This window comes from Triticum urartu, chromosome 2A (assembly GCF_056163025.1).
Source record: "Triticum urartu cultivar PI428250 chromosome 2A, HENAU_Tu73, whole genome shotgun sequence".
Classification (NCBI taxonomy): domain Eukaryota; kingdom Viridiplantae; phylum Streptophyta; class Magnoliopsida; order Poales; family Poaceae; genus Triticum; species Triticum urartu.
This window is the reverse complement of record NC_141874.1, coordinates 582524243-582596179: the sequence shown is the minus strand read 5'-3', so window position 1 is coordinate 582596179 and position 71937 is coordinate 582524243. Positions and strand designations below refer to the sequence as shown.

At 47.8% G+C, this 71937-nt stretch overlaps 2 protein-coding genes and 1 pseudogene across 2 annotated transcripts; all 3 read right to left on the bottom strand.

Annotated features, from left to right (window-relative positions):
* Positions 1-23035: 23035 nt before the first annotated feature.
* Positions 23036-23614, bottom strand: LOC147986036 (uncharacterized; annotated as a pseudogene).
* Positions 23615-24730: 1116 nt separating this feature from the next.
* On the bottom strand, positions 24731-28789 carry LOC125538876 (uncharacterized). Its single transcript, XM_048702186.2, has 5 exons — positions 27641-28789; positions 26001-26058; positions 25795-25878; positions 25576-25717; positions 24731-25289 (listed from the first exon to the last, which is right to left on the bottom strand). The coding sequence occupies exons 1-5, from the start codon at positions 28119-28121 to the stop codon at positions 24885-24887; spliced, it is 1170 nt and encodes a 389-aa protein (XP_048558143.1). The 5' UTR covers positions 28122-28789; the 3' UTR covers positions 24731-24884.
* Positions 28790-49540: 20751 nt separating this feature from the next.
* LOC125538875 (magnesium transporter MRS2-C) lies at positions 49541-53759 on the bottom strand. Its single transcript, XM_048702185.2, has 5 exons — positions 53119-53759; positions 52222-52350; positions 51784-52122; positions 51632-51679; positions 49541-49913 (listed from the first exon to the last, which is right to left on the bottom strand). Exons 1-5 carry the CDS (start codon positions 53653-53655, stop codon positions 49680-49682), a joined length of 1287 nt encoding a protein of 428 aa, XP_048558142.1. The 5' UTR covers positions 53656-53759; the 3' UTR covers positions 49541-49679.
* Between the last annotated feature and the right edge of the window lie 18178 nt (positions 53760-71937).

Below are 71937 nucleotides of genomic sequence, written 5' to 3'. Positions count from 1 at the left end.
CCAGGAGCCGGCCAGCCGGGCGCGAGCTCGTCCGCCGCGTCGGACGCCCAAGGCGGCGCTAAGAAGCGCAGGGCTGGGACGAGCTTGTTCGGCAGCTGGCCGAAGAAGCCCAAGGGCTCAGCCGCGGTGACCAAGCGGGACGAAGCGGCCGCAAAGGCCAACCGCTTCCGCAAGGTGGTGAAGACGCTGCAGCTGGTTTCTGCATAAGTGCTACCTTCCTTTGCGCCTTCCCTTTTTCTTCGTTCACTCCGTCTGAAATTCCTTTGCTTTACATTCTTGACTTTAGAGCCCCGCTCTCTCTTGGGAAGTCAGTCGCCGGCTCCGTCATGAAGTCGGCGGAGACCTCCTCTACCGCCCGGCGGATTGATCCGGCCGCTGACCTCCGGGAGGCGATGGAGCGGAACGCGCGGGAGGCGTGCGAGGAGCGGGAAGCCGCCCGCCTGAAGAAGGCGGAAGTTGACAAGGCGGAGGCTGCCGGCCTGGAGAAGCTAGCGGAAGCCGAGGCCGCTGACGCGGAGAAGAAGCATGCTGAAGAAGCCGCACACCGCCAGTCGGCTGTGTTCGTCGTCCCTCTGAACTCTGCGCCGCCACCACCCGAGTTCACGGCGTAGACTGGGGAAGTCGGCGACAAGAACCCGACCATGGAGAGGGACGGCAACGACATCGCCACGCCAGACGTAATCGTGCCGCCACCGCCACAGTCTGGGAGCGCGCCAGGCGGGCAGCCGGCGGACCCGCCGGTACCGCCAACTGAAGACGTGGTGGCAACGGGCCTGGCTCTCGAGGTCGGCATGCCGACGCGCCACCGTCTCGCGAAGGAGGCCTCGGCGCCGCACCCTCTGGAGACCGGTGCCATGAGATCCACGATCCCGGACACCGAGGGGACGAGCGCCGCGCCCACTGGGTGGGTGCGGGGAGGCGGGACGGGCCCGTTGAACCGAGCGCTTTTGGACGTCCAAGCCAAGCTCCGAGCCGAGGGCGACGCCATCAAGGAGTGCACCAAGGCGTATCTGGCGTCGCGAGCAGCCATCCGGGTACGCGTCCTTCCTTCTTTGTTTTTGTTTCTTGTTCTTCTTTGTGGGGGCGCGCCAGCGCACCTACTGGGTGTAGTCCCTGAGTTTCGGGCCGGCTGCTGAGCAGGCTCGGAACTCTAATCGGCGAGTTCCGAGTACCAACACTTTGTCTGAAATTTTGTCGTAGGATTACCACAATCTTCGTGTGACTGCCTTCAACGCCAACGTTGAGGAGCTGGCCAAGCGGACCGCCGACTTGTCGGACAGCCAGGGTGAGTCCTCTTCCTTCTCTATGGGGCGCGCTGGTGCACCCGCGGACTGTTGTCGCCGAGATCTGGGCCAACTGCTGAGCAGTCGGGCCGGATCTCCCTGGTGACTATTCTTCTTTGTTGATGATTCCTTTCTTCGCGGGGGCGCGCTGGCGCACCCGCGGGCTGTAGTCCCCGAGATTCGGGCCGACTGCTGAGCAGTCGGGCCGGATCTCCCCGGCGACCTTTCTTCCTAGTTTAAAACTGACACCTTTTCTTCTTCTTCTTCTTCTTCTTCAGAGGCCAATGCCGCCCTGCAGCAGCAGCAGCTGGGCGAGGCCAACACTGCGCTGTGTGTCAAGGAGGAGTGCTGCCAGCTGGCGGAGGAGTGCGACCAGCTGGCTACGCAGCTGGCGGAGCAAAAGGAGCTGCTCAAGAAGGCCCAGAAGGAGGCAGAGGACAAGGAGACTGCCCTCCTTGCCGAATTCGCATCCGAGCGCTCCTCCTGGACCAACACGGAGGCGACGCTGGTCTCCGGCTTCCATGCGATCGAAGATCTCGTCGACGGTGAGCTTCCCCTCATTTTCCTTTTCTAAGCTGCCGACTGCTAGTTGAGTCGACCTCTAGTCTTTAATCTTGTTCTTCGTTCTTCTGCCTTGGCAGACTTCTTCCCCGGCCACTCGGTCGCTGCCAACCAAGCCATCGAAGCAGATCGCGAAGGGCGGAGGGCGGACGGCGCACAGATCGCCGCCGACGCCCCCCAAACTCTTGGCGAGCAGATCCTGAGCATCGAGGCCCGCCTTCGGCCGGCTAATCGGATGCTGCACCGGCTTCAACGTGTCGGTGCCTAGGCGATTGCCGCCCTGTGGCCGGATATGCAGGCGTTGCGCACCCCCAGTCGTACTGCCGACTGGCTGGAGGTAGCGGCTGGCTGCCTTGAGGCCTAGAAGGGCTCTTCGGCCCGGGCTGGAGCGCGACGGGCCTTAGAGTTCACCAAGGCGTGGTATCCTGGGCTGAGTCTAGCCCAGCTAGCCACGTTCCGGCTAGAAGCTCAGGCGGAGTTGGCGGTCGTGGAAGATGATCTCGTCAAGCGCGCCACGTCGATCGCTGAATACACCGACACCAGCGTCTTTGTCCTAGAGCGGGCTGAGAACGGCGAGGAGGCGCCGCCGGAGTGGTTCGGGCTGAACCCGGACGATGGAGAGGACTCGGCGAAGGTGATTGACTCCAGTGGCAAGGAAGAAGGCGAGGAGGAGGAAGGAGATGAGGAGGAGGCGCTAGAGGTCGGAGCAGACGGTCAGCCCCAGCTCGACTGCGCCTCTAACAACGAGCCGCGCCCAACCGAGCCAGCTACTGCCAGAGGTGACCAAGCGACCAGCCGGCCGCTCCGGCAACTGGCACCGCCAACCCCTCCAGTCCTCCGAATCCATCTGTAGTTTCCTAGGCTGCCACTTCATCTTTGTTTTTATCTGCTTAATAGTCTCGATGAACTTGTTAATTTGCACAATTCCACCCGCGGGGTGTATCTTGAACTTCTGTTTTGAAGATTCGGCCAAGGGCCTTTTCTATGTAAATATTTCTCTGTGTTCTATCTCTTCTTGCTTATTGCTCTTTGGCTTTTTCCTTTGCTGCCTTCCCTTGGTTGCCGTCTTGCCAGTCGGACAGCCGCTCTGCTGATTGTTGCTAGATCAAGTACTTAGCTTCATTGGGAAGGCAAGTACTTAGCCGTTTAGAGTTTTTTTTAGCAAGTTAATTAGAAAACGGCGAGCCGGCTGCTCAAGAGTCAGCTGTAAAAAGGCTGGAAGCCGGCTCAAACTATGTACATGCTTTTGAGTCCTTAGCCATTTTTCATGTGGGCACTCATTCTACCTTACTCCTGCCCACCAGACAGTCGCTCTGCAAGCTGCGGCTTCTGACAAGAGACGGCTTAAGTGCCACACACTACTTGTCCGGCTGCAGGAAGTCATTTCATAGTATAAGGCGGTAAGTCCCCGGGCTGACTAGTCGAACCTGGTGCCCAATGGCATAACAAAGAATAACATACTCATAGGCATAATTCTTATCATATAGATAAAAGAGGGCAGTCCCCGAGCTCTTCTCGGGGGGCCTGAGGTTTTCGTACTTTAATTCAAAAGGTAGCGTGGTACATACTGGATTAACTGTAAAATCTTCGGAGGAGATTTGCATTCCATGGCTGCTCCGTCTCTTTGCCGGAGTCGTCCCTCTTGTGTGCTCGGGGCTTCTAAGCGTCGATCAGGTAGTAGGAGTCATTGCCCAACACTTTGCTGATGATGAAAGGGCCTTCCCAAGGTGCTGAGAGCTTGTGCTGGCCGGCTGTTCGCTGGATCAGCCGGAGCACAAGATCTCCTTCTTGGAAAGATCTCGGCTTGACCTTCCGGTTGTAGTATCGGTGCAGGCTCTACTGGTAGATGCTAGACCGGCTGAGTGCTAACAGCCGGCCCTCTTCCAGCAGATCGACACCGTCTTGGCGTGCTTCTTCTGCTTCCTCTTTGGTGTACATGGTGATTCGAGGGGAGTCGAATTCTATGTCCGTTGGGATGACGGCTTCGGCACCGTAGACGAGGAAGAAGGGTGTGAAGCCGGTTGACTTGTTTGGAGTTGTGCACAGGCTCCAAAGGACGGCTGGGAACTTGTCAAGCCAGCAGCCGGCCGAGCGCTCCACAGGCTCGACCAGTCGAGGCTTGATGCCGGACAGGATGAGGCCGTTTGCTCGCTCTACCTGGCCATTGGACTGCGGATGGGCAACGGATGCTAAGTCCAGTCGAATGCCCTGCGTCGTGAAGAAACGGGCCAAGGCACCTTTGGCAAAGTTCGTGCCGCTGTCGGTGATGATGTTGTGCGGTATGCCGTACCGAATTGTGATGTCGGAGATGAAGGTCACAGCAGTCGGACCATTCAAATTCTTGATTGGTTTTGCCTCTATCCACTTGGTGAACTTGTCCACTGCGACAAGTAAGTGAGTCAAGCCGCCTCGTGCCGTCTTGAATGGTCCCACCATGTCCAGGCCCCAAACAGCAAAGGGCTAGGCAATGGGAATAGTCTTGAGTGCAGAAGCCGGCTGATGTGGCTTGGAGCGGAACTTCTGGAACCCTTTGCATTTTTGGACCAGGGCCTTGGCGTCTTCAAGAGCAGTCGACCAGAAGAAACCATGGTGTAAGGTTTTGGTGAAGAGTGCTCTTGAAGCCGCGTGGTGGCCACACTTGCCTTGATGGATGTCCTGGAGAATTGCTTGGCCTTGCTCCGGCTCCATGCAGCGCTGGTAGACACCAGTGACAATGCGCCTTACAAGCTCTCTGTTGACTATGGTGTAGGCTGCCGCCCGGCGTTGCACTTGTCAAGCTAAGATCTCATCAGTTGGCAGCTCTTTGTTCACCAGGAATTTGAGGATGGGCTGGGCCCATGAAGGGGCTGCAATTTCTGCAACTATCAGGACTGCGACTTGGACGAGGGCGGCTGGGCCGGGAGGCTGTGGGTTGGAGTCGGCAGCCGCTTGTTGTGTCGATGAAGTCCCTGGGCCGATTGGCGCAGTCCCCGGGCCAGGCTCTGGAGTCTCCAGGCCGACCGCCGCAGTCCCCGGGCCGGGTGCGACTGCCACGATCCCCGCGCCGCCTGCCGGAATACTCGTACCATCTACGGGGGCTCTCGAGTCGGATCCGACTGCTTCAGGAGGAGCCGGCATGAAGATAGAGTCTGACTTTGGCGATGGCTTGACAGACGACTTGAGGAGGCGCTGAAGGGCGACGCCGGACGGTATTGCTTGACGGGTGGAGCCGATTCGTGCCAGGGCGTCTGCTTGGTCGTTGTCGTTTCATGGCACATGGAGAAACTCGCACCCCTCAAAGTATCCACTGAGTTGTTGTACGAGGAAGCGGTAGCTCGCCATGTTTGCGTCTTTGGCATCCCAATCACCTGATGACTGCTAGACCACCAAGTCGGAGTCACCATAGCACAGGATACGGAGAATGCCGAGCTCTTTGGCCAGCCGGAGCCCGTGAATGAGTGGCTCGTATTCAGCGACGTTGTTGGAGGCGGCAAAATGGATTTGCAGCACATATTTGAGCTTGTCGCCTTTGGGAGAGGTGAGGACGTTGTCGGCTCCCAAGCCGGTGCGCATCTTGGAGCCATCAAAATGCATTCGCCAATGGGTGGAGTCGGGCGCTGGCGGCAGATACTGGGTCTCGGCCCAGTCGACGAGGAAGTCGGCCAGCGCTTGTGACTTGATGGCGGTGCGAGGCTGGTAGTAGATGGTGTAGGGGGGCAAATCTATGGCCCATTTGGCCACTCGGCCCGAAGCATCCCGGCTCCCGATGATCTCGGCTAGTGGAGCTGTGCAGACCACAGTGATTGGATGTTCTTGGAAGTAAGGCTTCAATTTCTTGGCGGCAAAGTGCACGCCGTAGCACATCTTCTGGTAGTGGGGGTAGTTTTGCTTGGAGGTCGACAGTACTTCACTCAAATAATATACCGGTCTCTGGACTGGTAGTGTCTTGCCTTCCTCCTTGCGCTCTACTACGATGACTGTGCTGACTACTTGGCTGGCGGCGGCGATGTAGAGGAGCATGGGTTCCTTAGGAGTCGAAGCCGCCAGGACAGGTGGAGTAGTCAACATCTTCTTTAGTTGGAGAAAAGCTTCATCCACCTTGTGGTTCCACTCAAAAAAAGTGGTCTTCTTCATGAGTTGGTATAGGGGGAGAGCCTTCTCGCCCAGCCGACTGATGAATCGGCTGATGGATGCCAAACAGCCGGTGAACTTTTGTACGTCCAGCAGTCGGCTAGGTACCTCCATTCTCTCAATGGCCTTGATCTTCACAGGGTTGCACTCCATGCCGCGTTCAGAGACCAGGAAGCCAAGAAGCTGGTCGGCTGGTACTCCGAAGACGCATTTCTCCGGGTTGAGCTTGATTTGAAATCGGCGCAAGTTCTCAAAGGTCTCCTTGAGGTATTCCAGCAGTGTTCCACGCTTCTCCGTCTTCACCACCACATCGTCCACGTAAACGTGGGCATTTCTGCCGAGTTGCTTGAGGAGGCACTTTATCATGCAACGTTGGAAGGTGGCGCCGGCATTCCTCAAGCCGAACGTCATGGTAAAGTAGCAGAATGCTCCAAACGGCGTGATGAAGGCGGTCTTCAGCCTATCGGCCGGGTTCAACTTGATCTGATGATATCCTGAATATGCATCCAAGAAACTCAACAGCTCGCATCTGGCTATGGAGTCTATCACTTGGTCGATCCTTGGCAAAGTGAACAGGTCCTTGGGGCATGTTTTGTTGAGGCTAGTGTAATCAATACACATTCGCCACTGCTTGTTCTTCTTCAGTACCAGGACCAGGTTGGCTAGCCATTCTGGAAAGAACACTTCCATGATGAAGCTGGCTGCCAGCAGCCGGGCTATCTCTTCTCTGACAACTCTTCTCTTCTCTTTCAACAAGCAGGCGCAAGGGCTGCCTGACTGTCTTGGCGTCGGACCGGACATGTAATTTGTGCTCGGCGAAATCCGTCGGGACACCTGGCATGTCTTTGGGGGACCATGCGAAGATATCCCGATTCTCACGGAGGAAATCGACGAGCTCGCCTTCCTATTTGCTGTCAAGGTTTGCACCTACGACAGCGTACCTCTCCGGGTGCTCCGGGTCCAAGGGTATCTTCTTCGTTTCTTTGGCCGGCTTGAACGAGCCCTCAGCTTCCGACTCCCTGGGATCGGGCGACATCTCTGGCTGCTTGCTTGCCATCGCCACAACCCGGTCAAGGACCGCTTCTCAGCTGCGATCACGAGGGACTCAGCCAGCCGACTGCTCTCTCCTGTGCAGGCGGACGACTTCTTGTAGTCGCTAGTTATGGTCAGAATCCCCTTGGAACTCGGCATCTTCATCTTGAGGTAGGCGTAGTGGGGGACAGCCATGAACTTGGCCAGGGCAGGCCGACCGAGTAACGCATGGTATGGGCTCTCAAGGTCCACCACCTCAAACCAAACTGACTCTCGGCGGAAATGATCTTTGTCTCCAAAGAGGACGTCAATCAAAATCTTGTTGATTGGTGAGCAGGAAAGGCTAGGAACTATGCCATGGAACACTGTCCGGCTGGACTGAAGCTGCCTCTGTCTGATTCCTAATTTCTCCATTGTATCCTTGTATAGGATGTTGATGCTACTGCCGCCGTCTATCAGGACTCTGGAGAAACGAGCAGCTCGCTTGTCCGTGGCAAAGGTGGCGTCCAAAACCAAGGCATAGGAGCCGGGTTTGGGCATTACTTCCGTGTGGTCAGCTCTGCTTCAGCTAATGGGCTTCTCAGACCAATGCATGAACTCTGGCGTCTCAGATGCTACTGCATTCACCACCTACTGCTGCCGCCTGCTGCGTCGATCATCGGCCACGCTGGTGAACACGACATAGGTTCCATGCTCTTCTGGGTACTCGTCTTGTATCGCGCCGACTGGTCTGACTGTCGGCTGCTGGGGCGGAGGAGGAGGCGGCTGCCCAGCAGGTGGGGGAGGCAAGAGGTCGTCTCCCTTGGCGATCTTGGTGAGTCAGTGGCACTTCCGAGTGGTGTGGTTGGACGGCTTCGCGCCACTATGGAACTTGCAGGGTCCATCCAAAGTCTGCTCATATGAGAAAGCCGGCTGCCAGTTGGGCTTGCCGCCCTTCTGGCGTTTGGGCGGAGGTTTCCCTTCTGGCTGCTGGTCTTCGACTGTCGCCACCTGCTGACTGGTGGAAGCCGGCTATGGGGCTTTACGCTTGTGGTCGTTCTGCTGTTGACGCCGACTGGCGTCTCCAGCCGGGGTTCGAGGAGCCTGAGGAGCCACCTTTCCTGTCGCACTAACTTGGATCTCCATCTTCATGGAGGAGTCGGTCGTGGCATATTTGTCTGCTATGATCAGCAGCTCGTCGAGGGTCTCCGGCTCATCGCAGAGAAGCCTGTGCTTGAGGAGGGTGCCCCCTCGGCATCCTGCAGTGAAGTACTCAATGGCCTGCACCTCGTGCACGCCCTCGCAGGAGTTGCGGAGCTCGGCCCAGCGCGTGAGGTAGTCGCGAGTTGACTCGTTGGGGCCCTGCACGCACAAGGAGAGCTGGCGAGGTTTGGGAGGCCGCTTGTACGTGCTGGTGAAGTTGCGGACGAAGGCGTCGGTGAAGTTGACCCAACTGTTGATGCTGCGGGGCCTCAAGTTGTTCAGCCATGTCCGGGACGTGCCCTGGAGCATGAGCGGAACGTACTTCACGGCGACACGCTTGTTGCCGTTTGCTATGCTGACGGACGTGGAGTAGTCAACTAGCCAGTCTTCCGGCTTCACGGAGCCGGTGTATTTGGGTGTGTCTCTGGGGAGCGTGAACCCTTTGGGGAAGGGCTCGTCTCGAACGCGGGGGCCGAAACACGGTGGACCCAACTCATCTTCTTCTTCAAGCGCCAGGGATCGATGGAGACGGCCGATCCGGTGGCGGGCATCATTCTCTCCAACTCCCTCTCGGCGGCCAAGGCGGTCGCCGAGCGTCAGGTGGTCAACAGGCGGCGGGGAGACTCGCCTTTCCCTGCGAGGGGGAGGAGGCGGACAGTCATCCCATCATTCCACTGTTCTTGGGCGGCCGTCTTGGTCGCGCTCTATGGTGATGCGAGTCCGACTGCGGCTGGCAGCCGGCTCCTTGTCCTTTCTTCCGCGGACGCCACCAATCGGCGTCTGAGATGTCGCGCCCTGGTCTCGGCGGGGAGGCAGGTCGTCATTCTGCCGGTGCGGTGCATCGGTGCGGCAGCCAGCCTTGTTCTGCTCCGCAGCCGCGTCAAGGAGTCGCTGGACGCGCTCCATCATCAAGCGACGTTCTTCGCCCTCGAATTTGTCCAGCTCATCCGCCGCCTCCTGGGCAGCTCGGATGTTCTCCGCAGGCGTGGCGTAAACGGGGCGATTTGCCCCGAACAGGTCGGCGATGGCCACGCCACGCAGCTGGACCGCGCCAAGGCTGCTAGGTCTAGCCGGAGCCGACGTGCCGCCCACAGCGCGGTCCATCTCGCGCTGGTAGGCCTCTGATAGGCGTCTCATGCTGGACAGCTTCTTGGCGCCTTCGACTAGCTGAAGGCGGTGTGCCTCCAGCGTCTCGGCGTCGGCGTCTTCGGGAATGGGCGCTGCCAGGTCTTGCAGCGCCGCGCTGAGCGGGTCGTAATCACCCCCGCTGGAGTGCTCGCCATGACTAATGACAAGCACTTCTGTGACGGTGCTTCCGCCGCTCTCCGCGCAAGGGAGCGGCTTGTCATAGACCACCACGTTGGAGGGGAACGTGTCAAGCGACGCGGTGTCGGGGTCGACCAACATCGGATCGGTGGAGCCTATGGACTCCAAGTCCCCAGCTGGCTTGCTGGCGACGTGGAGTTGATCGAGGAGGCCCGCGAGGAGGCTCTCGGGGCCGCCTGTGCCCGCGTCGGATGCGGGCTCGTCGGAGAGGCGGACCTCACTGACAAGGTCGGCGAGGCAACTGGCCGCGCAGGCGATTTCAGCGCCATGCAGCGCGTCGGCGCAGACTTCGTCTGGCGTGCCGGGCTGGCTGCGCTCGCCAGGAAGGAAAAGGGTTCCCGTCCAGAACAAGTCTCCGGACGACGGTGCACCTTGCCCCACGGTGGGCGCCAAATGTCGGGGGTTGGGTGCGACATATGCCAATGGATGGCTTATCATGGTGGGAGCGAGTAGAACGTCGCCGGTGCCTGGAAACGGGATGAGGCGTAGACACGAACGCTGGCATACTTTACCCAGGTTCGGGGCTCTCCTAGTCCTACTCTGTGGGGTCTCTGCATGATCACTAAGACAAAGTGAATACAAGGGCGCTCCTCGAGCTGTATGCTGAAGGTAGGAGAAGGCAGGCTAGCTTTTTCCTCCCTCTATGATCTGGTCTAGTTCTAATGGGTCGGAACCCTTTGCATGGGTGCCCTGGGGGGTTTATATAGGCCTACCCCCCAGGGGTACAATGGTAAACTAACTGGGCGCAGGGCCCAGCCGTCAGTCTCTTCGCCTGCCGGCCCTTCCGCTGACTGTTGGGGCCCACCGACTGGTGGGCCCCGCTGACTGGTCTGGTACGGAGCCGACAAGCCGTACCCATAGCTTGCGGGTCTTGCCGGCTGCTGATTACTGTAGCCGTGCCTCTAATGACGCAGGCTTGGTCATGGGGTCATGGCTACAGCCCCGCCGTCTGGCAGGTGATCACCGTAGCCACTCCCTGTCTCGTCTGGTTAATGGCGCCGAGAACCCGGGGGAGGGGCAGGCCGACTCCCGGGGGGGCGGCTCCCTACGGGTCCGACTGGTGGCGCTCTTGCCGTCTTCTGGACTCTCGCTGACCGGTAGGGCCCGTCGTCCGTGGACCGTACCGACAGGACGTCGTGGGCACAGGACTCCGCCCACTGTTGCTGATGTCAGGGATGGCATGGCAACAGTGCCGCGCCAGACGGAGATCTCCGTTGGTACCGTGCACTGTGGCCTAGCCATCTCCTGGAAAAGGGGAGGGAGTGGGCTTCACTGTTGCCACTCCCCGTCCCATCCCACCTGATGAGGGCATGGGCTTTGTTGGTGTCGTGGGCCGACTCCCCGTGGCCGGCTTCTCTGGAAGCCGCCAGGCGGGAGTCGGCCGGTCTTGACCTCGCCTCTAGGACTCGGCTGCATGCGGGCAGCCGACTGTTCCTTCAGCCGTCCTCCATAAGGCGGCTCTTCATCTGGCGTCTCGAGGGGCGCAGTCAGCCCCGATGTCTTGAAAGGTTTTGGGCCTCGGGTTAGCCTACCCGTGGCCCATTACTCCGACAATGAAGAACCTCATGAACTTTACCAGAGGTTAACCACTCTCACGGTCTCACTCCGAGATCATGGGAGCAAGGGTGCGGATGACAATTGGATCAAGCGCAAGCTTCTCAAGGCCATGATGCCTTACCACAAGGCCATGTCCTCCGTCATCCGTCAAAGGCCAGACTTCCACACCTTGTCCTCAAGTGAAGTGTTGGATGATTTTGTGGCAAGGAGGATCTTGGACAAGACCGCCGACAATGCAGTGTTGCATTCTCAAAGAGCTAAGAATCCCAGTGTTGCATTCTCAAAGAGCTAAGAAACCAACCTTGGTTTGAAGGCCAAACTTAGTGTGGAAGAAGAGGATGAAGAGGAAGAAGAAGAGAGCAATCCCGAAGATACAAAATGTGCTTACCATGAGCACATGGTTCTCACTTCAACGCAATTTTGGAGCAAGAAGAACACGAGGCCCAACTTCAATAAGAACAACTCAAGTGGCGCGAAAGGCAAGCAACGAGTGAGGACTTGCTATAATTGTGGCAATGTGAGCCACTTTGTTGCGGAGTGCCCATATGAGAAGAGGGAAGACAACGGTGGCAAGCTCATCCGAAAAGACAAGGCCAAGTCCTTCCACAACAAGAGCAACTTCACCAAGAAGACTCCTCCCAAAGGGTTGGTGGCACAAGAAGAGTACAATGAGGATGATGATGATGATGAAGACGGTGAGTCGATTGCCATGGCCTCCGTTGCCATTGCGACAACTCCAAGGGTGTCTCTCTTCGACTCACCCAATGAGAACATCAATGCCAAGTGCCTCATGGCTAAAGCCACCAACAAGGTAACCCCCAACATCAAAACTGCCATCATTACTAATCCTTCTTTGACAGATTGCATTGATGAAAATGAGGGGTCTAATGAGGAGGAAAATGAATTTGAGTCTTTTATGAGTAAGCTCAAGGGTAAATCCAAGAAGCACTTTGTTTCTCTCTTGGAACAACTTGGTGAAGCCAATGACATGATCGGGGCTCACGAAGAAACCATCTCTAAGATGGAAGGGCATAGTCGTGGCTATGCCGATGAGATATCGAATCTCTAATGCGCTTGAGGAAGAGTGCAGTCACCGTTTGGCTCTTGAGGAGTCACACAACGATGACCATGCTAAATTAAAGAAAGATATTGATCATGCTCTTGTTGTATCTCGTGTGCTAGATTCTGAGAAGGCCAAACTTGGGGTTGATCTTGCTAGACTCAAGGAGGTGTTTGATATACTTGACAAGGCTCACAAGGCCTTGAAGGGTACTCATGCTAGTCTTAAAGAATCTCTTGATCAACTCCAAGTGAAGCTAACCAAGGAGAAAGCCACTTTTCCTCATATGGTTTTAATTGATAATGCAAACACTACTAACCCTTGTTGTGAGCATGTGCATCTTGTTGAGGAGAATGCAAAGTTGAAGGAGCAACTTGAGAAAGGCCTAGTGTCATGCATACAAGGTGAGAAGAACCTCAATGACCTTTTGAGCAATCAAAAGGAAGTTGTAGCCAAGGAAGGAATTGGGTTTTCTTACAAGCCCAAGAACAATAAGAAGAATGACAAGACCAAACGACCTCCTCCTCTCAAGCAAACTTTTGTGAAGGAGGGAGAGGGGGCTTCTAAGGAGAAGAAGAACAATGAGAAGGGTGGTGGTGTCAAGAAGGGCATTGCCACCCCTTCCAACAAAGCCGGGATTTTAACCCTTCTTATGTGTTGTGTCGTGCTAGTGATGGGCATTTCTATGCTAAATTTGTTGGTTCTCCTTATGAGTACATTGAATGGTCTATTTGGGTTCCTAAGACCCTTGTTACTAACATCAAAGGACCCATTACAAAATGGGTACCTAAAACCAAGCATTGATCTCTTGTAGGTGTTTGCTTCCGGTGGGGGATCATGGTTGCTTGATAGTGGATCCACTAATCATATGACCGGAAGCAAGGACTTGGTGGTGGGCGTGCACAAGATTCCATCTATGCCCACCAATGTCGAGTGGGGTGATGCCTCGTCCTCTAAGGTATTGGGACTTGACAAGGTTGTCATTTCTCATGATCTCACGATCGAGAAGGTCATGCTTGTTGAGTCCCTTGCATACAATTTACTTTCCGTTCATCAACTTGCAATCATCAGCTTTGCCACTTTCTTTGATATTGATACTGTGGCCATCTTGTGGAGCAAGACTCTTAAAGTAGCCTTTGTTGGGCATGTCAAGAACGGTCTCTATGTGATTAACATTTCGGAGCGACCCACTAAGACCGCGACATGCCTAATGGCTAAAGTTGACGTGGGATGGCTTTGGCATCGCCGTTTAGCCCATGTCAATATGAGATCTTTGCAAAGTCTTCTCAAGTGGGACCATGTCCGTGGACTAACAAATGTTATTTTTGCCAAAGATCGTGCTTTCAGTGCTTGCATTGAAGGAAAGCTACATGAGAAGGCTCACCCTCCCACGACTATCATTTACTCAAAGAGGCCTTTGGAGCTCCTTCACTTGGATCTCTTTCGGCCTCCATCCTTTGATAGTCTTAGGGGTAGGAAGTATTGCTTGGTGATTGTGGATGAATATTCAAGATACACTTGGGTTTACTTCTTCAAGAGGAAGAGTGAAACTCAACAAACCGTCATTGACTTTGCAAATGAAGCTCAACGCCAACACAATGCAAAGATCTTGACAATAAGAAGTGACAACGGCATCGAGTTCAAGAACTACACCTTGGATGAGTTCCTTAGTGATGAGGGGATCAAGCATCAATATTCCGCACCTTACACCCCTCAACAAAATGGTGTAGAGGAGAGGAAGAACCAGACGTTGATGGATGCGGCAAGGACCATGATGGCGGAGTTCAAGTCTCCATACAACTTTTGGGCCAAAGCCATCAACACCGCATGGCATGCATCCAATCGGCTCTATCTCCGCAAAGGCTTGAACAAAACTCCATATGAGATACTCACCGGTAACAAGCCCAACCTCAAGTACTTTTGGGAGTTCGGGTGTAAGTGTTTCATTCTCAAAAAGGGTGTTCATTTGTCAAAAATTGAGGCTAGAGCTCATGAGGGCATATTTATTGGTTATGCTACAAACTTCATGCTTACCGTGTCCTCAATAAGTCCACGGGACTTATTGAGGAGACGTGTAATGCGGAGTTTGATGATAATAACGGCTCCCAAGTGGAGCAAAGTGGTACTTGTGATGTAGGTGATGAAATTCCTCCCCAAGCCATAAGAAGAATGGGTGTTGTTTTATCCTACCCATTGAGAACCCCTTGTGGCCGAAGGAGAAGGACAATGTTCCACTCAAGTGGAACCATCACCAACCCAAGACCCACACGCTTCCGAAGAACAAAGTGAAGGCCCTCAACCTCATGAACAAGATCAAGGGCAAGATCAACCTCAAGATGGTGGTGAACCACCAAGTGATGCCCAAGGTCAAGTTCTCTCCTCCGAGCAAGCTTAAGACGATGCTCAAGATGATCAAGTTTCCGCTCCTCAACTCACTCCTGAGGAGGAATTGGAGCGTCGTGCCGCCAAGATTGCTTCCAAGCTCTCTATCAAGGGTCATCTCATGACGAATGTGCTTGGAAGAATACGAAAGGGGGTAAGCACTCGTAGACAATTGGCAAACTATTGTGAACATCACGTGTTTGTCTCTTGTGTTGAACCCCAAAAGGTCTATGAGGCGCTCGAAGATTCGGATTGGCTTAATGCCATGCATGAAGAACTCAACAACTTCGAGCGCAACAAGGTGTGGATATTGGTGCCAGGGCCAACGGGGAACCATAATGTCATTGGAATCAAGTGGATATTCAAGAACAAGCAAGATGCTCATGGAATATTGTCCACAACAAGGCTCGCTTGGTAGCACAAGGCTACTCCCAAGTTAAGGGTATCGACTATGGTGAAACCTTTGCTCCCGTTGCTCGCCTTGAATCTATTCGTTTGTTGATTGCTTATGCTTCTCATCATAACTTCAAGGTGCAACAAATGGATGTGAAGAGTGCTTTTCTTAATGGTCCTATTAATGAGTTGGTGTATGTCAAACAACCCCCGGGGTTCGAGGATCCCTATTTCCCTGATCATGTGTACCAACTAGATAAGGAACTCTATGGCCTTAAACAAGCCCCACGTGTGTGGTATGACCACCTTACCGAGTTATTGCAAGATCGTGGGTTTGAAATTGGGAAAATCTACCCCACTCTTTTTACTAAGAAGGTCAAAGGGGAGTTGTTTGTGTGGCAACTATATGTTGATGATATTATCTTTGGTTCTCCTAACAAATCTTTCAATGAGGAATTTGCCGCTCTCATGACCTCAAAGTTCAAGATGTCCATGATGGGAGAGTTGAAGTTCTTTCTCGCGTTCGAAGTCAAGCAACGAAGAGAAGGAACCTTCATCAACCAAGCCAAATACAATCAAGACATGCTCAAGAGATTCAAGCTAAGTGATGTCAAGCCAGCTTCCACTCCAATGCCCGTCAAATTCCAACTTGACATAGATCCCAATGGTAAAGCAGTGGTTCAAAAGGTATATCGCTCCATGATTGGCTCCTTGCTTTACCTTTGTGCATCTAGACCGAATATCATGTTGAGTGTGGGAATTTGTGCATGGTTTCAAGCCGCACCTAAGGAGAGCCACTTTGTGGTGGTCAAGCGAATCTTTCGATATTTGGCTCATACCCCAAACTTTGGCTTATGGTACCCAAGAGGAGCAAACTTCAATCTTGTAGGCTATTCGGACTCTGATTGGGCGGGAGACAAAGTGGATAGGAAGTCAACTTCCGGAGGGTGCCAATTCCTTGGTTGCTCTTTGGTGAGTTGGTCTTCTAAGAAGCAAAGTTGTGTGTGTCTCTTGTCCATCGAGGCGGAGTATGTGGCCGTCGGTATTTGTTGTGCACAACTCCTATGGATGAGGCAAACTTTAAAGGATTATGGTGTCATTTGTGACAAAGTGCCTCTTTGGTGTGACAATGAAAGTGCCATCAAGATATCTCTCAACCCGGTGCAACACTTCAAGACGAAGCATATTGAGATTCGGTATCACTTCATCCGGGATCATATTAGGCAAGGGGAGATCGAGCTCAACTATATCAACACTCATGATAACCTTGCAGATATCTTCACGAAGCCTTTGGATGAAGCAAGATTTCGCGAGTTAAGGCATGAGCTAAATATCACTAATTCAAGCAATGTGGCTTGAACCCTTGCACACCTCACCATACTAAACTTGATGTCTTGTTTAGGTGTAGGCATGGACATAGGGGGGGTGTTGTTCTCTCAATGAACTCTCCCTCCCCCCCCCATTATGCATAAATTGATCAACTCTTTCACATTAGCCATTTTTATGGTACTTGTGCTTCAAAGACGAGTTTTGTTCATGGGCCCAAGGATAATTCTTTGCGGTGCCATACCAATTGACTCAAACATAGGTGGCTCCAGCCACCGCCCTCTCTTTGGAGAGGTTGTGTCTCGTGTTTGGTCCTTGTTGTCTCTTGCATTTCTTCTCTTTGAGCCGAGTTTGTGGTTGAGTTTCCTCTTTTGTTTGCTTTTTGTGTGTTCGGTTGCTTGAAGGTGGCGTTGCAAAGGTCGTTTTCCTCTCGTGTTTGCGAAACTTGCGCTTTCTTGGGAGTACGATACTACCGTGGTAAGCCACGGTACTACCGCAGGAGGAAGGCTGCTCTGTGTGTTCATAGTTGCAGCCTTACTACCGCTTCCATCGCGGTAGTAATTTTTTACTGCCGCTGGAAGAGCGGTACTACCGCCCAGCGAGCGGTACTTCCGCCCGGGCGGTACTACCATGAGGACCCGCGGTACTACCGCGCCACCGCAAGCAGGTGGGGGTTAAGAGCGGGGCAAGGGGAGTTCCAACTCCCCCATACCCATTCATATCCTTTCCCCACCCCATCTCTCTCTCTCCTTCCCAAGAACGGCGCCGGAGGACCTCGCCGGATCTCCATCTCCGGCCGCTCTCCTCGCATTTCGACCGGTGGGATCGTTCCCCACCTCGCCCTCTTGCCATGGACTCCGGTGGTGGCTCCGATTCCAATGTTTGTCGCTCGACCAACCCGCGATACAGGATCCAAGCGTCTTCACAATCAAGATGCTCCGGAGGGCTCCAATGCCCCACAACGCCATGTCAAGAAGACCGCCACCAAGACCAGGGGGCATGGATGAGATACCACTAGCTGAGTTTGTCACTCGCGGGAAGATCAACCCCTATGTGAATCCACGTGCAAATTTCAGAGGGAATGATTTGTTCTGGACCAAGCAGTTGTATCTTATCTTTCTGGATGTGATCAAGGCCAAGCAGAACATGTACGTGGACTGGATTGACATGGTTCATATGAGGAAGGATCAACACCGGGAATATTTTGGTGAGGCTTTGGACCTGGTGGAGCAATTTTGCATTGAGCACATGCTTACTTTCCACCTGGACTTAGACCCTGAGATTGTGGCCCGGTTCTTTGCTTCGGTCCACTTCCACACCGATGAGGAACGGACCATGACATGGATGACCAATGGGCAACGGATGACTGATATGTGGAAGGACTTCATGGATTTGCTACAGGTTCTTGATGAGGGGCTCAACAAACCCGTTGGTGTTCGTCCTCATGCCAACCCCGAGTCAGCCAGCAAGAACAAGCTTCAGCCCTACTATGTTGAGAAGAAGCTTCCCAGTGGCAAGAAGGTGTGGGTGCTGAACTCATTCCTTGACATCATGCATCGGATCTTCCGCAACTCCCTCTTTCTGCGCATTAGCGACAAGGACAAGGTGCATGCCTATATCGTGGATATGATGCTCATCTGTGAGGAGGCGCGTCGTGCTCAGACGCAACCACTTGATGTCTCACATATCATGTGGTGTGAGATACAGTTTGCAGTGTTCAACCGTAAGGTACCCATCTATGGACCTTACCTGTTTCACTTGATCTCAAGGACTTGGGAGAAGCTCTATCCCAATGATGAGTTTGTTGCCCCCGACTGGATTCGTCACGAGCCCATCAAGCTCTGCATCAAGAGTCAGTGGTCTAACACCACTACCCGTGCTGAGGTTGAGGTTGCTCAGATGAATGTGGATGAGGATGAGATTGAGGAGGAGGAAGCGGATGAGGACAACTCTGCCGGCTACTCACCTTCATCTTCTAAGCCTTGGGCTAAGAAGCTGAAGAACAAGATGAAGGCTCTATTCTGCATGCAGGCCAAGGGACAGTACAGGTCGCATGTTGCTCAGAAGGAGAGTCGTTGTCATGACAAGAGGATCTTGAGGACGTTTGGCGAGGAGATATCAAGCGGGTCCGAGAAGCACATCACCCCAGAGGCAGAATGGATGGCGAAGCAGGGCTATCAATGGACTGAATCTGAGGAGGAGACCATCCCCGCTGCCGAGTCCGACGAGGGGTGTGACGAGTGATCACTTTAGCTTGGGCTACCACCTGTGTCGTAGGTGTCCTCTCTGCCTTTTTGGTGTCTCGATGCCAAAGGGGGAGAGAGAGTAGGATTTGCAAGTCTTGTGTCATGTCTTTAAGCTTTGTCACTTTGCTTTCGTTCTATTGAACCTCGTTTGCTTTGGTTTGGCTTGTGCTCGTGTGTGGTATTTCCCTTTCATATGGTGTAAGACATATGCACTCTAGCATATCTTATTGTCTTTCATACTTAGTAGCCCGTGAGCTTATGCTATCTTGTGCCAGTTACTTTATGCTCATATTTATTATCGTGCCTCCTTGCTTAGTATTAGTTACCTTATTGCAAGATATGCCTCGTCTATATAATATAGGGGGAGTGGTGATCCTAGTATGTGCGTCGTGCAGTCCAAAGCATTTCTCGAGAGTGCACACATCTAGGGGGAGCCCGTCTATATTCTATAGGTGTTGGGTTTGCCTATGTTTCATTTTATATCCCTATGTGCAAATCCCATATTGTCATCAATCCACCAAAAAGGGGGAGATTGTAAGGGCATATTTATCCCCTAGTAGTTTTGGTGATTGATGACAATACTTTTGCGGACTAATCGTGCGCATTGAGCATTGCAGATATATCATGTCTAGGCACAAGACAATTTGGTGCCCTCTAAGTCTATTGAAGACGGCGTTTCTCTACGTTTCCTTTCGGTGAATTTGAGTCGTAGGAAATCGTACTATTAAGAGGGGGTCCGCGTTGGAAAGGTATGGGTGGAGGAAAGGTATGGGTGGAACCATCACGTACACGTCTGTTCCTTTATGCACCTCCTTTCATTTCGCTCTTTGGAGCACCCTCCGTTTCTCCATGTCTCTCCAAAATGAAGGACTCCTAGTGTTGCTGAACTGGGGCACGCGGTAGTACTGCTCTCCTAAGCTGTAGTACCGCAGGCCCTTGCGGTAGTACCGGCCACAGGCGCGGTAGTACCGCGGGTGCTCATGGTAGTACCGCTCCTTGGGCGCGGTAGTACCGTGGCCTCAGGCCAGGCACAGCTGCACGAGCGGAAGTAGGGGCGGGTGTAATTTTTTACATCCACGCCCTACGCGGTAGTACCGCTCCAGGCTTGTGGTAGTACCGTGGCCTCAGGCCAGGCTCAGCAGCACGAGCGGAAGTAGGGGCCGATGTAATTTTTTACATCCGCGCCCTACATGGTAGTACTGCTCCAGGCTTGCAGTAGTATCGTGTCAGATTTTTGCACAGATCGAAACTCAGCGAAAGTAGCCACGGATGTATTTTTATATGTCCGTGCCTTCCCAGCCTAGACTAACCCTGCCTTGCGGTAGTACCTCAAGGGGGAGCGGTAGTACCGCGCCAACGGTTCTACCTCTCTCTGCCTCCTCGCAACAGGGCTGGTCTAGCTCCTGCCGCACCAGCGGTAGTACCACAGAGCCACGCGGTAGTACCGCAGGCCCTTGTGGTAGTACCGCTTGTCTGGTGCGGTAGTACCGCTCTTCGCAGGCTGAGTTAGTGGATAACGGTTGGATTTGTTCTATCACTATAAAAAGGGGAGTCTTCTTCTCCGAGTGGACTACCTCTTCCACTGCTAAGCTCCGTTGTTGCTCTAAGCTCCATTTTCGCCCGATCTCTCTCCCTAGCCAATCAAACTTGTTGATTTTCTAGGGATTGGTTGAGAAGGCCCCAATCTACACTTCCACCAAGAGAAATTTGATTCCCCCCACTAATCCCTTGCGGATCTTGTTACTCTTGGGTGTTTGAGCACCCTAGACGGTTGAGGTCACCTCGGAGCCATATTTCATTGTGGTGAAGTTTCATGGTGTTGTTGGGAGCCTCCAATTAAGTTATGGAGATTGCCCCAACCTTGTTTGTAAAGGTCCAGTCGCCGCCTCCAAGGGCACCAATAGTGGAATCACGGCATCTCGCATTGTGTGAGGGTGTGAGGAGTATACGATGGCGCTAGTGGATTCTTGGGGAGCATTGTGCCTCCACACCACTCCAACGGAGACGTACTTCCCCTCAAAAGGAAGGAACTTCGATAACACATCCTCGTCTTCACCGGCTCCACTCTTGGTTATCTCGTACCTCTACTTGTGCAAGATTATTTTGTGTTGCATCTCTTGCTTGCTTGTGTACTTGTTGTTGTTGCATCATATAGGTTGCTCACCCAGTGCACATCTAGACAACCTACTTTGATGCAAAGTTTAAATTGGTAAAGAAAAGCTAAAAAAATTAGTTGCCTATTCACCCCCCCCTCTAGTCAACTATATCGATCCTTTCACTCACAAAGTATTCCTCCAGTATCTAGGAGTGGCATGATCACATGGTCGAAGGAATAGATACTTAACATTACGAAAGCTACGGCAAAGTGAACTTAGTGATACCATCAGATGCTAAGCTTATGGTTGGGCATGTCCATCACATCATACTCCTAATGATGTGATCCTGTTATCAAATGACAACTGATGTCTATGGTTAGGAAACCTTAACCATATTTGATCAACGAGCTAGTCTAGTAGAGACTTACTAGGGACACGGTATTGTTTATGTATTCACACATATATTTAAGTTTTTGGTCAATACAATTCTAGCATTAATAATAAACATGTAGTAACTCCATTTTTATTTAATCTACATATTAGGTTTGACTGAAGTCAAATTTCATAAAGTTTGATCAAGTTTATAAAACAAATATAAACATTTACCATAACAAATCTATATGATGTGAAATTACATTCAATAATGAATCTAATGCTATTGATTTTTTATTGTATATGTTAATATTTTTGTTTATAAACTTTGTCAAATTTTATGAAGCTTGATTTTGACCAAAGCTAATATGCGGACTAAATAAAAATGGGGGGAGTATCATGAACAATGAAATATGATCATAACCAATTTATTATTGCCTGTAGGGCATATTTCCAACGACAAATTTGCAGAAGTTTGAATATATGGCCGAGGCACTATCAGATACTTATCTAGGCTTACCATCCACTGTGGGTCTACATAGGACTGATTGTTTCCAGTTTTTGATGGATCAAGTTATGAAAAGAATTATGGGATGGAAGGAAAGGAAAGTTTCAACACGAGGAAAGTAGGTGCTACTCAAATCAATTATACAAGCTATACCATCTTATGCAATGTCAGTTTTCAAAATTCCAAAATAGATTTGTAAAGGAACTACATACGTGGTGTCATATTATTGGTGGGGTGATGGTGACAACCAGAGGAGAATGCACTGGTTTGTGTGGTGGAAGTTGTGTGTGCCAAAGAAAGAAGGTGGAATGGGATTTTGAGATATTCATTGTTTTAACCTAGCCCTACTTGCGAAATAGACTTGGATATTAATTGATAATCCAGATTCCCTTTGTGCACGTGTTCTCAAAGCCAAGTATTATCTAGATTGTGATATTTTGAATGCAACTCTGGAAAAGAAAGCCTCATTCACATGGCAAAGTATTATGTCGGGGGTGCAGACACTAAAAAAAGGTCATACATGGAGGGTTGGTGATGGTAGTCGAATCAATGTTTGGGATGATGAATGGATCCCTAACTCACCTACCAAGAAAGTGATCATGGCTTGTGGAGGCAATTTACTATGAAAGGTAAGTGATTCCATTGACCCTGTTGCGGGTCGTTGTGATGAAGAGTTGGTTTCTCAAACATTCTGGCAAGTTGACGTGGCGCAGATCCTTGCGATTTTGTTGCTTGAATTTGATATGTCAGACTTCGTAGCATGGAACTTGTGCAAAAACGGGAGATTCCCAGTGAGATCAACATACTTTGCGGAGTGGCACAGCGAATATGGACATAAAATATCAGGAGAAAATACAGTTGGACCCTTATGGAACTCACCAATATGGGGGACGGTCTAGAGCTTAAGCTATCCTGGCAAGCGTCAAATTTTCCTCTGGTGAACTTTGTTAGGATCGCTCCCATGTCGGGTGACTTTGGCTAACAGACGTATAAAAGTTATTGGGCAATGTCCTACGTGCGGTATAGGAGCGGAGGATACCAAGCACCGGTTATTCACTTGTGCAAAGCTAAAGAGGTATGGAGGTTACTGGGTCTGGACGTTACTATTGATAGAGCATGCGTCGTGGATCATACAGGAGAAAATGTGCTGGAATATTTAGTGGTGCAACCAGTTGAAGAATGTGTGATCCTCGATCTGAGAAATTTCAGCGGAAGCAATTGCTATTGGTTTCTGGTATTTATGGTGAGAGAGGAGAAAGTTAGTGCATAAGAGCATCTCCAACAGCCGTCCAACACGCGACGCGCTAAAAAATACTTTGCAGCACGCCCATCGCCTGGTTTGGCGCGGCTGGCAGCGCTGGCTCCAGCAGCCGCACTAAATTTAGCACGCGCGCGTAGCTCTAGTAGGCGTGCTGCAGCGCGCACGCTGTCGCACGAACACTCTGGACTAGGTTGCATACATATCTTTTTAGATAAAACGATACATAGATATTTTACATAGTTCATAGCATAGATAGATAAAATTATGGTGCGATTACATAAAAACTACAGTGCAACTACATACTACGGTGCAACTAAATAAACTATGGTGCAACTACAACCTACTCCGAGTCGTCCTCATCATCATCATCATCCTCGCTGGTGTTGTCCGAGGTATCGAGCCACATGTCCTGCCAACGAAGATCATTATCCTCAAAGATCGACTCCCCACTTGTTTCAATGATATCGCACTGCGATATCGTCAGTGCCTTCCGCCGACGCCTGTCTGCCCGCTCCGCGCGGCGCTTTGCCGTCCTTTCCCCCCAATAGGCGTGCTCGGCGGCGATGTCCTCCGGGTGGCGCCGGCGCCACTCCGCCATGGCTCGCTTGTCCTCCTCGGCGATGAGGAGGCGGCGCTGCCGCCGACGATGCTCCGCACGGTCCTGATCTGTGATAAGACGAGGCAGAGGGGCGACGGCCTACGCCTGCTCGCGCGTGAAGACGTCGCGGAAGTTCATCTGCGACGGAGGCCTCTCTAGGCGCCATGCCGCCGCGTCGTGCGTGCGGGCGGCCTCGTGCGCGGTCCCGAACATGCCGAGGCCGAGCCGGACGTCGCCGGACCGAATCTCGGCGTAGTAGTTGCCGTCGGGGCGCTCGCGGACACCGCGGTAGCCAGACGATCCCCGGCGGCGCGGCGGCATGGTGGCGCGGTGGGGGCGGGGCGAGCAAGCGTCAGAGAAGCGGCAGAGGGAGCGGGGAGAGCGCGCGTGGCAGTGTGAAGGCCGCGTGGCGAGCGCCGCAATTTATAGGCGTGCTGGAAGCGGTGCGCCAAATCTAGCGCGCGAGCTGCCGTCTTTTCCCACGCGCGCGCAATTGTTTCCCGCGCGCGCTACTTTCCCGCCGCCGCTGGAGCGCGCCAAAAAGTCTCGCGCGCGCTAAAAAGCCGGTTTACCACGCGCACATCTTTTTGCACCGCTGTTGGAGATGCTCTAATGAAAAGGTCCAGGAACCTAAGTTCATAGCAACGGCAATCAGAGATTTGGTTGCTAACTATACTATGGCGAGTGATGCAAAGGCAACGATCAAGCGACATGGCTGGGAAAGACCAAGGAGCAACTATGTGAAGCTAAATGTATATGAGGCTAGACTCGAATGGCAGATTCCTCGTGGCAGGAACCGAGGAAGTCGATTGGTGCAGAGATGCACTTGGCCTAGGCATTGGCCTTACGGTTTGGTGACAACAGTCGAGTGTAATCGCACAAAGGTGAACTCCGACGACATCGAGGTGATAGAGACAATGAAGAATGAAGATCGTTTTTTCGGTCTTACGGTTTGGTGACTACAGTCGAGTGTAATCGCACAAAGGTGAACTCCGACGACATCGAGGTGATAGAGACAATGAAGAATGGAGATCGCTTTTTCGGTCTATCGGCAACAGTTTTTGATTATCAGCATAAAGGTGAACTCCGACGACATCGAGGTGATAGAGACAATGAAAAATGGAGATCGCTCTTTCGGTCTATCGGTAGCAGTTTTTGATGATCAGCAGTTTTTGATTACATATATCAGCTTATGCGTGATTTCTCACATATTACTTTTAAACATGCTCCTAGAGAGACTAATTGTACTGCCAATGATTTAGCCAAACAAGTTAGAAGTAAGGTGTATGCGGGGTGGGTGAAAGATCCACCTGTAGAAATTGTTGATAAGATATATTATGGTCATCACCTTGCAATTGCAATAAAGAGTACTTTGATGTAAAAAAAACTAACTAACAGAGTACGAGGGCCAACCTGAGATGCCAGCTCCACCACTGATTCAGGAAAAACAAATGCATTTGCATCACAAAGAATATACATCATTACATGCTGCTGTTCAACCAGTCTTAACACGCCGAGAAAAGCTACCCTACGATACACAAAATGCACACAACGCTTATACATGGCTCCAGCGTCCCCATCACAGCCGCCGCTACGAGATGCTGAGCTCGTCTATCGTTCTGGACAGCCCAATGTCAACGGCTAGTCCGTTAGCAGCCCCGTTCGTCTTTTGCTCCGCGGCGTGATTGCTGGCGCCTGAATTTGCTTCGCTGCCAGATTCGGTAGTAGGCTTAGCACCAGTTGCGGCTGCGGTGCATTCAGCAAACCGGTAGCAGGAGACGAGGTGGTCGTTGGTCATGCCGGAGACTTGCATGAAGGTGTACACGACCGTTGGGCCTACGCTGCGGAAACCCCTTCGGACCAAATCTTTGCTTATCGCGTCCGCTTTAGATGTCTTGACAGGAACCTGACGGGGATACCTGAATGTGCTCAATATAGGTCTGTGGTTCACAAAGCTCCAGCAGTACTTATCAAATGACCCAAACTCCTCTATAACCTGCAATGATAGACACATGGTGAAGGTAAGACAACACGGTTCAAGAATATCTTGTGGCAAAGATCATGTGCGGCTTTTTTATCAGTAGAAGTGGGTGCAAGAAACTGCGTCCAAAATGTCAGTAAGAAAGGTAAATGTTTCATTTCCATATGGAGCTACCAAAACTTAAGGAGAGTAAAATACAGCTATATATATTTCACTTGTTCTAATCCCAAAGCAGCACTTAGTTTCAAGAATCAAGATTCCCATAATCATGACATAGAATTATTATGAGTAAAGGGCTAACCTTCAGTATTTGTCGTGCATTCTCAATAACACCGCGCAATTTCTGTTCAGATAACAAGGAGCTGCTAGGACTTCCAGGTGCAATAATCTTCCTCTCGCTTAATTTAGAGACTGATGCAGGGTCAAAATCCATGAAAACCTCCCTGTCAAGCACACCTGAATATGTTACCAGGGTTGCCAAATGCCAACATCCAAGTACATCAAAAGTGTAAAGAGCTACCTGAATATAGATCTCTTGTTCAAAATTGTTGGCCATGTAAGTTCGGCCAGTGAACCCGAGAGCACCAGTAACTCAAACAACTTCCTGTAATTAAAATAAGCACTTCATAAGACATTCTTTGGAGAAACATAAAACAGTATGTTTTACAAAGAGTGTTGTATGCCTAAAGAAACTAGTAATTTTTATCAAGGTTCATTATTGCATACTTGTCGTCGTGAACTGGAACTCCCCATTCTTCGTCATGAAATGCAACATAACATGGATCTGCACTTGTAAGTTAATATCATCAAATCAAGTGATGACCACACTAAAAATAAGAACTTAAGAAGAATTTTTTGGATAAAAATGCACCATGGATTATATGAAGCAAATGATGGCTAATAAGCAATAAGATAGGGCAATAGCTTTTACATGCGATGGACTCTCTGAACAAACACTAGATTAGTGATATAATCAGCTTGATCTTATTGCAACAATTGGTAATTAAAAGGGGGGGGGGGGGGGATATCCAGGTAGTGAAATGCACTAAAAATAACAATCCTACACTTCGTTAAGGAGTATAAGTTCATGTTCCCAAAATTTATGGTAGTCCCACACTGGGATTCAAATGCAGGTTTGCATTATCGCTGTTAAGATCCACGTGACAAAATAAAGTTGTGATTACATATTACCAGGTCCTCATGTAATGAAAATGGCATTGCTGGAGCAAAACAGGGGAGGGGAGAAAAGAAGCCACTCCTGCCTACTTTAATATCAAGCCTATGAACAGGCAAGCATGTGAAAATTATTCCTCAAAGATCCCAACTTGGAAATCCACAAGATTCTAGTGACTTCTCCTAAATAGTTTACATGTTTGTGAAGGTACTCAACGATTATATCCATATTTGTGGTCAGTGAATTTGTTGCACTACTGGTAAAAAACAGGGGTAGCCCACTTGCAGCTCTGTAAGAGAATGCTATCCACAATACTCAAAACTCATGGGCATCCAATTGCAAACTTCTTTGAATAGGTCATACCTATAGTCACACACACAAAGTCCTTGACTCACCAAGAAGATACCAACAAAATTCTCATTTTCACCTACCCTCTTCAATAAGGTCTTATATGTAACATGACAAACATCGCTGGTCCTACATGTTGTCAAAAAAATATTGCTAGTCCAACGAAACATTGTTTCACATTTCTAAGTTTATAGCTGTGCTTTCATCGTGAATGATCTTGCAGAATATCTATGTATATGTTGTTTCAGCAAGTAGAATTACAAAAATACCCACTGTGCGAAGGTTTTCTAGAGTAAAGTCCCTGTATGACACAAACTATCAGGCATAATTCTACACTTTACTAGTCGCATCTAGAAATACCTACCTTCTGCATACAAAATCAGTAAAAAAAAAAAATGCTTACCCACAACCACACCAGATCCACACGGCGCATTAATGTAAACAAGAATACTGATACAGTGAGTAACTTCATAAGGTAGAACGACAGCCTTTACCCTTTAGCAATGTACCTCCTTGTGATGATAGCTTTCTAACTACTTAATCATAAAATTTCTTAGTACTTGCAACAGTTGGAATCTTAAAGATCAGAGACCCCTGAAATGCTTCATCCATGAGTGAATCATAAAGTCCTGGTCCCCGGTTTGCATCATTGGAATCTAGCATTCTAAACTCAATAAAATGGACCTTTTCATCTGAATTTTAGATCTGATGCAGATTGCCTCCTCTGCCTACAACAAAGCCACTACTGCAGTACTAGAAACCATTGCACTAGACCAATTGCAGGTTTATATGTTCAAAGGAGCAGTGAATCAAGAAAATGCAAAGCAATGGAAAAAAGACGCACCGGTATTAGCAGTCACCCAAGCACACCTCCTCTTCAGACCAGAAGCATCACTTGGAGAAGCAGATCCAGCCTCCCTTTCCAGCATGGCAGAGACCTTATGATCAGCCTGGGAGACGGTCTTCTTCTTCCTCGGCCCAAACACCGGCCTCCCAATCCGCCCAGTGGATGCCCGGCTGCAGAACGAGTCTGTCGAAGCGTCTGATGAGCATGAGGCGTCAAGAGAGAACCCTGAGCGCAGTAGCAGCTCCTGCCGGCGCATCCCTGCCGGCACGCTGAGCGAAGGGAGCAATGTAGGCACCGCAGCAGGCTTCTTCTCCTCCACTGTCGCTGTTGCTGATGCGACATCCCTCCCAGGCCTCGGCGACGCCTTCCGACCCCGGGTAGCAGACACAGATCGTGTCCTGCTCCCCGCAGACCGCGGCTCAGAGTCTCCACCACCTGAAGCCGGAGACAGACGCCCCCTCGAACTAGACCCGGACATCGCGGCCAAATCAGCAACTCGTCCCAACCTCCCCAAAACCCCTCCTCCTCCTCGCCCCTTCACAGGCTTAGCAGGAAACCAAATCGACGAGGCACAGCTGGTCGGGAAACACCAAATTGCGCGAAAGCAAGCAGCAGACCTCGGGCGACTCGCCGCATTCCGAACGATCCCCAGCCCTCTCTCGGCAAATCCACGAGCAAAACCCTAGCAATCGACGCCCGACCTCCCCGGCATTGCGGAGAGCGAGCTCAGAGGCCCCGATCTAAACCCCAGAAACGCCGAGACCTCCCCGCCGCGAGCTCCCGGAGGCAAAAACGAAAGCTCAGCCGCGAAACCTCGCAGGCATCGGCGGCGGGGCGGGGGAACGGCTCCCGCGAGGCCCGATTTGGGTTCCCCCCGAGCAGCACGCCCCTCCTCCGAACCCCGGCAACGGCGACGCGGCGCGCGAGCAGCCAAGATGGAACCCTAGGAGCGCTGGGGGTGGCGGAGGCGGAGGCGGAGCGGGGGCGGGGGAGGGGGCGGAGGCGGAGATGGAGTGAGGTGTGCCGAGCAGGCAGCAGCAGCCAGCAGTAGCAGCAGCAGCTCGAAATTTACTGCCGCTGGTATGGTATTGGTGGGTGGTAGGTGCCTTCGCCTGGTGTTTAGCAGTAGATTTGGTTTAGCGAGGTGTTTTGGTCCTGGTACAGCTGCTTTGCGTGTGCGCCGTTTTTGGCCTTGGAGTTGGTGGTGGCAGCTCGAAGTTCACTGTGATGTGTCCCCTTGCTTCGAGAGATGCCTCAGGGTGTGTTTGATAGGATGTATTAAGGGTGCATGAGGGCAAAAGTTCTCAATTCGATCCATTTTTGCTTGTTTGGTAGGGTGCATGGACCCACCTGAGCTATGCTCATCTGATGCATAAAAGTGCCATCAGCCATGCTCATCTCATGCACCCCAGACAGGGTGCATGGAGGTAGCTATGTTGGCCCTGACACTCGTCCTCACCGACCAGACCACGTCCAAATATGTTTATTTTTTTTAAAAAGAATCAGAATTTCAAAATTTGTTTAAATTTTTGAAAAACTTTAGAATTTTAGGAAAAAAAATAAAAAATTAATTTCAAAATTGTTTAAATTATCGAAAAAATCATAATTTAAAATTTTGTTTGAATTTTCAATTTTTCTAAAAAAATATAAATGTTCGGAATTTCAAAAGGAAATCAAAATTCGTTTGAATTTTGAAAAAAAAATATTTTTTATAAAATATTCAAATTTTGTTTAAATTTTCAAAAAACTCATAATTTCAAATATGTTCAAATTTAAAAATAGAATTTTAAAATTTATTTTAATTTTCCAAAAAAGTTTAGAATATCAAATTTTATTTAAATTTTCAAAATATGTTTAAATTTGTGTTGACATTTTTTCGATTTTGTTCATCATTCAAAAAAAATATTCAGAATTCGAAATTGTTCAGCATGTCTAAACACATGCAGGCTGCCAAACAAAATCTCATCTCAGCATGTCTCAACGCATACATCACTACCAAACAACAGCAACTGCATGAACTCAGCATGTCTAAACTCAGCATGTATGAGATGAGAACAATTAGGCTAGGTCCATACATGCTACCAAACACACCCTCAATGCTCTCTCGTCCAGCGTGACAGAGGATTCCGTGTTTTCGTGTGGAGGTTGCTTCGCGGTCGTCCTTCTTTGCCTTCAATCTTTCTTTCTTTCTTTTTTTAGCCTTCGATCATTGTTAGGGCCTATTTGTTCCAAAGGATTTTCATAAGAATTTAGAAATATAAATTTTAGGAGAAAAAATTATGTTGGTCATTTGGTTGGTATGATTGAAGCATCCACTCAAGCCTCTTCGAAAAGAATAGTACTTTGTGTTTTTCAGTATGTAAACAAACCAACCAAAATCATGTAGGATTTGAATGAGCATGACATTAACCTTAGTGCAAAACTGACTAGGACATCTTTTTCCAATAGGAGGAAGTATTTTTTTTATTCATACATTTTCTGGAATTCTGCAAATCAAAGAGATTGTTGGTGCAATCTCAGAGTAGTTCAACTGTGGGTGCCACTAGACTGAGGCTTCACTGGATATGTTGTTTGGACTTAGGTTCAGCTTGTGCTGCTTCTACCTTTCATTGAAAAAACGTACACTGCTTCTTCTTTCTTTTTTTCGGGGAAAAATGTACACACCTCAGGCAAATAATAGCCAGGTTGTGACTATGCGCATTATTAGATAAAGTTGTTGAATGCTAGATATCCCTAACCAGAATATTCTCTTAAAACTTAGTCAAAATTGTATTTATAAGTTTTATAGAATTAAGGAAAAGAAAACACGCACATGGGGATTGGATAGAAACCCGCCCTTACATTTTTTCATAAACAAGTATGAACATTTGCGAGAAGCCGTGGCACATTTATTATTGATGACCTTTTGCTGCTTGGCTAGTTTGTGCTTTTCTTTAGTTTCGCAAAATGAAGCTAAAAATGTGCTTGAGTATAGCATGACACACTTAGCATTTACAGCCAACAAAGAATATGGAAATTGTATGGCATGCTTGCCTAAATGCACATGGCGTGAACAAAAGGTGTGGGTATACCCTTTTTTCGAGGGCAAAAGATTTCCCTCATCCAATAATTAAGAAGAATGGTGACAGAGGTTTATAAAAAGGGAAGGACAAAAGATACAAGTTGAACTACTCTCCTGGCAATGATGTTTCTCAAGTGACTGGCACCCGCAGTTGCCTAAAACTTGGCCTCGCTCTTGATATTGGTCAAAAGGGGAGGTGATTACGACGGACTTGTTCTAGAAGACTCGTGCATTTTGCTTGTTCCATAAGGCCCAATTAGTAATATTGTGAGGGAAGTCATCGCTTTTCGATTTGTAATATTTTTGCTCCACATGTTGATCCATCATTTTTATGATTGCTATCTCGCTCACCGTGATAAGTCTAGCCATTCATTAACCATTCTCCAAAACTCTCAATGTGAAATAGGTAAAGAACATATGCGTGCCCGCTAATTCGTGCGCCCTCTTGTAAAATGGGCCTAAAAATCGGTCAAACCTGCTTTTCCAAACAGTTAGCGGTCCACACCCTATCTGGAGTCATAAAACATGCAAAATGGGCGTAAAAAGGTGCATTTTGGGTGTGCCCTAGGTTTAAACTTCACCGAACATGACACGCAGACATAAACAGATTGTCTGTTTGGATTTGAGGTTCGGTTTTTGTTGCCTATAGGCACAAGCTCAACCAAATATCTGGTTCTATAACTAGATTTGCATTCTATCACTCCCCCCGTTTGCCCTGCTACGAATAATAAATAGAAGATGTGTTTGCTGGACGTTTCACTTTATTTATGTCAAACTTGTCATCACCTACCATACATAAACTGGAATCATTTCATATTTTACCCATCCCTCTAGCCTAACTAGTCGAGAATTTTGGTTATGATAATTATTATTTGCATTATTTGGTAAAATCGTTGAGTGTTGGATATTTCTAATTGTCATGTTCTTTCTTCCCAAATCGTGTTTGGTTTTGCTACTGGACATGCGTCTGATTTTTTCCAGTTCAGTCAAATTTTTATCTTTTTTAATGTGTGTTTGCTTTTTCTTTCTTGTTCTTATCCAACTCAACAAAAATCATGTGCATCCCTTCAGTTGTAGACACATCTTAGCTTTTCTTGAAACAAAATCACTTTATTAAATTTGAATAACAGTTGCATAGTCCATAAGGAAAGGTATAGTTTGGCTCATAGGTTCCTTCAACTAAGCACAGGTAGCATGAAATCTAGCCAACATGGCAAGCTCATAAGTAAATCTTATTTGCTTCACTATTATAATGTACGAAACTACTTTGAGGAAAATCACAAGCAATGTTATAACAATCATCAAAAACTGTCGCGCTTTGCTCCTGCTAATCGAGGGCCATTCTTCATGGTGATGATGTCCTAGAGATTATCAAAATTAATGACAAGGCGATTGCATCTAGTCGATTGCACAAGGGACAGGCTGAATCTCAGTGCAATAGCTTCAGTAGTCAGGACATCAGCACAACAATCAATTCTTCAATACTCCACCCCACCCTCAACCAGATAAACTTTCTGCTAGCATCTCTCAAAATTGCACTAGTCGAGCCGCTAAGCAGGGCTTAGTCAAAAGAGGCATAAAAATTAAGTTTAACAAACTCCACAGTGAGCCAAGTCCAACCTCCTCTTCATGGTCACATCAGGGAAGAAGGAACCACATAGTTAGCCGCCAAAGCATGAATCTCCAAAGCAACTTGATTAATATCCTGTGTCCTCTCACCATGAATGAACTTACGTCTTTCCCACCACAAATACCAAGTGGTAATGGTGATCGTCTCACGAATATTTTTAAGACCCAAAATAGATAAATCCCGATCAGACAAATGGAGTAAAAACTCAAGAACAACTTCACCAACACGGTCCATCTCACAAGCTTTTTTAATTACATCGTCCATACCCAACCCTCTCCAAACATATTTCACCATCTGACATTGAAATAATATATGATATTTGTATCCTCTGGTCCATTTGTACATGAGGTACGGTGAGATGAAACTTTCAAGTGCCTGTTGGCAAGCAAAACATAACAAGTTCACTCTTAACTTGTTGGCTTTTGTCTTTCTTTTATCTTCAGGGTTGACAAAAATGAAGCTAAAGTTTTTTTTATAAAAAATAGCATATGGGCCACTTATATCCACAAAAAAACCTCAACTTGTTATGACTAGCTAGTCAAAAATACGATAAGGGGTGGCAAAAAGCGTGAGCAATGGCGAAATCATGTTTGGCAGGCAACCAAGCGAGTTGGAGCCACATTCTCAAGCTTCATCAAAACTAAAATCCTTGGAGCAACTTCAATGCGCTGATCCAAACAAACGCGTGTTTTGTCCATTTTTTGTCCGTTTGGGTCGGCCGCCCGTTCGTCCTCTGTCCTCTTTTTTTCTTTTTTATTTGTGGTTTTTCAAACAAAATACAAACATTTTACATAGTTTCACAAGCAAACAAATATAGCATAGTTCACAAGCCAAATAAATATATCATAGTTTACAAGCCAAATAAAAAATAAATTATCTTGAATATATATTTTTTTTAAAATACATCTATTGGCTGCCAAGTGAGCCCACATATGCTCAACCAAATCATTTTGCAGCTAAACGTGAATTTCCCAATCACGCATTTGATGATAAAATTGAGTGAAATGTGCAAATATTGCCGCTCCTTCATGCTCAGACACAACATTAACACCCTTAAACTGAAACTCTTGGTCGTAGATACGTTCCGGACGCTCATCCCACAACTTTTTGGTGCTCCAAGTTCTAGCAGGAACATCGAACAATGCCCCATCAAGATTACAGAACATCAAAGGCACACTCCACATCCTTCCTAGCACTCTCGTGCTCTTGTGCAAATCTCCTCCACTTCTCTCCTACAGGGTTTGAGATTGTCTTCACAATAATAGTCCACTGAAGATAGATACCGTCAGCTAGGTAGTATCATTTGTTGTAGTTGTGGTCGTTGATGTTAACATTCACCGGCGGGCAGTTGCCTTCGGCAAGCCTTGCAAACACCGGAGAGCATTGAAGCACGTTGATATCATTGTGAGATCTGACCATGCCTAAGAAAGAGTGTCAAATTCAAAGACCTTGTGAAGCCACAACCTCGAGTATGACGGGGCAAGTTTTGGCATGGCCCCTATACTACCCCTCCAAGAAGAAGGGCAGTTATTCCACACCCAGTGCATGTAGTCTATGCTACCAAGCATCGTCGGGAAGCCCCTGCTGGCATGCATCGCCAACAAGCGGGTTGTATCTTCAACATTTGGCTCTCTCAAGTACTCAGGGCCAAACACTACAATCACAGCCTTGCAGAATTTATACATGGAGTCTAGACACGCAGACTTGCTCATACAGATGTACTCATCAATGAGAGCACCGGGAACTGATACGTCTCCGCCGTATCTATAATTTTTCATTGTTTCATGCTAATATTCTACAACTTTCATACACTTTTGGTAACATTTCATAATATTTTTGGGACTAACATATTGATCCAATGCCCAGCGTCAGATCCTATTTGTTGCATGTTCTTTATCTTGCAGAATATCCATACCAATCAAAGTCCAAACGTGATAAAAATTTATAGAGATTTATTTTGTAATATATGTGATTTTTGGGAAGAAGAATCAAAGCAAGACGGTGTCCGAGGGGGCCATGAGGCACCTGGGCACTCCTAGGGGGTATGGGCGCGCCCAGGTGGCTTGCGAGCCTCTCGTAAGTCGGTTGATGGCCTTCTATCGCCACAAGAAAGATAATATCCAGAAGAAAACCGTGTTAAAATTTCAGCTCAATCGGAGTCACGAATCTCCGGAAATTTAAGAAACGGTGAAAGGCCAGAAAATAGGAACGCAAAATAAAAGAGAACAGAGAGAGATCCAATCTCGGAGGGGATCCTGCCCTCCGGGAGCCATGGAGACCATGGACCAGAGGGGAAACACTCCTTCCATCTATGGAGGAGGCCAAGGAAGAAGAAGAAGAAGGACGGGGGCTCTCTCCCCCTCTCTCCCGGTGGCGCCGGAACGCCGTCGGGGCAACCATCGTGACAGTGATCTACACCAACAACTTTGTCGCCATCATCACCAACTCTCTCCCCCCTCTATACAGCGGTGTAACACCTCTTCTCCCCGTTGTAATCTCTACTTAAACATGGTGCTTAATGCTATATATTATTATCCAATGATGTATGGCCATTGTAACGCCCCGAGACCGATGCGCCAGGTGTCTTCCAGTTATTCGCTGTTGTTGCCTTGTCATTTGTTTGCGTGTCATGCATTCCATATCATGTCATCGTGTGCATTTCATTTGCATACGTGTTAATCTCATGCATCCGAGCATTTTCCCCGTTGTCCGTTTTGCAATCCGGCGCTCCTATGTCCTCCGGCGTCTCCTTTTACCTCTTCTCGTGTGCGGGTGTTAAACTTTCTCGGAATGGACCGAGATTTGCCAAGCGGCCTTGGTATACTACCGGTAGACCGCCTGTCAAGTTTCGTGCCATTTGGACTTCGTTTGATACTCCAACAGTTAACCGAGGAACCTTAAAGGCCTCGTGTGTGTTGCAGCCCAACACCTCTCCAAGGTGGACCAAAACCCACCTAAACCCCCACTATCCTCTCGGTCGTTCGATCACGATCGCGTGGCCGAAAACCGCTCCTCATTTGGACTCTCCTAGCTCCCTCTACCTATATATATGTCCTCTCCCCTGAATTTTCGCGGATGAACCCTAGCCTTCCTCTTCCTCACGCCGTCGGACATGTCCGCCCGGCGACCGGACGTGTCCGCCCTCGCCCTCAGCCAATCCGGAGCCACCACCTGTCCACCAACGCCGTCCTCGTGCCGCCGGCCCGCGGAGCCCATCATGGGCCCGCACGGGCCCGAACCACCGCCGCCGAAGCCCGGAACGGCCCCCGCGCTCCGCCGCCTCGCGCCTCGCCGCCGGCCGCTGCCCCGCGCCTCCCCGCAACCGTGCTTCGCCGCTCCACCGCCGCCTGACGCTGTCCTCGCCGGAGTGCGCCGCCCGCCGTGCGCCGCCGTCTCGTGCTCGCGCCCGTAGGGCTCGCCCCGCGCCGCCTCGCTCACCCCGCCGCCCGTTGCTCCGCGCTGCTTCGCCATCGATCTCTGCTCCCGGCCGCTCCGCCACGTTGGCTGTGACGCCCCCGATTTAATCGTACACTAATCATACACGCAAACGTGTACGATCAAGATCAGGGACTCACGGGAAGATATCACAACACAACTCTACAAATAAAATAAGTCATACAAGCATCATATTACAATCCAGGGGCCTCGAGGGCTCGAATACAAGAGCTCGATCATAGACGAGTCAGCGGAAGCAACAATATCTGAGTACAGACATAAGTTAAACAAGTTTGCCTTAAGAAGGCTAGCACAAACTGGGATACAGATCGAAAGAGGCGCAGGCCTCCTGCCTGAGATCCTCCTAACTACTCCTGGTCGTCGTCAGCGGGCATCACGTAGTAGTAGGCACCTCCGGTGTAGTAGGAGTCATCGTCGAAGGTGGCGTCTGGCTCCTGGGCTCCAACATCTAGTTGCGACAACCAGGTAGAAGGGATAGGGGGAAAAGAGGGAGAAAGCAACCGTGAGTACTCATCCAAAGTACTCGCAAGCAAGGAGCTATACTACATATGTATGCATTGGTATCAACTGGAATAAGGCTATTATATGTGGACTGAACTGCAGAAAGCCGGAATAAGAGGGGGATAGCTAGTCCTTTCGAAGACTACGCTTCTGGTAACCTCCATCTTGCAGCATGTAGAAGAGAGTAGACGGAAGTCCTCCAAGTAGCATCGCATAGCATAACCCTAACCGATGATCCTCCCCTCGTCGCCCTGTGAGAGAGCGATCACCGGTGGTATCTGGCACTTGGAAGGGTGTGTTTTATTAAGTATCCGGTTCTAGTTATCATAAGGTCAAGGTACAACTCCAAGTCGTCCTGTTACCGAAGATCACGGCTATTCGAATAGATTAACTTCCCTGCAGGGGTGCACCACATAACCCAACACGCTCGATCCCATTTGGCCGGACACACTTTTCGGGGTCATGCCCGGCCGCGGAAGATCAACACGTCGCAGCCCTACCTAGGCACAACAGAGAGGCCAGCACGCCGGTCTAAACCTAAGCGCACAGGGGTCTGGGCCCATCGCCCATAGCACACCTGCACGTTGCGTACGCGGCCGGAGAGCAGACCTAGCAACCTCCATTTCAAAGGAAGTCATGTTACGCGGTCCAACCCGGCGCGCGCCGCTCAGTCGCTGGCGTCACGAAGTGCTTCGGCTGATACCACGACATCGAGTGCCCATAACTGTCCCCGCGTAGATGGTTAGTGCGTATAGGCCAGTAGCCAAACTCAGATCAAATACCAAGATCTCGTTAAGCGTGTTAAGTATCCACGAACGCCGAACAAGGCCAGGCCCACCTCTCTCCTAGGTGGTCGCAACCTGCCCTGTCGCTCCGCCTCAAAGTAACAATCGGGGGCCGTCGGGAACCCAGGCCCACCTCTACCGGGATGGAGCCACCTGCCCCTTCAGCCCCCATCTCCGAACAGTATCACAAGTAATGGAACATGTATAAAGTGTATAGTATATGCCCGTGATCACCTCCCGAAGTGATCACGGCCCAGTAGTATAGCATGGCAGGCGGACAAGAGTGTAGGGCCACTGATGGAACACTAGCATCCTATACTAAGCAGTAGGATAGCAGGTAATGGTAATAACAGTAGTAGCAAGGACGGGCTATGCATCAGGATAGGAATAACGGAAAGTAGTAACATGCTACACTACTCTAATGCAAGCAGTATAGAGAAGAGTAGGCGATATCTGGTGATCAAAGGGGGGGCTTGCCTGGTTGCTCTGGCAAAAGAGAGTGGTCGTCGATGTAGTCGTACTGGGTAGCAGCGGCGTCGGTCTCGGTGTCTAGCGAGAGAAGAGGGGGATGAAACAATAAATATAATGCAAGCATATGCATAGTGATGCATGACATGACAAGTCACGGCGTTAGAGGTGCCCTAACGCGGTAGTAGGTGATACCGGTGAAGGGGGATGACATCTGGGAAAGTATCCCCGGTGTTTCGCGTTTTCGGACCGGTGAACCGGAGGGGGAAAGTTGCAAGTTAGATAGGTTAGGGAGGTGTGGCGGACGAACGGGTTGCGTATCCGGATTCGTCTCGTCGTTCTGAGCAACTTTCATGTACAAAGTTTTTTGATCCGAGCTACGGTTTATTTTATTTGATTTTTCAAAGTTTTAAACAATTTCTAAAATTTTCTGAATTTATTTATATTTCAAAATTAAAGGTGAAATTGCTAAGTGTACCCACAGCTTGTACACAACAATGTACTAAAGGGGCTGACAGGTGGGGTCCAGTTGACTTCCCAGTCAACAGTCAACTGGGACCGTTGACTGGTCAAAGGGGTCTAGTGGGACCCTCCTGTCAATGACTAGGCTAGTCCAGTCAGCAGTTTGACTTGGTCAAACTGGACAGCAGGCCCACCTGTCATTGGCTATACTGTTAATTAGGTTAAGTAGTTAAGTAGGTTAATTAAATTAGGATTAATGAAGTTAATTAATTTAATTAACCAATTAATTAATTAATATTTATTATTATTATTATTAATTTTATTTTTTTATTTATTATTTTTTTTGTCCTGGGGCTGGGGCCCCTTTGTCAGTGGGCCAAAGGCCTTATCGGTTCGGTCTAACGGGCGTCGTGTGCAGGGGGTGCGGGCGCAACCCGTAGCCCGATTGGGCGCCTGCACAGGCCAGTGGAGGCGCCAGGCGCGGGTGGCCATGGCCACGGCGAGGCCACGGGCGGAGCGGTGCCGTGGTGAAGCGGCAGCCACCGGAGGAGGGCGCCGGGGCCGTGGAGAGGTGCGGCCGGACCGAACGGCGACCGGCCTTGGTCAGTCACCACGGGCAGGGAAGAGGGGAGGCGGGCGTTAGCCGCGGTGACCGGGGGGCGATGACTGGGGCGGTACAGGGGGCCGCGGCGAGGGCGCGCGCGCAAGTGCGCGCGGCCAATCAGGGGAGTGAGGGCGGCGGTTGCGGTGAGCGCACGGAGAGCGCGGGGTTGCGGGCGTTCGGGCGCGACGAGTGGGATGGCGAGGCGTGCACGGGGCGCACGCGTGCGGTGGCCGCGGCGACGAGCGCCGGGCACGCGCGGTGGCGCGTCGAGCAGGGGAGGCCGGTGCGGGTGGCGACGGGGAGACGTGCAGAGCGGGCGCAAAGAGGAAGAGGAGGCCGAGGCCTTACCGGCGTTGCAGAGACGAGGGTCGGCGAGGCTCGGTGGAGCCTTTGGGGAGGAGGACGGGGACGACGGCAACGTAGAGGGGGAGGTCCGGCGCGGAGGAGTCGAAGAGGAGGACGGCAGGGCAGCTCCGACGACGGCGGGGTCCAGCGGCGTCGGGGGCGATGGGCGTCGCGGTCGGCTCGGGAGAAGGGCGACGGGGTCGGAAGACGGGTGGCGCCGGCGAAAGGGCTTCGGCATCGAGAGATCGAGGGAGATGGGGTAGAGAGCGAGGTGGAGTGGGGGGGTTTCCCCCTTGATCCAGATTGGATCGGGAGGGGGAGAGGGTGTGTCGGTGTCTAGGGTTCGGTGGGGAGGGGGTTATATAGGGGGGGCGACTGGGCCGGCCTGGGGGCCCGATGGCCAGCTGGGCCACGGCCCAACAGGGGGTCTCCTTTCTTTTTGCTTTTTCTTTGCTTTTTTTTCCTATTTTATTTATAGTTTCTGTTTTCATATTAGTTTTACTTTACTTTTAGTTTTATAAAATATACCACTAGCCCCTAAATTAGTATTTATAAATACTCTATTGCCACATGAATTTCTCATACCTAATAAAATAGTTTAATGTTTTAATATTTATAAAATGCATTTAATTATTGGTTTAAGCCACTGTTTTATTTAGTTTAGTGCTTTTAATTATTTTATAAAAATGTGATCCTCCACCATAATTACCTAAGCATTATTTGCCACCTCTAGAACATTTAAATGTTAATGTTTGAAAACTTTACCGTTTGACTTGATTTTGAATTTTGAATTCGAATGGGATTGAATCATCGTGAGATTTACAACTGTAAGAGTGGTGACGTGGCATCATTAGCAGAGGTTACTGTAGCTTGATTATCCGGGCGTCACAATTCTCCTCCACTACAAGAAATCTCGTCCCGAGATTTAAGGGGGGGGGGAGTTCTGGTTACGATATTCTAACGGATCTTCTCGAAGAAGTTAATCCCTTTCGTTGATGTCTTCAATTCTTTATTCCAATGCATCATGATAAACTTGTCATCATTTCTTCAGGAACTCTATCGTACTTATGAAAGGTTAAGGGGCAGCTCAGCTATGTCAGAATGCTTTTGAGGGAAACAATCTGGGGTTATCCCATGAATGAGTATAAGATTATCTCTCGAGTTAAACATATAAAATACATCGAGAGTAAGGTACGAAGGTACAATAAGATGTTCCAAGCGGATAGATAGTTGCCGAAGTCTGAACCAGAGTGAGAAAAGGGGTTCAGAGCAGCGATAGTAAGTATTGCGTCTGAAACTAGAATAGAGCACTAGAAAGGTGACCCGTGAATTACTTACGAAATCAATCGCAAGGAATAACTTTGGCAACAGAGGGTACAGGAGAGTCAGGTTTCGATCCTGGGACCTGTGGGTTATGGGCCCACCATGTGGGGTAAAAGTAGGAAGAGCGGTAACATCTTGCACAGTCATGATAGCAAGGCATGTCAGAGAGTAGCATGTCGGTTATGTCGGCAACAATGCCGGTACCAAGGGCGAGGGACGAAGAGAACCATTTTCCTGCTCGTTGAACGAGGCGGACCATTAGGCGAAATTCTCATCCATCGGTGGCTACCGGAATGCTATCAACAAAAGCAACAGAGTCTTACTGACACGGTTGTACACCAAGGTGTTTTACATAAGCAGAAGAATACTACTGCTTATATAATATAGATTACAAGAAGGGTTAAGCAAACCAATGGAAAGGAAAGGTGATTACCAGGTTTAATTACAACAATGGGGAGGAAAATGTGTATACACACATATTTCAGGGGTATATCCTTCCCAAGGACAAGGAGAGCATGATATCCATGACAGGATATCATGTATAAAACTCCTTAGGTAGGGGAGAGAAATTTCATGACATTACCCATACAACGGTGTTTGGATAATTTGAGCAAGAAACATTTAGCATTGGGCTTCAAATGTTCCTGTTGAAAATCAGAGTATCACAGACATGCTTCGAGATAGCATTGACATGGTCTTCAAGCAAAGGTCAGACTTGGATATACAAAGGATTCATCATCATTAACCCAAGGAGAGGATGAGGGGGGTGGCTGATGGAATCAGCGGCAATTTATCGAGATTAACAAAGATGGATCTCCACAATTATGTGATCAAGGAGATAACATTTGTCAGATCAAATGGTATAATGATGTGTGCTCGAGGAAAACATACACAATTAAACATTGCTTGAAAGGTGCACCCGAATATGGGCTGGGTTGCACGACCAACGTCGGAATGGTGATTCAATAATCAATAGTCTAAGAATGAACGGATGACCATTAACTTCAAAGCAAGAGGGTTGCTAGAAGGGCAGAATCCAAACAGCACCGCTCACTTGTTGGTACCCCGGTTGGAATCAACACGAGGACCCAAGAAAGAATGGTGATGGTGGGAAGTATCACCATACCAAGAATTCTTAAGAGGTGGTGAAATTCCCACGACATCCTTGACATAAAAGATGGTAATATTCCAAGGTAAAGAAGAACAATTGCTGGATAGCAAGGGTCTCAAGGTATATCACAAAGCATGAACAAGTTTGTGTTGGAGGGAAGGCAATAAGTGGCCGATGATAACACAACTCATCGAGGGCAAGGATGGTATTTCTCTTCATGAATCCGGTTGATATCCTGGAAGAGCTCATAATGCCGATGATGATCACGACACAATTGTCGAGATATTTCATGAAGATGTAATTGAATGGCAATGACATCAAGTCAAAGGAATGATGAAGCGAAAGGTTATTGGAACCACGAGTACGACACAAACTCGAAAATCAAGCTTGTTGTTCAAGGCGAAATGATATGACGAGAAAAATCGACGTAAGCTTAGCTCATCATCAAAAATTGTGCTCCGAGAAGAAGGACCAGGTAGCACAGTTAAAATCATCAAGACAATGATATAGCCAAACAGGCTAGGAATGGTGTGATTGGGTACAAACTCGTACTTAAAGAAGATTACTAAGAGTTGTTGAACCGTAGTGCGGACTTGGCTCAGTTATCGGTGTCTTTGAGTGTTTAATAACTCAGAGCCCATGAAAAATTGTAATCAGTGAGAATGTAGTACTTGATGAAGAACTCATAAGAAGTTATGCAGTTCCAAGATAATCTCGAGATACCAGGGGGGGTAATACTCGAAGACGGATCAAAGTAGAGGTTGGACCGGGGTATTGATCCACAGAAGACAAGTGCTTACACTTGCATCGAAAATGGTATTTAAAGGAGAACATGGTCGGAACCACGATTGTAAAAGGGCAGACCCCAGATATAAGATGAACTTATATCAAGGGAATAATTAGTTTTAAAAGAATCTTCAATGAGAAGATGTACATCGTGTCCATGGGCATGAACATAAAGTTCAAGGTCGACTACCACTTCTCCAATGTATAACCTTTCATTAACTTCTCACTATCGAGGAAGTTGTAGTGTTGAAATTTTATCTGGCAAAATACCAGGAGTGTATGACTCGTGAAAACTTTTGGGTTCACACGGTTTAGAGAAGGCATATGTTCAACCCATCAGGTTATCGTGGAAATATATACCACAAGCTTCAATAGTAGATATCACCAGCTGGAAAGCAGAGCATGGTTGGCCAAATCAGAGAATAGGATTTACCAACGACATTATGTATCAGGGAAAGAACTACCAAAGTGATTGAATATGAGGGACGTTGTCGGGTAAAATCTAACAAGGGATCCGATGGTTCTCAAAGGATCTGCTGTAAGCATCGGTACTCAACAGAGGAAGAAACAATGCAAAGGCATTGGATTCTAGATACAACTAACTAATCAAAGCTTAATGCAAAGAAATTTTATGATTTCCAAATCAAGGGATCAGAAGCAATCGTTCTGATTGAAAATGAATAAGTTCAATAGACTTAGAAGCACAACCGATCAAGGCATTGATTGGTTAAGAACCAGCTCATGTTTAAAATGACGTCTGAGCCGGGAAGATAATTTAAAAGGATCAACTGATGATTGCGTGCTTTCACACACATGTTGAATCGATAGGATCAAAATGATGGTGTCAAAGGATACTAATGAATATTGCTACACATATGGAAAGCATCCATATTGCAAGCAGACAAGTATTTGCCGAGCAATAGTTTGAGGAGGATACTCGGAAGATCGGGTAGTATTTCCAAGTATTTTGAAAAGCATATGAACAACTGGGGATAAGCGAATACTCGATAAGTGCGAGAATTATCCATAGGGGTATTCAGGTGACAAAGAACAGCAAGGCAATAAGCTCAAAGGATTACCGAAACAACGACGAGTATTTTGGGGTATCTTGTAATAACAAGACCAACTGGGGATGAATGTAAGAATAACAACTGCAAGTAGTTATCTATAAGGGTTGACGGTGGAAGGGGAATTGCAAACGCGATGAACACAAGTTCTCGGGTTAACAGCGGTGAGTATCTTCAGGGTCTTCACGTGCAGCAGACGATCATCAGTAATAAGGGGCTCTCCGGGTGAAAGTGATAACGAGATCCTAATGTTAGATTTAGCAAAATTCATTTAACCCGAATAGAAGAGAGTTCAGAGTCCCAGAGTAAGGATCGAGGAGTAAAAGATCCTATTACCACCCAGATGGCGACGTGGGCCCGTAAGGCACACATCCATGTTAGTAAAAGTTTTTGTAATGTCTAGACTCGACTTCGGCCAAGGAGTGTGGAAGGGGGATTCCTACAGGCAGTCGGCTCTGATACCAACTTGTGACGCCCCCGATTTAATCGTACACTAATCATACACGCAAACGTGTACGATCAAGATCAGGGACTCACGGGAAGAAATCACAACACAACTCTACAAATAAAATAAGTCATACAAGCATCATATTACAAGCCAGGGGCCACGAGGGCTCGAATACAAGAGCTCGATCATAGACGAGTCAGCGGAAGCAACAATATCTGAGTACAGACATAAGTTAAACAAGTTTGCCTTAAGAAGGCTAGCACAAACTGGGATACAGATCGAAAGAGGCGCAGGCCTCCTGCCTGGGATCCTCCTAACTACTCCTGGTCATCGTCAGCGGGCATCACGTAGTAGTAGGCACCTCCGGTGTAGTAGGAGTCGTCGTCGAAGATGGCGTCTGGCTCCTGGGCTCCAACATCTAGTTGCGACAACCAGGTAGAAGGGATAGGGGGAAAAGAGGGAGAAAGCAACCGTGAGTACTCATCCAAAGTACTCGCAAGCAAGGAGCTATACTACATATGTATGCATTGGTATCAACTGGAATAAGGCTATTATATGTGGACTGAACTGCAGAAAGCCGGAATAAGAGGGGGATAGCTAGTCCTTTCGAAGACTACGCTTCTGGTAACCTCCATCTTGCAGCATGTAGAAGAGAGTAGACGGAAGTCCTCCAAGTAGCATCGCATAGCATAACCCTAACCGATGATCCTCCCCTCGTCGCCCTGTGAGAGAGCGATCACCGGTGGTATCTGGCACTTGGAAGGGTGTGTTTTATTAAGTATCCGGTTCTAGTTGTCATAAGGTCAAGGTACAACTCCAAGTCGTCCTGTTACCGAAGATCACGGCTATTTGAATAGATTAACTTCCCTGCAGGGGTGCACCACATAACCCAACACGCTCGATCCCATTTGGCCGGACACACTTTTCGGGGTCATGCCCGGCCGCGGAAGATCAACACGTCGCAGCCCTACCTAGGCACAACAGAGAGGCCAGCACGCCGGTCTAAACCTAAGCGCACAGGGGTCTGGGCCCATCGCCCATAGCACACCTGCACGTTGCGTACGCGGCCGAAGAGCAGACCTAGCAACCTCCATTTCAAAGGAAGTCATGTTACGCGGTCCAACCCGGCGCGCGCCGCTCAGTCGCTGGCGTCACGAAGTGCTTCGGCTGATACCACGACGTCGAGTGCCCATAACTGTCCCCGCGTAGATGGTTAGTGCGTATAGGCCAGTAGCCAAACTCAGATCAAATACCAAGATCTCGTTAAGCGTGTTAAGTATCCGCGAACGCCGAACAAGGCCAGGCCCACCTCTCTCCTAGGTGGTCGCAACCTGCCCTGTCGCTCCGCCTCAAAGTAACAATCGAGGGCCGTCGGGAACCCAGGCCCACCTCTACCGGGATGGAGCCACCTGCCCCTTCAGCCCCCATCTCCGAACAGTATCACAAGTAATGGAACATGTATAAAGTGTATAGTATATGCCCGTGATCACCTCCCGAAGTGATCACGGCCTAGTAGTATAGCATGGCAGGCGGACAAGAGTGTAGGGCCACTGATGGAACACTAGCATCCTATACTAAGCAGTAGGATAGCAGGTAATGGTAATAACAGTAGTAGCAAGGACGGGCTATGCATCAGGATAGGAATAACGGAAAGTAGTAACATGCTACACTACTCTAATGCAAGCAGTATAGAGAAGAGTAGGCGATATCTGGTGATCAAAGGGGGGGCTTGCCTGGTTTACTATGGGTTGAGTAGATTTGTTTTGTCCTGTGATGATGTAATGCTATATTCATGATGTTTGAGTAGATTTGTTTTGTCCTATGGGTTGATTGATGATCGTGACTGGTTTGAGTTGTATGTTTTATTTTGGTGTTGTCCTATGATGCCCTTCGTGTCGTGCAAACGTGTGGGATTACCGCTGTAGGGTGTAGCAATACATTCTTGATTCGCTTCTAGTGGGTGGCGTGAGTGACGGAAACACATACCTGAGTAAAGGGGTTGTTGCGTCTGGGAGTAAAGAGGATTTGTTACTTAATACTATGGTTGAGTTTTACCTTAATGATCTTTGGTAGTTGAGGATGCTAGCTAGAGTTCCAATCATTAGTAACATATGATCCAAGTACGACAAGTATGTTAGCTCATGCCTCTCCCTCATATAAAATTACAATAATGATTATCGGTCTAGTTATCAATTACCTAGGGACAAATCCTTCTCTTATGTTACAAAAAGTTTTCTACTAAATAACTAACTTTTATTATCTTGTAAATTACTCGTAGTTTTATTTCTGCTAAGTACTTCTAGTTTTATCGGTGCAAACATATCCTATCACCTACAAAATAGTTTCATACTTATTATAGGTAAAGCGAACATTAAGTGTGTGTAGAGTTGTATCGATGGTCGATAGAACTTGAAGAGAATATAAATTCTACCTTTAGCTCCTCGTTGGGTTCGGCACTCTTATTTATTGAAAAAACTACAGTTGATCCCCTATACTTGTGGGTTATCGGGAACTCCATACGCAAGCATCCAGATTGTTGCGGTGCATTTCTGATATGAGGAGAAGCCAATCTTTCCAAGTGCATCCTCCTTGCACTCGAAATACTAATCGTATCTGACCACCCCCTCTCGAATACGGTTGAAAACATGCTTAGCCATACGAAAACGGCGCCGAAATTGGTGATGTTTGAAGAGAGGGTTGGGTGTCTAAAAGTAGTCATTCCAAAGAAGAAAATGACCGCTCTCTCGGTTGCGATTCAACGCCGCAGTGTGCCCCAGGATCGAGCCCCGGAACAACGGTTGTTGCCTACTAAGGTGGTCATGGACGACCAACACAACAACCACCATCTCCTCATCGTTGGATGAAGAATCATCCGAGTCGCAGAGGAAATTATGGAAAAAGAACTCGTCGGCAGAGTCCATGTTTACCTTGCGGGCAAACCGTCAAACAACTTGCGGGCGTCGTCGAAGAAACTGATCGGTGAAGAGACGCGCGCCTCCCCTGGACTAGTTAGCTGGCTAGACGACGTCCGGCGAGCATGGCGGTGTCAGACGAGTGTGGCGGCGTTGTCGAAGGAGCGGGTCGGGGAAGCGGGGGCGAGGTGGTGCTCGCGGCGATGTCGGGGGATGGGAGGAGCTGTGGTGGCCCGGCGACGAGGCGGTAGTGGCGACGACGTGGGAAGGTGGCATTCTACGGGGGATGTATGTGGGTGCGGACTGCTGGCGATGGCACCGAAACTGGGCGGCATTGGCGACGGGGTGGGGGCGGTCGGGGGCTTGATGTCGATGGGAGAAAGAGAATGACCTATATGCCACCGATTGGTGGGCCAGAGGGAGGAGTAGGTGGGCTTCGCGCGTCCGCCTTGTATCCGCGCAAACGCAAATGACGCCCAAATTTGGGTCAGAAATGGCTCGTTCGGCGGACGAAAAGCGGACGCGCGTTTGGGTCGGCATGTTGAGCCGATTTTTATATTTGTTTTAATCCAAACAGATATGTGCTGACGAAATGAATCGGCGTGTTGGAGTTGCTCCTATGTAGACACAAATCAATCATACATTGAGTAACCACGTTCCATTATTCGCTATCAGGAGATTGGAAACCAGCGCGTTCTGACCACCGGCCTGATCAACACGGAATCGGTATTTTTAGAGTGTACGATGATTAGGCCATGCGATCCGCTCCAATGAATTGACGCGACTTCACAAAACAGAAAAAGAGGGCGTTTGTAGAACAGACGATGACACCGTCGTACTTGTCCTCGTCACTGCCAACAGCAAGAACGTCAGCACCACCGGACCGGAAGCTTGGTCCCGAGCGGCTCGATTTGTGGCACATTTCGTTCTCGCATTTGCTGGATGCACGTTACATGTCATGTCATGTCATGTGCTGCTAACTAACGGTAGCGTACTGGTACCACTCACCTAGGTCACAGGTAGTAGCGTGTACCGCCGAAGAAGAAGACGCAACGCTGAATTGCTGATCGTTCCCTTCCCCTGCGGATCATGGCCTTACCACTAGGTCCCCGATGACCAGCGGGGGATTCGGTATAGCAGCTCACGTTCGTTTGTGCTTCGCGTTCCCGCTGGACTGGACACGTGTTAGCTGTAGGAAGTATGGTTACGAAAGTGACTTCGATTCGCCAGTTCAGGCTCAACTCCTCGCTTTACATTAGCGGACTTACAGGTCGGGCCAGGGCTCCACGCTTTTTCTTTCTGTGTGGGACGATGCCGGGGAACCGGTGAGTACTTTCTTGATAGAACAAGACAGGCCGGTTAATACTACCACTTGTACCTTTTTCTCTTCCGAAGGAGCAGTGCACACCTAACAGCATCTCGGGTTCGGCTCATGTGCAGGGTTCACCGCATGGATTAACGTGTAGAGCAAATAATAAAGTGAGACGTGTTCTGGTGGGACCAACTAATAAGGCCTTTTTTTCTAGGAGTTTTCTGATTCTCAATCTTCTTCGTTCTTCTTCTAGACTAGAGACCATGAATCTGATCGTGGCCAAGGCTGCGGCGGCGTGAGGCTGAGGTGATGGTGTGGGCAGCCAAGGCGGGGCCGCGGAGGAAGACGTCGCGAGGCTGAGGGGCACGTAGCCATTAGACTTCGGTCCAAAAAAAGCTTCGATTGGACCATGGTTCCTTACGTAATGGAGATGGCAGCACTCATGCGTTGAATTCACAGTCCTCGTGCATGGAGGTGAGTGAAGCGGCGGAGCGGCACGTCCTCTGTCTTGTCCGACTTCATGCGGCGCGGGGAGTTTCATTTGTGTGGCGGCCGGCGGCGGGGGGCGTCGTCGTCAATGGGATGACAGCTAGCTACTCTCTCGAGGAAGCACCCTAGTATTACAAACGTTGATTTCATAGGACGTAAAGCTTCATGGTCTCTACCCTTGATTAATGGTGGAGTAGAAGATTGAGAACCAGGAAACTGGTAGAATAAAAAGAGAGAAATAAAAATGTCTTTTCTGATGGTCCCACTGGGACATGTGTCACTTGATTATTGGCCCTGTATATTAATCCGTGTTGTGACCCCTGCACCCCAGCCAAACCCATCCAAAGGCTTCTTCCACGTGTATGTCGGGCGGACAGTCTCAACATGCCCACACACGAAAATGATTGCCCAGCTCTCCCATGCCCAATACAAATGTCCGGACAATCCGTACTCGCCCAACCAATCCATATGTGGGGAGAAATGGGTTGCCCGGAGTCTAGACTTATCTTAACCATGACACATGGACCCAACAGAAAAAAAATCATCCAATGGTGTGCCCTTTCCTATCCCTGTAGGACCTCCGCCATGGCGCCTCTCAACTTCATGCCCTATTTTCCAACAAGCCGCCAAGGAGTTGTGCACCGCCCGAGCCATGGAGGAGGTCTGCCACCTCAATCGTGAGGGAGCACGCCGCCACCGCCGAGGTGGAGGATACCTAGTGGAGGAGGCACACACCGCCCATCAAACCGCCCTAGCAATGGAGGAGGTGCTCGCCACCTGAGCCAGGCGGCCATGGTCAACACCATCGAGCAAGCCGAATCAGATGCCTCCGAGGAAGTCTCTTCAAAGGAAGCATCAATAGTAATAATGGAATAAATATCTGGGGGGTATATATCTGTGATGCCTTCATAGTATGATGGTTGAATTTTGAAGGGATGAGAATGCAATTGGAGGACACGAGGAAAGACGAAGGGTGTTCGTGAAAACAACCAGGCGTGTCACGCACAAATGTGGGATGATATATTAGATAAAACCTCTTGGAGATGCCAATGCTTATCAGACGGTCCAGACGTGTGAAGCTAACCCATTGAGACAGGAAGCTTCAAAATCGATATCAGATGCACACGCTACAGCCAATGCAGCTCCAACATTGTGTATATTCACTGGAACAAAGGAGAAAAAGTATGTACAATTGCACGCCAGCGAAGCTGGTAAAATAATGAACTGCCGAATGCTGCTTTCTGCAACATGCAGCAGAAGGTTGCAAGAATACATTTTACAAGGGGAAGAACCTTCTCTTCTTAAAGTACCACAGGAGGCAGGCGAATATGACCGCGCCACAAACACCCGTTATGATGAGCGTCCACTCAAAAGCGTGAGGCACTTTAAGCACAGCGACCCCCTCAAAGTTCATGCCGAAGACCCCAGAGACAACCCCGAAGATGGCTACCACAAACGTAGCGGTGGTCAGCAGCAGCTCGAACTGGATCAGTTGGTTCCGGACATTATCCTGCAATAACAGCATTCGTGAGAATCATCATGTAAGCATTTTTTCGGTCAAGATCATAAAAAATGGTAATCAAACACATGAAAGAACACCCTATTCTCTAGTGTTATTACTGAACCTAACTACAGTTTGATGTTCCCGGTATCCAAGATAGTCTTAAACGTCTTTAAAAAAAAGATAGTCTTAAACGTCTTTAAAAAAAAGATAGTCTTAAACCATGAACGCATCTACCATAGAGAAAAATATGACAGGCATTATGGATGTAATGTGTCAACCATCAGCCATCACCAGCCATTGTAACATGACAACCACATATCAACTTGCTCCGAAAGAAAGTTTTTCATTGGTTCCACATTTGTTATTACTGTCACCTAAGATAGCCCTTTCCCTTTATTCTATCCTTTTATCCCCTTCATGAAACAAAGTTGTTTTGTCCAAAGGTTACTCGCAGCATCAAATGACTGGTCAACTGAAACTAGTATCTCGTCAATGTTCTTAAAAAACTAGTATCTCATCAAGTCATCAGTGCACTTAAGAAACTAGAATCTCATCAGTGTTCTTAAGAAACTAGCATCTCATCAATGTTCTTAACTCTTAAGAAACTAGTATCTCATCACACCAGGCTATTAGTGAGTAGTGACCAAGGTTTTTGAGTCGCCGAGTCAAGCCAAGTCGCCGAGGCTGCGGCTAGTGGCTTGCTGGCTTGAGTCAGCGACTTGGCTTGATTAGTCGCCCCAAGTCGCCATGGCACAACAGTACATAGAGCAGCAGAGAACATAGATATACAGCAGCAGCAGAGCACATATACAGCAGAGAAAATATACTACATCTAAGCAGAGCACATATAGAGCCCACCCTGCGCTCTCTTTCATATACTACATCTAAGCAGGGCACATATAGAGCCCACCCTGCGCTCTCTTTCCTTCAGTCCTCCTCCTTCCCCAGTCCCCACATATACATCAGCAGCAAGCCACGCAAGCCAGCAAGCCAGCGAGTCGCGCGACTAATCGCACCAAGTCGCCGGCGAGCCACGCGAGTCGCGCGACTCGCTCCCTGAGTCAAGTCGCCTGCGCGAGCCAGCCACGCGGCGACGACTCGGCGATTAGTCGGCGACTCAAAAACAGAGGTAGTGACTATATCAGATCAGCTACTGCTTGTCCTAATTCAGGCACAAAAGAGTGGTCAAAGAAAAAAAATGTCTAAACAGATAAGTCTAATATATGATAAATAAATAAATAAAGCCACAGGAAGTATTTTCTAGTACCAGGCTATAATTAGTGTATTAACTTGTGTTACTTGTCAACCATTTATGGTTTATATTGAGTACTTACTATCTTGCCTGTATCATCCTGATGTTCCCACGAACAGTAAAATACAAGTTATTCAACCTTGCTTACTAATGTTTGTTTCTAAGTTAACTTATCATTTCCATTTGAGTGGGGGACAACAACTATTATGTCTGTCAAACTGAATCTCTTTGTGTGTTTTAATTACAAAATAAACAGTATTAACTATCCAGAAATGTGCCACCAAGAAGCTACATATCAATCTTGTAATAACACATGGTAACCGGCATATCATTTTCTCGCTTTGGTGTAAAACCAGGCAAAGTGAAACATGCTGATTTGAATGAGAAACAACTTCTTTTAACGTGATTCTTCATCTGAAAGTTGAGCAATAGGCATGTTCAAATGATACAGTATGAAATCAGGGGAATATACCAGCTGGATATTGATGAAATCCTCTGTGTCATCAATATACTCCTTCAGCTGGAAAAAAATAATGTAAATAGCAAAATTGTCAGCTAATGTATTTCTTAAAAGAGAAATCAATTGAACAATAGGCTAACTAAAAGACAGTTCATGCTTTATACCGAAGTTAATTTGCTGAGAGTGTAGTCAATAACCACAAAGTAAGCCTCCAGCAACATTTCCAGTTCTTCTATGTTATATTGACTGCTCTCTGAGCTCTTGAAGCTGCTGTGCCTGCTTCTAGCAAAACTAAATTGCTTCTCAAGCCGCCGGGGCGCAGGGGGCGACGAAACTGGTGAAACTGGAGCAGAGACGGATGCACCAAAGGCATTATTTCCAGCAACTCCTTGAAGGCCCTCCTCGTCCAATGATGATGCTTCCATCCTCATCTTCTTTTCCGTGAGGTACATTTCAGCCATATCACCATCGTCGTCCATCAATTGCTCTATCTCATCTCTGACCTTAATGGTGAAAATTGGACATTTCTTAAGACTGGAAACGGATACTGTTTGACAACCTAACTAATAAGAGCAGTAAAAACATAATGGAAGTCCATTTACCTTTTGGACCCTCCTAGTCAATGCAACCAGCTTGCTCTTTAGGCGTCGAGCACGCTCCAAGTCAAGGGTACTGATTTTGGCCGTTAACTCATCTAGCAGTGGATAAGCTTCAGCCTCCAGCTCAACAGCCTGATAAAATTTGCAAGCATTTTTAGTTCTCCAGTCAGATGCCAAATCATTATCCTTGAAACAGCTCAGAAAGTGGGAAACTCAAATTGATCATCACATGATTTGTCAGCTGATAACCAAATTTGTAATGTGTGGCTTCATTTTCATCGATAATTGGCGGTTATGGTCAATTCAATTTTCTGGAAACCAAACAGAGTAAAAGAAATTCAGACCAACAATGGTTGACACAGAACAATGCTACATTTGATAGAGTTGTCAATTTGTCATTAAGATAAGAGGCTGGGCATGATGAAAATTCAAATGGAGACACGCAACCTCATTTGACCATTGGTACGTGGCAAACTGAACTTCCTATGTGGTGGATAATCTACTCCATAGCTTATTTCACCATCAGATACTTTCCTGTCAGTAATAGAATATGATCAAGAGGAAATCTATTCTTTTCAGAATACAGTGTGGAACTGTGGATGTTAAGTACATCATACTAGGATATGACTGTTCAACTAATCACAGTGTAAGCAATGACACACTCCATATGGAATACTAGCCCAATGTAAGAATTCAAATTAACAATTGAGAACCATCATTAATTCAATCATCACATGCTCCCAAAGGACCGGAACTATCAAGCTCATCATGCACCAAAACTGTACGCCGGCTAATAGAGTACTCCATTAGTTGAGACAGGAGCACAAGTATTATATTCTACACCATCTAGTAAATTACTTAGTAGTAGAACGCAAAGGTCTGCAGAGCGCTGTGTGGAACCTGAGCGTCTAGGAAGGAGCAGGCGGCTTCGAGCGCGACCTCCAGAGCGATGAACTCGAAGGGCAGGTCGTCGGCGCGGTCCACGAGACGGCGTTGCAGCTCGTCGACGTACCTCCGCACGGCCTCCTCCGCAGCGGCTCCGCCATCAGCGTCGGGGTCGCGCAGGACGAGCGCCTCGTCAGCGGTGATGATGCACCGTATCCGCTCGAGGTTGCAGACGACGGCGCGCTCGCGGCCGAGGATGGCGGAGGGGTAGACGAAGAGCGGGTCGAGGAGGCGGAGGTCGCGCGCGGGCAGGTCGAGCCGCCGCATGAGCGCCGGCTTGGCGACCTCCACCGCCTCGGCCGCGCCCGTCGCCGCGTCCACCCGCACCCACGAGCGCCGCCCGCCGCCGCGCTTCTTCAGGCCGTGGACGTCGATCGTCACGCCACCCCCACCTCCGCCGCCGCCTGGCGCCGCGGGCTTGCCGCGGCGGTGGGGCCCGTTCGAGGCGGCGCGGGGAGGGAGGAGGAGCCGGTCCTTGAGGTCCTGGTCCATGGTGGCCGGGATCTGTGGTGGGGGCGGCGTGTCAGTGACGGGCTAGGTTGGTAAGCCGCGGAGGAGGTGGAGTGCTTGTGTGGAGAGGAAGGGGTCTCCACGGTGGGTGGGGGATCAATACGAGGGAAGAACATCACATGATTCTCGATGGTGGGCTCGGGTGGGCATGCACGTGACGTGGTACCTTCCCTGTCGTTGGATTCAGCAGATGTTTTTTTTAGCACGGTCATCGATTCTAGGGTTATTCTGCAGTTCATCGTCCAAAAATACAAAGGTAAACATGGTTCTATGCACACCTACGTGAACAATAAATTCAAAAAATATTAAAAAAATAAAAATTCTAAAATTTTGGGTATTAAATTTGGTCGGCCATTCTACTCAGGCATGAAGTTTCGTGAAGTATTAACACATGTTAAAAAATACAATTGGGGCCATACTATTCATCATATAATTTTTCAAATATAGCTTCAGTTTTATCATTTTTTCCCAGATTTTTGCGGACGTCATTTTTCATGAAACTTCGTGTGTGAGTTTATCGGTTGACTATGCATGTTAGAAGAAAAATATATTTTTGACTTTTTCTAATATTTTTAATTTACTATTTATAAGGGGTGCATATGAAACCATGTTCATCAAATTTGTGGTCGTTCATCGCCATGCTTCATTATATTGTGTACCGTGACAAATGAAGAGAAATATAATTTCTTTTGCCAAAAAGAATCCAAATCTATTATACATATATATATATATATTACTAATAAAGAAAATAGGTATTTTTGGTCCGTCATATTTTGCCAAAAAAATGATGTTTCTGGTAATCAACCTGTGGTCCAGTTTTGTGTGAGATTTTTACTTTTGCATAAAATTCCCTGATGTTTCTGATAATCAACTATCATGTCAGTTTTAAGTCGGATTTTCGCTTTTGCAAAAAATCACCGATAATTGGGTTAATCAATCCATAGTACATATCAAATACTTTTTAAAAAATTCATAACTTTTGAATCCTGGCTCCAAATTTAACAGGGTATATATGGAGTTTGATTAGAAAATGTGTCGAATCTAACTATGATGTCATTTTACCTCTTACCCATTTTAATAATGCTATTTAGGGTGCAACCTAATCGATAGCGCATGATCCATCTTTCTTCCACACCACGCCGATCTACATTGAAAATGAACGCCTCAGTAAACCAGGACTGGAGATGAAAAAATCATTTATAACCACGCATGCACGTCTCATCAAAACCACACAAGAGGAAAACAAATTTCTCATCTTACGCCGAGAGAGAGATGCCTTAGGATTGCAGCATTCAAACGTGTTGTGATTTTGTGAGCACTAAGGCCGCCGCCGACAAGGGTGAGAAGGAGGATAAGTGGTAACATATATGTGATGCCACATGTTGAAACAGATGTCGTGGATCTATTGGGGTCTTGGCTCATGGTTATTGGATTAGGGGAGTGTGGTATTTTTTCTCCCGTTGCAACGCATGGTCTCTTTTGCTAGTCTATTATAAAGGATCATAAGAAGTACAAAACACCGTACAGAAATAAAATTGCATCAAGGACTCTACACCACTGAACTACCGTTGCCGCTGTCATAACCCGAGTTGACCTTATTGATGACAGTTAGGAAGTCTTCGTGCACGTGCTCCTAAGGACCAGTGCCCCAGAGCCGCGGTCCTTGCCATTGAACCCTTGGATTGATCTCAAGCGCCTGGCACCAAATCTCATTGGCGTGCACACACAAAGAGAAGCCCTAACCTCATTGCTCTAAGGAGACGTCATGCATCTACGTCCGGCCTCCGTCGACTTCGTCCCAATGGACGGACTCCAGGAGGATCGGAGCCCAGCAGACCAACTAAAAAATGAAGCACCGTCATCCGTTAAAATGTCACCCCTGTGAGAAAAATGCTTAACCTAAACTACTAGCCAGAGCCGAGACACAAGAATATCCCTCCCCGCCAACGTTTGTCCAAGCGGCGGGCAAATACAGAGAAACATGATTTGTACCTTAAGATTCCATTGATCTTTTATAGAGAAATTTATCAGGCGTGTCTGTTGCTTACTCGATCATAAAAGTGTTCCTTTAGTTCCCATGAATATGAAAACACACATGAATAGGATAGTAATGCATGTACAAAACATATGTTTCATAAACAAATGACTTATCTCAACTTGGATGTTTAGTTCAAAGCTACTGGAAAAAAGGAATCATAATAAACATGATCAAATCAAAATCAAACCACATAAAATGCATAGTTAGAATGTTAGGCGCCACCCTATGGCGCCTCCTGAGAGAGCTGGGGCGATGCCAGGTAGGACGCGCCCCTTCCACTCTCCTATTTGTACCAAGTAGTGTGCTTTGGGTATTATTTGATGTTGCCGTGAAGGAACTGACATTTAAAATAGAACAAACCAGCAAAAAAGCAACACATGTAGATAAAACAATCACATTATGGATATTAACAGGTGCATGTAAACCTCATCAGTTACTTGTTTGGTGGTTGGTGCTTTCAGATGACCAAGGGTATTGTATCCGGATTAATAATTGCCATATATAGATCATATATACAACCCAGGGTTTACCAAGACTACCGAGAATATATTGTTATGCAATCTATTTAGTGGCAGCGAATAATTTAGGCAGAGAAATGCTACATCAAAAAATTTAACCCACCAGTGGGCATCGAAAAAATATAAAGCTTCATTGTTCCAATTACAGCGAAGAAACCTTTTAATTTTTGGTACCTGCCATCAATATATACGACATAGGTGATACGTCTCCAACATATCTATAATTTTTGATTATTCCATACTGTTATATTATCAATCTTGGATGTTTTATAATCATTTTATAGTCATTTTTTGGTACTACCTATTGACATAGTGCCAAGTGCCAAGTGCCAGTTGCTGTTTTTTCCATCGTAGAAAATCAATATCAAACGGAGTCCAAATGCCAGAAACTTTACAAAGATTTTTTTGGACCATAAGGAACATAATGGGCCCTGGCTGCGCCTGGGGGGTGCTCCGAGGAGAGCACAACCCACCAGGGCGCGTCAGGAGGCCCAGGCACGTCCTGGTGGGTTGTGCCCACCTCGGGTGCCCCTCGGACCGCCTCTTTGCTCTATAAATACCCCAATATTCCCAAAACCCTAGGGGAGTCGACGAAATATTGATCCAGCCGCCGCAGAGTCCAGAACCATCAGATCCAATCTAGACACCATCTCGGATGGGGTTCACCACCTCCATTGTTGCCTCTCCGATGATGCGTGAGTAGTTCTTTGTAGACCTTCGGGTCTGTAGTTAGTAGCTAGATGGCTTCCTCTCTCTCTCTCTCTCCCTCCCTCTCTTTCTCTCTTTTGATTCTCAATACAATGATCTCTTGGAATCCATATAATGTAACTCTTTTGCGGTGTGTTTGTTGGGATCCGATGAACTTTGAGTTTATGATCAGATCTATCTCTTTTTATATCCATGAAAGTATTTGAGTTTCTTTGATCTCTTTTATGCATGATTGCTTATAGACTCGTATTTCTTCTCTGATATTTAGGTTTTGTTTGGCCAACTTGATCTATTTATCTTGCAATGGGAAGAGGTGCTTTGTAGTGGGTTTGTTCTTACGGTGCTTGATCCCAATGACAGAAGGGGAACCGACACGTATGTATCATTGCTACTAAGGATAAAACGATGGGGTCTATCTCTACATAGATAGATCTTGTCTACATCATGTCATCGTTCTTATTGCATTACTCCGTTTCTCCATGAACTTAATACACTAGATGCATGCTGGATAGTTGTCGATGTGTGGAGTAATAGTAGTAGATGTAGGCAGGAGTCGGTCTACTAACCATGGACGTGATGCCTATGTAATGATCATTGCCTGGATATCGTCGTGAGTATTTGAAGTTCTATCAATTGCCCAATAGTAATTTGTTCACCCACCATTTGCTATTTTTCTTGAGAGAAGCCACTAGTGAAACGTACGGCCCCCAGGTCTCTTTCTCATATTATTTGCCTTTGCGATCTACTTTTTCTTTGCGTTTATTTTTAGATCTATTAAACCAAAAACCCAAAAATACCTTGCTGCAATTTATTCTTATTTATTTTATTCGGCGTTTGATCTATCAATCTACAACAAATTTACATCACGTCTGTTTGCCTATCTTGAGGCGCCATACCCCGGAAGGGATTGACAACCCTTTTAACACGTCGGGTTGCGAGAAGTTGTTATTTGTGTGCAGGTGCTATTTACGTTGTGTTGCTTGGTTCTCCTACCGGTTCAATAACCTTGGTTTCACATCTGAGGGAAATACCTACCGCCGCTGTGCTGCATCATCCCTTCCTCATTGGGGAAATACCGACGTAGCTTCAAGCGACATCAATAGGCCACAAGTAAGTTGGAGTAGGATGACATTATGCAGACAAAGAAGAAAGGATTGCACATGTTTGCAGGTCATGTTGTGCAGAGCTGCTGATACTTGCAAAATTAGTCAAACCTTCATTGGTTGCCATTGATGCTTTGACATATAGCTGCGAACTTAGAATGTCACAGCTTCACCATTAGTCATGACCACAACACTCACTTTCTCGCTGAAGGCTAGGTCCCTAAGAAAGTGGAGGAGCAGAGGGGCACTGCACAAGAACACATAAGGTTTAAAATAGCTTTGACGGGAGGTCACCAGGAAAAGTGGTGTCACCATGCCAGGGGAGGTCGCCTCACAGCTCCTCCCTCTCTCAGCATACAACTCGCTCACTGGGTGATTGAATTCTTTGGCACTTGTGCATGTGCCTAAGCTCAAAAGCTCTCTTTTGCCGCTCTTCAGATATTGTTAGGACCTACCTGACACATGCATTATATCATGATACTGTAGGATCGAAAGTATGTTTAGAGGAGGGGTGATTAGACTACTTGACCAAATAAAAACCTAACTTTTTCCCAATTTTAAGTCTTGACAGATTTTTAGCAACTTAGCACAAGTCAAGCAATCAACCTACACATGCAAGTATAAGAGTATAGCAGCGGAATGTAAATCATTGCATATGAAGGTAAAGGTGTAAGTGCATCTAGTGCCACCCCTAGTTGGTTTTGGAGTATTGACGACAAACCTAGTTGAGGGACTAATGTGTTTGTGAGAATTGCAGGAAAACACAGGTAGAAGTCCCTCATTGATTCGGTTTTACTACCAGAGATGACCCCTAAAAATGTACGAAGACATTGAAGACAACGGTGGTTTATGAAGATATTCATATTGAAGACAATGACATGAGAAGACTCCCTATGAAGCTTTTGGAACTCGAAGACCTAGATCCTTCGTAGTTTTATTTCATTCATGTTGTGTCATAGGAACCACCGTACTGTTAAGTGGGGTCGAAGAGAACCAGTCAGAATGACTGAAGTGATGCCTAATTCAAATCCTATGTCTTCGAGCGAAGCCTATGAGAGAAAATCTTGTCCAAAGTCAGACAAGTCAGCTTTACTTGTAGCCCAAGTAAAGTTGCCATGTGAGTTCGAAATCCGACCGTTGGTACACGTGTCAGTTCCTTAGTGACCCAGGGTCATTTCGGACAGATCAGGTCGGGTTGTCAAGTGGCTATAAATAGTCCACCCCCCACAACCTTAAACGGTTGGCTGCTCAGGTTTCAGTGCACGGCTTTTGTCGTTTGAGAGCAACCCACCTCGAAGCCTTTGAAAGAAAAATTCCCAGTGAGGAGAAAAGCCCTAACCACCCAGAGCCAGAGTAAATTGGGCATCACTTAAGTCTTCGTGTCTGTGTGATTTGAAGACTTATTACACTTGAGGACTGTGCATCCTCCAGACGGTTAGGCGTCGCGTTCTGAGCATCCAAGAGAAATTGTGGATTGTCAGTGAACGAAGTCTGTGAAGGTTTGGGAGTCTACCTTGAAGACTTACCAGAGTGATTGGGCAAGGTCTGTGTGACCTTAGCTCAAGGAGAAAACGGTGAGGACTGGGTGTCTTGGACTAAGTGTCCTTGACTAGGTGTCCGGGACTGTGTGTCCTTTGGTTTAAATACCTAGCCGCTCCAACCAGACGTACAGTTGTCACAGCAACTGGAACTGGTCCAACAAATCATTGTCTTCAACGTGTCACTGGTTTCATCTTCACTTACTTTCACTTACAGTTATTTATTGTGAAGCCATTGCATGCTTGCTTTATCTTTTGTCTTCACAACATGAATGTATGATCTGTTCGGCTTCATAACTTCTTCCTACCTGATCCTTATTACACTGAAGCTGTTTGTCATTGCGCTTTCACTCTATTGAATACATGACCATGGCTGGCCTAGTGTAATCTAACTTCCGCTGCATAGTAATAGGCATGATCTTCACTGTTTGTCTTCACAACTCTCACGTTTTGAAGACTTTCATAAAAATCGCCTATTCACCCCCCCTCTAGTCGATATAACGCACTTTCAATTGGTATCAGAGCTAGGTGCTCCCTTGTTCTGTGTGATTCGGTTTAACCACCTGGAGTTTTAGTTATGTCAACTGCAGGGATAATCAAAGTCTCCGCTGCTTGCCCCGTCTTCGATGGAACTGAATATCCCTACTGGAAGAATAAGATGCGCATGCATCTTGAAGCCATTGACATCGACCTATGGTATGTCGTCGAGAACGGCGTTCCCAAGGCTGGAGAAGGTGTCACTGCTGCTGATGTCAAGAAGTTCACTCAACTGGACTCCACTGCCAAGAATATCATATGTGGTCATCTGACCAAAGGACAGTATGGCCGTGTGAGTGCTTTGAAGACATCCAAGCTAGTCTGGGACTGGCTCTCAAAGGTCAATGAAGGCATCTCAACCCAGAGAGATCAAAGAATCAGTGTTCTTCGCAACCTCTTCAACCGCTTCAAGCGAAATGACAATGAGAATGTCCAACACACATTTGACTGGCTCACTGACATCACAAATGAGCTTCAAGCCCTCGGCGCCACTGAGATCACCAAACATGAAATCGTCAAGACGCTGCTGAGATCACTTGATAGTTCGTTTGACATCCTGGCCCTGATGATTCAAGAACGTCCTGATTTCAAGACACTCGATCCGTCTGACATACTTGAGAGGCTCAACACACATGAGTTTCAGCTTTCTGAGAAAAGAGATATCTACGGTCCAAACTATGGGCGAACTCGTGCCTTGAAGGCAAAAGCTGTCTCCTCATCTGAAGAAGAATCTGACTGCAGTTCTGATGATCCTGAAGACATTGGAAGAGAACTTGCAATGCTAGTGAAGGAGTTCCAAAAATTCACTAAGAAGAAAGGCTTCAGGAAATCTTCACGATCAAGCTCAAGAAATGATGAAGCTTCTGCTCATGACTACAAGAAGAAAACATGTCACAAGTGCAACAAAACTGGACACTTCATCTCTGAGTGTCCACAGTGGGACAATGAGAACAGAAGGAAGAAGAAGAGCAAGGAATATGATTCTGACGACAAGAAGAAGAAGAAATACTCAAAGTCTTCTTCCAAAACTTCATCAAGGTCTTCATCACACAAGAAGAGCTCATCTGGCAAGGCACGTGCTTTTGTTGGAAAGGAGATGGATTCAGAGGAGGAGTCCGCATCCGAGGAGGCAGAGGTGGAGTCTGAGGAGGAGTCTGATTCTGGCATTGCGAGTCTAGCTATAGCATACATCGCCAAGTCCATCTTCAATACTGAAGACAATGACTGCATCACCGACACCGACGCAAATGACAAGAACGACTCCACTCCTACCTACTGCTTCATGGCACGCCGTGCCAAGGTAAACACACGCACAACTCGCTATGAAACATCTAGTGACGATGACTCTGAATGTGATTCAAAACCTAGCTACAAAACACTTGCTAAAATTGCAACTGAACAACAGAAAGCTATGGAACATATTCAAAAATTGTTAGACAGAAGCGATGATCTGTTGGGTGCTGAAATGACTCGATCTGAATCCTTAATTGAAGACATAAAAAACCTTCACGTTAAGTATCAGGAACTTGAAGATCGTCATGATACTCTCTCAACAACTCATGAAAAGCTTTCCTATGATTATCTTCAAAGGAAGCAAGAACTTGAGAAATTGAGGGTGGCTCATGAAGATCTTCAAAAGGAAAACGAGTCACTTCGCGCTGAACAGATCAGTCCCGCTCAGGAAGGATTTGAACCACCATGTCTTAAATGCATTGAGCGTGATAATGCTGCTTCTGTTGCTGAATGTTCCACTGCTACTAGTGTTTCAATATCTTCAACTGTTGATGTGGTAACTAACCCCTCTGCTGAGGATACCACTGCTATTGCTGATGAGAATGCTAGGTTGAAGACATTGCTTGAAACAGGGATGTACAAAAGTCTGAAAGGGCATCAAACATTATGTGATGTCCTTAAGAAGCAGATACTGAACCGAAACCCTAGGAAAGAGGGTGTTGGGTTCGTGAGGAAAATCAATGCAGATGGCTCTTACTGGAAACCTGAGCAGTACCCCAAAACTACATGGGTTGCTGCAAAGGAACTTTCAGCAGATCCATCCAATTTATCTGGCTTCACTTGTGCTAACCCAATTATCATTGATGAATCCTTTGATGCAAACTATAAACTGTTTAAGAATCAGAATGATGAAGTGTTTGCCAGGTACATAGGTACTAACTGCAGGAATGGACCGCCTATGAAGAAGATCTGGGTTCCGAAAACATGTCTGGAAAATCTTCCTGTGAATGTCTTCATGACACCTCACTTGAAGAAGACAAACCTCAGACCAAAGGCTTCATACGGTCCAAATGCTTCATACAAACAGGGGACTCACCTGAGTCGCACTAACGCAAATGTTTTGCAGGGGAACCATACTCAGGCATATGAATATGAGAGTGGTTCATCGAACCGTCATGTTCATATGACCAAAAATTATTCTGCTTATTCCTATGAGTATTATTGTCCACCTGCTAGACTGTTTGCTAAGGCTTCAAAGCCAAAATTCTCAGATGCTGCTCTTAGACTCATAGCTTCTAAGCCACCCTTGAAGATGTGGGTGGTTAAGAAAGCTTAACTTTTTTTTGCAGGGAAAGGTCTCCAGCACAAAAACAAAATCTTCTGATGCTATTGCTGGGGACCATAAAAATCTTGTGGGGCGCAAGATAAACTGCCCAAATGGCATCATTATGTACTTCATTCCTGAATCGCATGCTACTCTCCCCATTAGTCCTAATCTGGATCTAAGTTTTCATAACCCACTGGTTCGTCAAATGTTTATGCTTCACAACACTCTTTGTGAAGCCTATCCCCCTAACTGCACTGTAGGGTACGATACCAGCAACTTCAAAGTCTTCAGAATGGATTATTGACAGTGGGTGTACAAATCACATGACTGGCAGAAGAAGCCTTCTTATGGACTCAACTTTACGTCCATCCGACAAGAGCCACATTACATTCGCTGACACTGGTAAAAGTAAGGTATTGGGTCTAGGTAGAGTTGCAATCTCAAAGGATCAACACATGGATAAAGTCATGCTTGTTGAATCCCTTGGCTTCAACTTAATGTCTGTCTCAATGCTTTGCGATTTGAATATGATTGTAATGTTCGGCAAATATCACTGCTTGGTGCTAATGGAATCTGACAAATCTCTAGTGTTTGAAGGGTATAGGAAAGGTGATTTGTATGTGGTAGATTTCTCAGCAGGACCACAACTTGCAGTATGTCTTCTTGCAAAAGCTTCAGAATGCTGGCTTTGGCATCGAAGGCTTGGGCATGCTGGCATGAGGAACCTCCACACCCTTGCGAAGAAAAAGCACGTCATAGGCATCAAAGGCGTCAAGTTCAAGAAAGATCACTTATGCGGTGCCTGTGAAGCAGGGAAGATGACAAGGGCAAAACATCCTTCGAAGACAATCATGACCACTACTCAACCCTTCGAACTGCTTCACATGGATCTTTTCGGTCCCACTCACTACTCAACTTTTACTACTTCTGCATGCCTCTATGGCTTCGTAATTGTTGATGATTATTCTAGATATACTTGGGTGCACATAATCCTTTACAAGACTGAAGTGCAGGATGTCTTCAGACGCTTCGCAAATCGAGCCATGAACAATTTTGGCGCCAAGATAAAGCACATCAGAAGTGACAATGGCACTGAATTCAAGAACACTGGTCTTGATACATATCTGGACACCTTGGGCATCACACATGAATTCTCAGCTCCATACACGCCACAGCAGAATGGCGTTGTCGAACGCAAGAACAGAACACTCATTGAGATGGCCAGAACAATGCTAGATGAATACAAGACTCCAAGAAAATTCTGGACTGAAGCCATTGATACTGCATGCCATACAATCAATCGTGTTTATCTTCACAAGCTCCTGAACAAGACATCTTATGAACTCCTAACTGGCAAGAAGCCAAATGTCAGTTACTTCAGAGTATTTGGCGCAAAATGCTGGATCAAGGACCCACACCACACCTCAAAGTTTGCACCAAAAGCACATGAGGGCTTCATGCTTGGATATGGAAAGGATTCGCACTCCTACAGAGTCTTCAATCTCTTCCACTACAAAGTGGTTGAAACAGTGGATGTGCGGTTTGATGAAACCAATGGATCACAAAGAGAGCAATTGCCAAATGTGCTAGATGAAATTCCAGCAAATGAATCAATCAAGCTTATGGGAACTGGAGAAATTGTACCTTCTGAAGCTCAACCTGAAGAAGAACTTATCATCTCAGCACCTGATCCACATGAAGACAATGCTCAGCCTGAAGATATACCTTTAAATGACCACATAGATCAGCAAGAGCAAAGTCTTCGCCCCACACACCCTCGTGTTGCAAATGAAGTACAAATTGACAAAATACTGGACAGCATCAATGCACCTGGTCCACTCACTCATTCAAGGGCAACTCAGCTAACAAACTTCTGTGGGCATTTCGCATTCGTCTCAATATCAGAACCCAAGAAAGTTGAAGAAGCCTTCATGGAACCTGAATGGATTCAAGCTATGCAAGAAGAGCTTCACCAGTTTGAGCTGAATAATGTATGGGAACTGGTTAAGCGTCCTGATCCACGGAAGCACAACATAATAGGCACCAAATGGATATACCGCAACAAGCAAGATGAGCATGGTCAAGTTGTCAGAAACAAAGCTCGTCTAGTTGCTCAAGGATATACTCAAGTGGAGGGCATTGACTTCGATGAAACATTTGCTCCTGTGGCTAGGCTTGAAGCCATACGCATACTGCTGGCCTATGCAAATCATCATAACATACTTCTATATCAAATGGATGTGAAAAGTGCCTTTCTCAATGGCAAGATTGAAGAAGAAGTGTATGTTGCACAACCACCTGGCTTTGAAAATCCAAAACATCCTGATATGGTATACAAGCTCAACAAGGCACTGTATGGCCTCAAACAAGCCCCCAGGGCCTGGTATGATACACTCAAGTACTTTCTGAAGAGCGAAGGCTTCATACCTGGTTCCCTGGATCCCACTCTTTTCACGAAGACATATGATGGTGAACTGTTTGTGTGCCAAATATATGTGGATGACATTATCTTCGGTTGCACCAATCAGAAGTATAGTGAAGAGTTTGGATATATGATGCAAGAGCAATATCAGATGTCCATGATGGGTGAGCTGAAGTTCTTCCTTGGTCTTCAAATACGGCAACAACGCAATGGCATCTTCATATCACAAGAGAAATATCTTAAAGAGTGCCTGAAGAAGTTCGGTATGCAAGACTGCAAAGGCTTCACAACACCAATGCCAGCCAAGCATCATCTGGGTCCCGACGACAATGGTAAAGAGTTCGATCAAAAGGTATACCGCTCCATGATTGGGTCTTTGCTTTATTTATGTGCATCTAGGCCAGATATCATGCTTAGTGTTTGCATGTGTGCTCGATTTCAAGCGACACCAAAGGAGTCGCATCACTTAGCTGTGAAGCGAATTCTTCGATATTTGGCTCACACCCCAACTCTAGGATTATGGTATCCAAAGGGCTCAGAGTTTGATTTAGTTGGATTTTCGGATGCTGATTATGCTGGTGACAAAGTTGATCGCAAGTCTACATCAGGCACATGTCACTTTCTGGGACGATCACTTGTATGTTGGTCTTCAAAGAAGCAGAACTGTGTATCACTCTCCACTGCTGAATCTGAATACATTGCTGCTGGATCTTGCTGCGCTCAGCTTCTGTGGATGAAGCAAACACTCAAGGATTATGGCATTCATCTGAAGCAAGTGCCACTTTACTGCGACAACGAAAGCACCATCAAGATTGCCAACAACCCAGTTCAGCACTCGAAGACAAAGCACATTGAAATTCGTCATCACTTTCTCAGAGATCATGTTGTGAAGGAAGACATTGATATCATACACGTCAACACTGAAGAGCAATTGGCAGATATTTTCACAAAGCCCTTGGATGAGAAGAGATTTTGCAAGTTACGGTGTGAGCTAAATATCTTGGAATCCTCAAATGTCCTGTGATCAGGCACACATCCTAACACTTAAGCATATTGATGACTTAGATGTGCAACACACGAAGTAGCGTATATCTTCAAACAATGAAGACATAGATTCTAAGTGTGAATACATTAATGTGGAATTTGACTTCGGAGCGCCACGATAATTTTGTGCCGTGTCTGGGTCCAATACTTCCTATACGGTGGGTAACGCCACCACCAAACGTTCCATTTTGAAGTGTTTCTCTCATGGCGTTACCTCTCAATGTCTTCACAATTGGTTTGGTTTCATTCTCAATATGTCTTCATGATTATCTTCACTGCGTTGATTATATGGATATATATGTACTGATGTTCTGTCCTCTACAGCATTCACTTATAGCTATGTCTTCTTGGTTGAATCTTTTGAACTAAGTGAATGTGATTGGACCCTAACCTCTCTATGCTTTCTATCTCAAACTCTATCTCTCCAAGTCATATGCATTCTGTTGAAACTGTCAAATGTCTTCACTGTGTCCTTGTCAGCTGAAGACATAGTGACAACCATAAAAGTCCATTTTTAATGCTCATTCCTCCACATAAGATCCGGAGAAGAAGGAACGACGGCCCGACAATTTAGGCGTGCATGGGACATGGAACAAATCCCAATCTTCCTCTAACTGGCCACGCGTGCCCCAAATGCGAACCGCCAGGGGTACCTGCGTAATAGCGCAGTGCCGCCTCTATCCCTATAAATACACGATTCACTGCGGTCATTATCTCCTTCTTCCACCCTCGCACGAACCCTAGCGCCACCGCTAGCACTCGACGCCGCCGGCGACGAAGCGCTTCACTGCCGCAACCTCTCCGACGCCGTTTTCACACCGACAGCGGACATCGCTCTCTCCGCCGTCGCCGTAGGTGTCTTCCGTTGCCAAGTTAGGGCACAGAGGATCGAACTGCTCGGCCTCAACTCTCACTTCGTCTAGCAGTTCCAAGTGTGGTAAATAAAACCTCTTTTTACAGCTTCTTTTGATCCTACAGTTCAGTCACTTTCTGCCATAAGAAGTTTCTCTTCACACCAGTTAAATCTCTCGCTGCATCTCATAACATGCCTAGTAAATTCACTTGTACTTCATAAAGTAGTTAGATTCCTCACTTGTACTGATCTATGGGTTCGTACAAATCTGGAACCAACTTCTTATCTACAAGTGAATGTCTTCGCATAATGAGGTCAATGTCTTCTAAACCGATTTATCTTCAAAATCTTCTGAGAATGCATATGACCTCTTCCCCTTCCCTCGCACCTTAATGCTGTCACAGGTACATGTCCGTGGGAGAATCCTTTGGTTCTCATAGTCTGCATTCATTTGCAGAGTACTTGCAGCATCACATCAACTCGCCTGAAGCCAGTTCTTGCAAAAGGAAGCCTTTGAAGCCTTTGAACATCTTGAAGCCTTCCAAGTTATTCATGGCTTCAGAAACAGCAGCAAGGAAGGGAGGCAGACAGCGACGTGGTGAAACGTCCAAAGATCTGCCTGATGAATTGGCAGAGATGTACAAAACTGATCCTGAAGAAAGCTATGGTCAGCGCAAGACACGAATCCAATGGATTCGAAGATATTGGGCAGAGCAATGGTTCCACTACCGCTTCGTCACTCAGGAATATGCGGAGAAGTGCGCCATCAAGAGACCGTGGGGAGATGTATTATACAAAAATCTCGTACCCAGGTCCAGAGACGAAGCCATTGCTTAAGGCTTCTATCCATGCATGGTGAGAGGACCACAGCCAGCTGAGGCACATCCGTCATCACTTCTCTGGTGCCGCGATGATAATCTCTTCAAGCGCAACTTTCAGTTTGCACAACAGTCAGCGAAGATAAACAAGAAGAAATTTGGGTTTGACTTCAACCCTGGTCCCTCCTCACCAAGGGCAGATGGCACACGCAACGCCGATCCCAATATCATCGGGCCGTATGCCAATCTTGCAGGCCTCATCACTCGCATCCTAGTCCAAGGGACTGCTGTGAATGACCCTCCAGCAGATACTGAGTCAGATGACGCCCCTGCTCCTCCGAAGCCAAAGCAGAAGAAGCCAAAAGCTCCAAAATCTTCAAAGCCAGCCGCTTCTCCCAAGATCGCAAGAGTGAAGCCTTTAGCAACTGCACCTCCTGAAGCTAGTGTGCAGTCAGAAGGCTTATCACGAGTGTCCAAGCCCCAAGAAGCCAAGAAGCCTCAGCCACACACAGGCAAAGAGCTCACAGCTGCTGACATTCTGCGCTGCGAAGCCATTGATCTCTCAAGCGATGAAGATCTTGGAGATGATGCTCTTGAGCAGCTCATCAAGAGCAAGGAGGAGGCTGAAATCTTCAACAATCTGCCTCTGTTTGATGTCGCCATCATCCACAACTTCATCGATGAATGGTTTGACACACCAGACATAAACTTCAATGATCTGCAGCTACCCATAGGCCTCAGCGTTGCCTTTCAAGGTGCAATCGCTTTAGAACTTGCAATAGCCCAGCGAATTGTAGAACTGAAGCAGAAAATTGATCATGAAAAGGCTCAGTTCAAGAAGCACGTAGCCAAGCTCAGTGTGCAAGAAGTGAAAAACTTCAAGATCATGTTGCACGAGCTGAAAGAAAACTTCCTGAAGACGCGTGCCGAAGCTCAAGGCTCGCGAGAACGCATGAAGACTTTGGCTGATCGCTGCGTGCAAGCCTACAATGAGGCAGAAAATCGCAAGGCACTTGGGCGTCCCGGCATTGACCCCAGGATGGCCGCGAAGAAGAAAAAGAAGGCGGCTGTGCCCGAACCTGATGCTCCGATTGTCTTCCCCGCTGCAACGACTGGCTCGAAGCCAAAGAGTCGATCAACCACCTCACAGCACAAGAAGACACGGACTGCAGAGGCTGAAGCTAAGAAGAGAAAACATTCTGAAGCCTCTCCTTCTGAACCCATCATCAAGAAGCGCAAGACCAAGAAATCTCGGGCTGCTCCCACAGAGCCCCTGATAGTTGAACCACTCTGCGTCCGCTATCCTGACGCAGATCGTCAGTTGACAGTGCATGAGCCTGCTTACATAGAGGCTCCGCACGCTGAAGACATTCCAGCATCCAACCCCAATGCTGCTGAAGACATTGGTCCCCAAGACAATGTGCAAGGTGATGCAGCCCTTCCTCAGCTTGAGACAAGCGAACAGATCAGTATTGGTCGTCCATTGATGCCAATCACACAAAATGCGTCGTGGGCAGATCGCCCACAGGAGGAAGATGAGCCCCAACCCACTGCAACTCCACCAGCGCCTACACTCCATAGGCTTCGCAGAGGGCCAAGGGCTTAGGCTGCTGAAGACATTCCGGCTGCATCAGCCGAAGAGCAAGCTGAAATACCACAAGCTCCAACTCCCCCGCACCAACAAGAAGCAGTTCTCAAGGAGAACGTGCCTGAAGCTGAAAATGTTGAGGCTGCCACAAACAACGCCGAAGCAAATGTGGAGCCCTCCCCAACAACAGCTTCAGAAGACACCGAAGCTACTGCTCCTGAACATTCTGTGCCTGAGTCTGCTGCCGGACCACAATTCAACTATCATATTGCGCACAGGCCCCAGGTCCAGAAGCCGATCCCACGACTACCAAGGTTCCCAGGTCCTGCATCAGCTCCTGGTTCCTTCAACATCAACGGCTTCAGGGCAGATAACACGTTTTTCGACCGCTCCAAGAACCCTTATTCAAGGGAACGGATTGTATCAGATAGGTTCTGGAGCCATCAACAGCGCAGCTATTATTCATGCATCCTTTACAACCAAGGCCGCATCTTTCCTCACAAGCGCCTTGAGGTTGAAGCTGTTGCTGGTCTGCCTGGTCTGGAAGAAGCACTGGATTGCTTCAAGCAAGTGGGTTTGCTGCCATTTATCACTGATGAAGAGCACTGGAACGAAGAGCTTCTGCTCCAGTTCTATGCCACTTTGCATATCAAAGGCTATAATAGAGATCCGAAGACATGGATTCTGGAGTGGATGACAGGCAATATCCATCATGAAGCCAATGCTTTCGACCTAATTGAGCTTACCGGCCTTCCCACTCCTGGCGAATTCTTTGAAGAAGGGTGCCAACTCCATGCTGAAGCAATTGAGAGCATATTTCAGCGTCCTGAGCCAGATATGAGTCAGATGTTCTCAATGATGAAGCCATTTCCTCCAAATGCACCCTATCCAACTAGGTTCTTCGTTGAAGACTTAGAGTACCTGCCCAGAACAATATATCACATCATAAGGAGGACTCTCTGGCCAGTCAAGGGACACTCTCGATATGCAACGATTGATGGTGCAATGAAGACTCTCATCTTCTGCATTCTTCATGGCAAATGCTTCAATGCACAGGATCTCTTCATCCGTCAATTTGCAGCGTCTGCTTCAGAACTGTTTGGATTAAAGTTTTATGCTCCTTGGGTTATGAGGCTGATCAAGCTTCACTCTGCAATCTCCTATCAACCCTCAGCCCGCAATCATAGGATATTCTTGCCAGATGTAGACACATCTGCTGAAGCAATATATCCAGAGCCGGCCAAGCAACCACTAAGTCTTCAGAATGCAGAACACCAGAGCTTCACTCAAAATATTGAAGGTGTTGAAGCTCTCTCCCGAGTGCATCCAATGGCTGGCACCACACGTGCCCCTGCATCAACTGAAGCCACCAACAGCACAGCTGCAAAGAGACCCAAGAAGCGCGCTCGTGCACTCAATGACAGAGAGCTTCTTGTGGCTCTTCACCAAAAGCAAGATAGGCATCACGACTGGCTCAAGAGGCAGATGAGAAGCATCATGCAAGACGTCAATCGCATCAGAAATATGGCAACCAAGAATGCATTTGTCACACACGAGACCTGTTGCCGCACTTGGAAGGGCCTCACCATGATGTGCCCTGAAGCTGAACTGCATGAGGATGGCTTCACTGAGCACTTCAAATTTGACTCCACGCCTCCAAGAAGAGCGGTGATGCGCAGCACACCATCACTTGAAGAGTCAGAGTTCTCTTCTTCTGCTGCCACCGTGTCTGCCCGGATTATTGAAGAAGAAGACGACGCGACATCATCTCCACGTGCTTCAACGCGCATCGAATCTGCACCAAGCTCGTCTGCACCACCGCCAAACAACTCCACCGACCCTGCTGCGCCTGGGAACGCGTAGAAACCTCTATGTCTTCAAACCTTTTTGGTCATCACTGACAAAAGGGGGAGAAGCATATGATGGTTATAGTCTTCAAGCGGGTCACTATGGGCGGGTGCCTTCATATTTTGCTACATTTTGCTTCGTGCTTACAACTCCCGTTTTTTGCTACATTTGCTTCATTGAGTTGTAACACTTAGCCTTGATGGTCGTCTGCTACCTGTTTGTCACTCCGGTTTGCGAAGATAAATTCCGCACTCATCTCATTCTGCAGACGTCCATTTTCCATTATGCATGTCATTATCTTCATATACTTTCACATGCATAGTGGATTGTCATAAGTTGAAGTGGATCTCCACAAGTACAACCTGCCATGTGCATTTGCATTCAAGAAGCAAATTATTTATATGCACATCTTCAGGGGGAGCCCTTGCAACTTATGAAGACAATTCTTTTACAATTTCACAAATTATGTTTCCCTTTGAAAACTTCAACTAGTTTGTCATCAATCACCAAAAAGGGGGAGATTGTAAGTGCATCTAGTGCCACCCCTAGTTGGTTTTGGAGTATTGACGACAAACCTAGTTGAGGGACTAATGTGTTTGTGAGAATTGCAGGAAAACACAGGTAGAAGTCCCTCATTGATTCGGTTTTACTACCAGAGATGACCCCTAAAAATGTACGAAGACATTGAA

Coding starts and splice junctions, on each gene's coding strand:
- LOC125538876 (XM_048702186.2), bottom strand. CDS start 28,121: ATGTCCGGGTCTAGTTCGAGGGGGCGTCTGTCTCCGGCTTCAGGTGGT. Junction 25,879..26,000: donor GTTCCAGTTCACGACGACAA/GTATGCAATAAT, acceptor TTTTAATTACAG/GAAGTTGTTTGAGTTACTGG. Junction 25,290..25,575: donor ATGCACGACAAATACTGAAG/GTTAGCCCTTTA, acceptor CTATCATTGCAG/GTTATAGAGGAGTTTGGGTC.
- LOC125538875 (XM_048702185.2), bottom strand. CDS start 53,655: ATGGACCAGGACCTCAAGGACCGGCTCCTCCTCCCTCCCCGCGCCGCC. Junction 52,123..52,221: donor TGACTAGGAGGGTCCAAAAG/GTAAATGGACTT, acceptor TTCACCATTAAG/GTCAGAGATGAGATAGAGCA. Junction 49,914..51,631: donor ATTTCATCAATATCCAGCTG/GTATATTCCCCT, acceptor CTGTTATTGCAG/GATAATGTCCGGAACCAACT.